Raw genomic sequence first — 72089 nt, forward strand, 5'->3', positions numbered from 1 at the left:
AGCTTACTGGTGTTTATCTTAGAATGATTGATATATGGAATATACTGACTTGGGGTACAAGGTAATACCATCAAAGAAGGGAGTGCCAACTGATGGTTACCAGATGTGGAAGCAATATGTAACATGGACTATAAGAAGAGAGATATTTTCTTTGTCTAGTAGTTCGGATAACAAGAGGCAAAGCACGCGCCTTTTGTTAGATGAACCCGGTACCGTATCTATTAAATATTTTGTATTAACTCCCCATATAATTGTTTAAGTATATTCTTGCATACTGAATTACTTGACACCAGAGAAACTCATCATAACAATTATTTTTATTTATTTTTTACAAAGGAATTATCTTTGTTAATGATATCATGAATACGAAAGGTGGAGTTATGTCACGTGCAGTTAACAAACATATGCTACACGATCAAAAGTATGTGAACACTTGCGCATCGAATATCTCATTCCAAAATCATTGGCATTAATATTGAGTTGGTCCCCCCTTCGCTGCTATAACAACCTCCACTCTTCTGGGAAGACTTTCCACTAGATGTTGGAACATTATTGCGGGGACTTGCTTCCATTCAGCCACAAGAGCATTAGTAAGGTTGGGCACACATGTTGGGCGATTAGGCCTGGCTTGTAGTCGGCGTTCCAATTCATCCCAAAGGTGTTCGATGGGGTTGAGATCAGGGCTCTGTGCAGGCCAGTCAAGGTCTTCCACACCAATCTCGACAAACCATTTCCGAATGAACTTCGCTTTGTGCACGGGGGCATTGTCATACTGAAACAGGCAAGGGCCTTCCCAAAACTGTTGCCACAAAGTTTGAAGTACAGAATTGTCTAGAATGTAATTGTATGCTGTAGCGTTAAAATGTCCCTTCACTGGAAGTAAGGGGCCTAGTACGAACCATGAAAAACAGCATCAGACCAGAATTCCTCCTCCACCAAACTTTACAGTTGGCACTATGCATTGGGGCAGGTAGCGTACTCCTGGTGAAGCGTGATTCATCACTCCAGAGAACGCATTTCCACTGCTCCAGAGTCCAATGGCAGCGAGCTTTACACCACTACAGCCGACGCTTGGCATTGCGCATGGTGATCTTAGGCTTTTGTGTAACTGATACGCAAAACATGTCCCCCCCCTGTTCCCAGTGAAAGTTGCGCCCCTGGCTATAACCATTATCTATGTATGAGGTCCTACAGTTAGACCACTTGTTACTTCCTGACTGAGTCACTGCTCAACTTGAGCAGAAATGTCATACATGACAAGCGAGGGAGGGGAGCTCTATGTTGAACCAACTCCATATTAATGCCCATGATTTTGGAATGAGATATTCGACGAGCAGGTGTCCACATAATTTTGGTCATGTAGTGTATGTTGGTATAGACCCCTTTCTGTGTTTACAAACACGAGGAAGATGCGCGCAAGTTGGTGACAGAACAAGGGGGAGATCTTATAGAACGCCAGCAAAAGAAAGCCTCTATTTACATATTGCTTATGAGTACATTTCACACTACTTTTGGATTATAGTTGGATTTTAAGGCTCGTGTGAATGTCCAGCTTAATATATTGTTTTGTCATCATTGCAAATCAACTGCATTATACTTAAAAAACACTTCAACTTCAACCAGTAAAATGGCTTTTTGGCTAGCTTTTGCTACAGCCGATATCAATGAGCGTTAGCCTTCTAGCTAACAACTGCTGCATCCAAAATAGTTATTTTACAAAGATCACAACCAAGAATTATCGTAGCAAATGTTCAAGCATGAATCAAAGCATCATTGTAAGCGTATGAGAACCCCAAACAGTAATTTTGTTTAGAAGTAATAAAAACATAAATCCACGTCGCGCACATCTGTGCGTGACGTCAGTGTGTTGTGTGCTGAAAAAGGGTATATTGTACTTCAAACTATGTGTAGGCAGTTTGCTTAGGATTCAAACCTTCTCAAACAGCCTAATTCATACTTTCCCCCCCTTTTTTGTTGAGATGTGTTTTGAGTACCTCCAATATAGTTCATTTGAGAATTTTCAGAGATTGGTGTCACATTGGCTTAGTTATGGTGATAGGGAGATTGGAATTTAACACTGAGCTTCATCCAATCCCTATAATAGACATGACTATCTTCTCATCTATAATGGTCACAGCACAGATCATGATACAGGATGTGAAAGACTTGATCACACGTACATTGTTTGAAGGAAATTGTGAATTGCAATGCATATGACAAAAAGTTATATTTAATAATGTGGTTTTAGTGCTACTGACTGAGTGTGAGTAATAGCCCTGACTAAAGTTAACGTGGCGGAATGGTACAGTGACAATCTTATGAGAATTTATACTAATTTCAAGAGATTTCACCTTTAGCTTCTGAAAACCTTTGAGTTTTGCAATGTGGAAATGTTAGATTAATTTGTATTTTAAGAATAATGACTAAAGGATTTCACCCCAAATACAGTATAAATGTGTGAACGGTGTTAAGAGTTATAATGTAGTGTCAACCCACTAACAGAGGGGGAGGAGTTAGAAACTGCTGAGAAAGCATTCCAGGGTGAAGGGGACTGAGAAGCTGTGAAAAGGTGGGCGGAGCAAAGTGCCTTTGTGTGTCAAGGGATATAAAAGCTGTATGTATGTTTTTTGGCGCCAGAGCTCTCCATGAATAAAAATACAGATCATTCTTGCTGGTTGTGGACCTTGAATCATTTATGATTAAAACCAGAGCCTTACAACCCCTAGTAATGATTCAAGCTTAGATTGAATTAGAGATAGAAATTCTCATGACAGGAAAACATAGTCAAAATAAATATTCTCAAAAACATTACATTTAATGCTTCCCACAAGGGAAGAGTTAAATCACCACACCATCAGTCAGAGACAAAATATGGAAAGTCCTGATAGCAAAAATAAAGAAATCACGTTATTTGTGAAATGGGTAGTGTGAGCAGATGGTAATATTTCCTTTATATGTCAATGCCATTAGTCTCTGAAGGATGGTGGTTATCTGACAAGAGAAAGAAAGATCCTGCTAAGCAAGTAAGTGATTGTCTTTTAGACAGTAAAAGTATCATATGCAATGCTAACATTCTAGTGATAATCAAATGTTTCTTATTCCCTCAGATCCTGTACAAAGAGGAGGGGATGCGGAGTGAAACATTACCGTGGCCTTTTCTTATTCATTGCATTTGGCTTGGAGGTAGGATACAAATATAGATGTATACAGAATAAAATATTGTATTTATTTATTATTTATTTATTCAGTTTTACACAAGAAAATACAAAACAATGTGAGGAGAGTTAAAAAGAGAAGTGAAAAGTACATGTGCAGGGGAGATAAAAAAAAACCTTGAGGTGCTAGTAAGGCACCTCCCCCTTTCAAATATTAATAGAACAAAATTAACAATAAAATGGCATCTTGATTTGTTCAAATCAACCCCTGTGACTAGACAAAGAAAGATCAGGGATTATATTTATTATACTCATATTCCTTGACTGTGTCCAACACCTCTTACTAACATTTCCCCCACTGCGATTTGAGTGATGGTAGTTGATGCCTCGTCATGGACTGCTGAGGTGCCCAGCTCAGTGTCCGGCCTGCAGGGCTCGTGCATCGTGATTCCCTGCTCATTCAACTACCCAGAACCAGAGGAGAAGCCCTCTGAATTCACTGGCATCTGGTTCAAAGACACCAATGATGTTATATACCACCCAGACAGTTCCAAAGTATTGAAAGACTACAAGGGTCGTACAGAGCTGGTGGGAGACCTCCGGCAGAAGAACTGCTCACTCAGAATCGACCTGCTCCATCGCAGTGACAAAGAACCCTTTTATTTAAGACCATGACAAGTATTCCTACATACGTGACACAGTCTCCATTGCAGTGAGCAGTAAGTTCCCTTGGGAAGAATTGACAAGGAGAATTTCAATTTATGTAATACAGTATCCCATTATTTACCCTAATGATAGCTATAGCTTCTTCTAGATTACAATTATAGTGCTGAAAGGACAGACCCAAGAACTAGTGGATGCACACCTCAAAAGAATTGCAATAACTGTTCTCTTCTCTTTGCTGATTTCAGGCTCTCCAGACCCCCCCTCTCTGTCAGTGAGGGACAGTGGCGGCTCCTGAAAAAATTCTCAGGGGGGGCAATTTTTCTGATGATTTAGGTGACCTACACACATTTTTTAAAAGATATGTCCAGCAACAACATGAAGACAGGGGCAGCATATAAGTCAATACCAGAAGCATTTATTGACTGATCTCAAAAGTGTTGGCTTACAAAATCAAAATAAGTTATCACAGTAAAAATAATCAAGGGTGTTCTTTCACATTCCTCAACACTGCATAAACAATATGCATTTCCATAAACAAATGAAATATCAGCTGAAAATACAGCATCTTGGTATTTGTTCAGATTGCAGGATCAACAAGAGCTTTTACCACATTTTTTGCCTCATGGTTGAATTGGAAATATGTGCACCTGAGCATAATTCACAACAAGCAAGCAGGAGCTTTTGATAGAGGCTACTGAAAACATTGATGCAAGTTATTGGTAATAAGACATTTTTATAGACTTCCATATTCTGCCCTCTTGTATAGATTTGTGAAAATGAACAGTGATAGACATTTTGCCTGAAAACAGAATTTGAAAGTAATTTCTAGAAAAGGTAAACACAGCTATCTGTATGGCTTTGTAAAAACGAACAACCATATTCTGGCCAATTGTATAGATTTGTAAATATGAACAACCATATTCTGGCCAATTGTATAGATTTGTAAAAATGAACATGAACAGATTATTTTTTTAAAAACTTTTTTTTAAATGAAAAATAACTATTTTAAACAACATCAACTGTGAACTGATTTGGGCGTGTGTGTGTTAAAGAGACAGACAGGGAGGGACAAAGAGAGAGAGAGGCTACATTACTTGTACTGAAACTGTTCTCTTCTCTGTTTCAATACAGCAAAGCGTTCAATGACTTTCTCATTGAAATCAGGCATGCTGAGGACTAGTTCCCTCTCCATGGAAAGCATGGCCAGTGCATTCAGACGTTCCTGGCCCATTGAATTTCGCAGGAATGTCTTAACTCGTGTCAAAGTTGAGAAACATCTCTCAGCTTCAGCTGTTGTCATGGGAGTAGTTATGAGGATGTTCAACAGAGTCACAGTCTCAGAGAACGTCTCCTGGAGGTTGTAGCTCATGAGAACCTGGTACAGTGCCAGTGCACCACAGCATCCCTTGAATTCAGGATTCTCATAGATCAGAGATAGTTCTGTCTTGAGCTTTGCCTTGCTCAGCATGGGGTATGCATTCACAGTGGCATTCAGAGCCTCATCAGGAAATGAATGGCAGTACCTTTCAAACATGTCTGCTTGCAGTAAGGTAGCACTCACAAGGTGGCCAGAGAAAGAGAACCTTTCTTTGGTGTGATCCAGGATGGTGTTGCAGACCTCTTCAGACAGCCTCTGCTTCTCCTCTTCTCTCAAAGCTGTTCTGGGTCTTTTGGCTCCTGTTGCTTCTTGCAGCTGCTGTTGAGAGGAGTCCCTGAAGGCAAACAGACCAATGTGTTTGTTGGCTTTGTACAGTACTGTTGTCTATGTGATGCACAGGTATATGCAATGTATCCATGTATAGTACAAATACTTCAGTTCCACTTAAAATGGGCAGGGATGCATAAAGTCTTTAGTGTTTAAGTTAGCCTTTGTGTCTCACATAGCCTGGATGTTCAGCACAGTATACAGTGGTGCTCATAAGCTTATGATCCCATGCTAAAGTTGACTAAAAAGAGGAATAAAAAAGAAAAGAAAATTGGTGTCCTTAAAGGTTGGATTTTCCAACTTTTTTAATTAAGTCATTAAGATCAATTTCCAAAAGATGATTTTTTTATTTTTTTATTCCTCTTTTTAGTCAACTTTAGAATGTGTTCATACACTTATGAGCACCACTGTACAGTACACATAGTATATAAAATAAGCTAGATTACACCACTGGCCATATATAATGAGAATAATGTAATTTCAAACACAAATGCAGTCTCCTTTCATGCATACATTTTCAAATAAAGCTCTGCTTTGAGAAAGATCGAATGATATTGTTTAATCTTACCTTATGGCCTGCACACTGCTTGTGAAGCTGTCGAGGGCACGTTTGATAAAGACAGCATCGATGTCCTTCTTCTGTAGCTTCTGGTACAGAATGTCGACGTGGGGCATGATTTTGTGAAAAAGCCGCAGGAAAAAAATAAAATCTTCATCATGTAGCATCCTCACGTAGCCAGATGCCTCTCTCACGGTGGGCTGGTCAAATGAACCCAATGAACCCGTCCGAATGGCTTCAAAACATTCTATGAGGTCGTCTCGATTCTCGTAGACAGTGTTCACGACTCTGCTTAGTAGAAACCTGTTGAATTATTAAATTTGGTCTGGGAGGTCCTAATTGTTTCGTTGCCAATTTATCTTGATTTGTTCGCCGACAAAAAGGAACTTCTTTCAAAGAGACAATCGAGTTGCACTGAAGGCTAGCCATTTTGACAGTAGTAGTGAATTGATTGATGAGGCTACCCGCTCTTTTCTTAGTTACGTTCATGGTTATGTTACGTATGACGAAAGCGCGTAAGTGCAAGCCCTCAGAAACCCATAGAGATTGTATTGAAAGCTCTGATATTTGAAAAAAATTGACTTTACATTAGAGGCTATGAGAGACTTCTGGGCGATTTTCAACCTGACTGAAATCGCCCCAAAACGGGCGGGGACATTTGAAGCACGACTTTAGCCTGATTGGACATTTAGTGGCAGATCAGACGTCTAGATTAGAACACTGATAACTACTGTTGCCGTGATATAATTGATTAGAAAAAAAACCCTTCCTTTTCCCATTTGGCAGTGCGTCGCCCATATCGCCCTAATGAACACACCGCCCCTGGTGAGGGAGGAGGTGAAGGTGGGGGAGGAGGTATCTGCTTCCTGCTCTGTGTCTCACTCCTGCCCATCTGATCCCCCTCTCCTCACCTGGAGCCACTCCGGAACACCCAGTGTCCAATCACAGCAGCTGACCAACGGCCAGTGGGAAGTGACATCATCCCTGACCTTTACCCCCAGCATCACTGATCACAACAAGTCTCTGGTCTGCACAGCAGCGTACATGGGAGGGAAGACAGTGAAAATGTCTAAAATACTCAATGTCAAATGTAAGTGGACCACACCTGTGTGTTAATAACACTGGAAGATTTACACTTTGATTTCTGTGAAAACAGAATGCTTCTGTGCATATGACAAAAGTGAAACAATAAATTAAATTGAACTAATTTGAAAAGGAATCATGAACTTTGTCCAGATCCTGGATTTGGCATACTTCACTTTTTAAATTGAAATATATTTAGCATGTGATTGATACACTGAATCTGTCCTAAGATCTGTATTACATAGTAATATCATTCTTACTAATGTTGATATTTATAGATGCCCCAGTGGATGTGAAGGTTGAGGGAGTGTCCAGTGTGAAGGAGGGAGACTCTGTAGAGCTGAGATGCTCCAGTGACAGTAACCCTGCTGCCCACAGCTACCGCTGGCACAACAGCAGAGGGCCTCTGCCCACCACGGGACCTACCATCACACTGGAGAATGTGACCAGACTCACTGAAGCCCTCTTCTGCACTGCCATCAACACAGAGGGACGAGGCCAATCCAGCCCACTGAAACTCAATGTAGAGTGTAAGTAGATGCCGATGTTCTGTCAATAAGGATCATGTCCTTTCTGTGTATATAATATGAAGACAATACTCTTGAGGATGTAGCACTACATGTTCAGTTGAAACCAAACTGTTTATCATTCTCATCCCAGACCCCCCTGAAATCAAAGTGGGCTCTGCATGCACATTAGACATCTCTATGGTAACCTGTCTGTGCATTGTGGATTCGGAGCCCCCCGGCACTGTGGAGTGGTCTCTTCCAGCAGGACCCCTGCCCAGTACCAGGGTGGAGAGGCATGGGTCAGTTACCATGGTGACCCTACAGAGGGCACTAGGCTTCTCAGAGACCGTCCACTGCAATGCCAGCAACACACAGGGCAATGCCACCTTGTCCTTCACTGTGTCCACAAATGGTAAGGGAAACAGTGGGGAAAAGTGTATCATAAGTGAAGTATTATATACTATATTTACATCATAAAGGATATTATGGGTTCATTAATAAATCATATTTATTTGTTTTTGGACAGATAAGATGTTGATGCTGTACGTTTCAATTGGTATTGCTGCATTAGTGGTGGTAGTAATACTAATTCCCATGTCAGCTTGCCTGTTGACCAAGAATGGGTAAGTTGCTCTTTTTGTTTTTGGAGGGAGTTACACGGATTTGTATTTGTTTTTAGCTGTTTTGTTCTGTTTTGATAACTTCGCATAATTTTTCTCAACTGTAGGAGTTGTCGTAGTGACCAGCCAGTAACCAGCAAGCAGGACGTGGATACAGCCAAGGGTACTTTTTTAGATCCCTCAACATCAATGTATATTTCTAGAGGCTGTTCTATCTGTGATCATAATGTATACATCCTGCTTGCTGAGTTGCTAAAGACCATTAGCCTACATTCACTCTTGTTGTGTCATATAAAGAGAATGCATCACATAGTGGCCCTAACTCTATCCACAGGAAAGAGCAGAAAGACTCCAGCAGTGAAATCCACACAAACTACTACACCAACGATCACCTATATGGCAACATGGAGGTATGTACTGTAGGCCTACTGCAGACATTTACAGTAGATATCTGAGAAGAACTTTGCTCTAAATACAAAGGATAAAAAAAACAATAGAGGTGTTGATGATGATGATGATGATGATGATGATGATGATGATACGATATCTCTGATCTGGTTTACTGTAGGCTGAAGAGGATGGCGACCCATACGAGTATGTTGGTGGAGACGATGCAGTCTATGCCAACTTGTGAACACAATAGGAAGCATGTGGGAGTCTGGCTCAGAGGCCATGGTACTCAGTCTGTCAAGGTTTCCAGTTTAACATTTTAACCCAATGTAGCAGAGCTGGCGACTGCTTATATTTGTTAGCTTTATGGTTCTTGTGGCTAAAGAATATGGTACATTCTTATTTGTGTTGTGGCTTTGTGTTATGGCTTTTACAGTACTTAAAAAAAAAAAGGGCTAATGCTTGGGTAATTCAGGCTCTTTGGTATCACATACACTTATGTCAGTCTCATTAAGACTGCAGAACTGTGTGCAAACTTCACCTTTAATTACAGAACACAACATAACACATTAACTGGCATGACAATCCGTCTCATTAGTCAAAATGCATTTTTATTGTACTTGACACATACCAAAAGCATAACATGCATTTAAATGCACTTAAATTACTACAGAAATGATACATTATCTCTCATGTAGTGACTCCATGTCTTTCATGTGTATAACAAAGAAACAAACAAACTTGATGAGAGCGTTGCAACCAACGTCCAATGGGCAGAAATGAATTGTTTTTGCATCCCTTTGATATGTAAAGTAGAAATTATGCACCAATATTGCATTTGAAAACCCTATTATATGAAATGAAGTGCCCTTTAATATAGACCACATGGAGAATTCAATAAATCAGATTTAAATATGAATAGAGACTTGGTAAAGTGCCATAATTCTGCATTTTGACATGTCCCTCCATGCACCCTCTGTGACTTCTAGAAAGATTTTAACCCACTAACCCCCAAAATACTCCAAGTTTTCACCATCATTGTAAAGCCCTAGTGATTTCGTTGCTTTGACAAAGTTATTTCAGAAGATTATTATTTATTTTATGTGAATAGTGATTCATTTGTCTGTCCCTCATTTTAAGGTCAACCCTGTTACGTGAACTGAACTCTCATTTTAATATGGTGAAACTATTCCTTTTTAAATTATAGTGTAAAAGCAGTTGAGCTGGTTTTACTCTTTTGGCCATTTTCTGGTGTTTTGTGGTGAAAAACTGAGCGGGTCTAGCATAACACGTCAACCCTGTTACCCATAGATAGACAGGCTAGAAATGTTTTAACAATTTAAAATTATGTGTGAATATTGCATTCAATTGCCCCTCCCTGTTGCACTCAACAAGCTTCCATTCTTCTTGTCACAAGGGGATTCATGGCTGATTTAACTAGTAATTACCAGTTGGAGGGCCGTTCAAGTGGATTTGTCCTAACCATCCACTGTAGAGCTGTACAATACCACTCAATTGAAGCACAAGACCTAAACCTACGCTTTGATATAGTGTGGAGCAATGTTCCCTCAATTTTTTTTAGGCACTGAGGAAATTTCAGGTCTACTGAGCGCATACTTGAACGTTGTGAAAATTCTGTGCAACTTCCAGTGCGCGTTTACTGTGAACACTGAGGCTGTACCAGTTTTAAGTTACAGTTTTAACAGTGGCCATGTAGGCTACTGTGGCTATTTGATCATAATGTAGGCCTACCAAAGTGGCTTACCATCAAAAACAGTGGAGAGAATGCATCTCATAACATTTTAACATGGAAATAGCTGTTCTATCATTCAGCCTACAGGAGCATCCAATGTGTGGTGTTCAATGTAGGCCTACATTCCATGATACTTTTGAAGAAAAGAAAACAAATGCACGGCTTGGCATTAACCTGTTTATCCACTTGTCCTTCAGACAAGGAGGTGACTAAAAATGTTGTTGTTGTTTGATGCAAGAAACCACTTTACAAAATAAAATGCGTTATTATTCCCATACCATTATTACAGAATTATGCTACCCTCTGCCTATTGGCTACTTAGCTTATTCAAGCCTGTCTCAAAATATGACACTGCACCTTTAAGACAATTAAAAAGCTCTTTACCTGACTCACTTTTCAAAGATGAATACGTTTTGTGCTCTTGTAGGAAGCAATCACTCCCCTATTTCTGACTACAAATGATCTATAACTGGGCTAATAACTCACTAACTTGCAAAGGATATGAACAAAATGTGCACACATGGCTACATGCAGCTCTCACTTTGATCTCAAAACAAGCTCATCTACACACGACCGCTAATGCTGTAAACACAGTCCAGTTCAAAGTAAATGGCACAGATCCATATATGGCAATGGTCTATTTGCACATAAGCCTACTGCAGCTCTGATTGTTTATGCCGCAACAGTTTGTGTAGAGTACGGTTTGTGCAGAGTATGGTAGAGTAGTGCATGTCAAGACAATAGAATCCTACTCCGATGTGTTCTGCCTACAACAAAATCTGTTTTATAGTTTGTTTTGTTTCGGTATGTTGCAATGAAAGTGGCTAATATTGCATTGATTCGATCACAATTGCCACAGTAAATGGCAACGTTGATAGTGTTAACAGGGAAAACTCTAGAACTGCGGTCACCAACCTTTTCTGAGTCAAGATCAATTTGAGTCAAAATGCAAGCCGAGATCTACCGCTCAGATTATTTTTTAACATGACTTAAAAAATGGAAGCCTATGCAACATTAACCAATTAAAAACAGTACTACAGCAATGAGGTTTGTGCAGTGAGCTCTAGGCCCGATATATTATCACTGCATATTGTCTTTGCTTGAATTGCCCTGCCAATGCATTGCTGTTCGGCCATTTCTTTATTTACTGGGCTGATGGTGACAGCATCTGATGGCCAGTCTCAGCAGAGGGAGAGAGCAGCAGACTGAGGTCCGCCACCGCTCTCCCTTTCCTCCGCTGACACTGACCATAAAGGGACACCGTCTTCCAGTTGATGGCGAAACTCGAATCGCATCGCATTATTTCTTGCCTCATGTACAAATTAATGTTGTTACTCCTATGAACAGAGAAAGTGAAATATTCCTCGATATTAAGAAAGTCCAAAGCCACTAATAATAACAACAACGCAAGCCTATAGATACACTTTCCTACTCATTCATTACTGCTGCAGTGCTTGTTGTAGTGCTGAGTGGAAATACCCTTACGAAAACAGATTGCAGTCAGAGCACAGTATAACTGCAGTTAGAGTGCAGTATAACTGCAGTATGCTGCAAATACTGTATCCAATATAACACAGTTTTTTTTGTGCAGTAATTTTGCAGTGTAACTGCAGTTAAAGTGCAGTATAACTGCAGTTCAACTGCAATACTCTGTAGTTATTCTGCAATTACTGCGTCCAAAATACCACAATTGACTTTTTTCTGCAGTTACAAAACTGCAATCTTTTTTTGTAAGGGTAGGAAGAACGTGCATTTTATGGCTTATAAAAGTGTTGAATACAAAGTGTTGACTGTGCTGAGTAAGAACTTAAACATGAACTCACTTATAAAATCAATCTCTTTGCTAGTCTCTCTAGTCATGGTTTTAAACGTTTTGAAATCTCACAGTATCTGTAGCTTTCTTATATGTCTGCTACTTTACTGCAGACACCGTTATCTGAGCCATCCGATTGGCCAGCGGTAGACCTATAGTGCACCTAATTTGCTCTCTGGGCCCACCAGGAAGGCAGAGTTTGTGCCTTCAGACACATGAAATGGTTCAAAATGGCAACAGTTCGCCTACCCGGTGTACAGGGCAGCTGATTCGGGTGCACCTACCACCAACAGTCCGAGACGAATAAAAAGAAGTAGGAACACAAGGCTTTATCATTGGGTTTTTTACAGAAATGTTTGGCGGTCAACTAGGAATGCCTTGGAGATCGACCAGCTCTAGAGAGTTCAGTGAAGTTCAATCTCATGCTTCTCTCTCTGTGGGCTGATATTTCTGTGCAGCAGTCCCGGGGGAGCTGAGCGGCAGGCTCGTGGCTACTCACGCGCAGCTTAGAGGGAACATTGGACAGAAATACTCAGTTTCATCAGCTGTCTGGGTGGCTGGTCTCAGACGATCCCACAGTTGAAGAAGCCGGATGTGGAGGTCCTGGGCTGGCTTGGTTACATGTGGTCTGCAATTGTGAGGCCGGTTGGACATACTGTCAAATTCTCTAAAACGACGTTGGAGGCAGCCTGTGGTAGAGAACTGAACATGAAATCATCTGGCAACAGCTCTGTGGACATTTCTGCAGTCAGCATGACAATTGCACGCTCCCCCAAAACTTGAGACATCTGTGGCATTGTGTTGTGTGACAAAATTGCACATTTCAGAGTGGCCTTTTATTGTCCCCAGTACAATGTACACCTGTGTAATGATCATGCTGTTTAATCAGCTTCTTGATATGCCACACCTGTCAGGTGGATGGATTATCTTGGCAAAGGAGAAATGCTCACTAACAAGGATGTAAACAAATTTGTGCACAACTTTTGAGAGAAATAAGCTTTTTGTGCATATGGAACATTTCTGGGATATTTTATTTCAGCTCATGAAACATGGGACCAACACTTTACATGTTGTGTTTATAGTTTTGTTCAGTACATATTATTATTATTTAATTTGTTTATTTATTCTGATTTATCAGGAGGTGCTGCAGCACCCATCAGCACCCCTAACTCCCGTGGCTATGTCTGTGATCATAACCTAGAACCCTTTCTGAGTTGCTAAAGACCATTAGCCTACATTCACTCTTGTTGTGTCATATGAAGAGAATGCATCACATAGTGGCCCTAACTCTATCCACAGGAAAGAGCAGAAAGACTCCAGCAGTGAAATCCACACAAACTACTACACCAACAATCACCTAGAGTGGGGAAAAAAGTATTTAGTCAGCCACCAATTGTGCAAGTTCTCCCACTTAAAAAGATGAGAGAGGCCTGTAATTTTCATCATAGGTACACGTCAACTATGACAGACAAAATGAGAAAAAAAAATCCAGAAAATCACATTGTAGGATTTTTAATGAATTTATTGGCATATGATGGTGGAAAATAAGTATTTGGTCAATAACAAAAGTTTCTCAATACTTTGTTATATACCCTTTGTTGGCAATGACACAGGTCAAACGTTTTCTGTAAGTCTTCACAAGGTTTTCACACACTGTTGCTGGTATTTTGGCCCATTCCTCCATGCAGATCTCCTCTAGAGCAGTGATGTTTTGGGGCTGTCGCTGGGCAACACAGACTTTCAACTCCCTCCAAAGATTTTCTATGGGGTTGAGATCTGGAGACTGGCTAGGCCACTCCAGGACCTTGAAATGCTTCTTACGAAGCCACTCCTTCGTTGCCCGGGCGGTGTGTTTGGGATCATTGTCATGCTGAAAGACCCAGCCACGTTTCATCTTCAATGCCCTTGCTGATGGAAGGAGGTTTTCACTCAAAATCTCACGATACATGGCCCCATTCATTCTTTCCTTTACACGGATCAGTCGTCCTGGTCCCTTTGCAGAAAAACAGCCCCAAAGCATGATGTTTCCACCCCCATGCTTCACAGTAGGTATGGTGTTCTTTGGATGCAACTCAGCATTCTTTGTCCTCCAAACACGACGAGTTGAGTTTTTACCAAAAAGTTATATTTTGGTTTCATCTGACCATATGACATTCTCCCAATCCTCTTCTGGATCATCCAAATGCACTTCAGACGGGCCTGGACATGTACTGGCTTAAGCAGGGGGACACGTCTCGCACTGCAGGATTTGAGTCCCTGGCGGCGTAGTGTGTTACTGATGGTTGGCTTTGTTACTTTGGTCCCAGCTCTCTGCAGGTCATTCACTAGGTCCCCCCGTGTGGTTCTGGGATTTTTGCTCACCGTTCTTGTGATCATTTTGACCCCACGGGGTGAGATCTTGCGTGGAGCCCCAGATCGAGGGAGATTATCAGTGGTCTTGTATGTCTTCCATTTCCTAATAATTGCTCCCACAGTTGATTTCTTCAAACCAAGCTGCTTACCTATTGCAGATTCAGTCTTCCCAGCCTGGTGCAGGTCTACAATTTTGTTTTTGGTGTCCTTTGACAGCTCTTTGGTCTTGGCCATTGTGAAGTTTGGAGTGTGACTGTTTGAGGTTGTGGACAGGTGTATTTTATACTGATAACAAGTTCAAACAGGTGCCATTAATACAGGTAACGAGTGGAGGACAGAGGAGCCTCTGAAAGAAGAAGTTACAGGTCTGTGAGAGCCAGAAATCTTGCTTGTTTGTAGGTGACCAAATTCTTATTTTCCACCATAATTTGCAAATAAATTCATAAAAAATCCTACAATGGGATTTTCTGGATTTTTTTTCCTCAATTTGTCTGTCATAGTTGACGTGTACCTATGATGAAAATTACAGGCCTCTCTCATCTTTTTAAGTGGGGGAACTTGCACAATTGGTGGCTGACTAAATACTTTTTTTCCCCACTGTATATGGCAACATGGAGGTATGTACTGTAGGCCTACTGCAGACATTTACAGTAGATATCTGAGAAGAACTTTGCTCTAAATAGAAAGGATTTAAAAAACAATAGAGGTGTTGTTGATGATGATGATGATACGATATCTCTGATCTGGTTTCCTGTAGGCTGAAGAGGATGGCGACCCATACCAGTGTGATGGTGGAGACGATGCAGTCTATGCTAACGTGTGAACACAACAAGAAGAATGTGGAAGTCAACTGGCTCAGTGGGCATGGTCCTCAGTCTTTTAAAGGTTCCAGTAAAATATTAACATTTTAACCCAATGTAGCAGAACAGGTGACTGCTTATATCTGTTAGCTTTATGGTTCTTGTGGCTAATGAATATGGTACATTCTTATTTGGGCTGTGGCTTTGTGTAATGGCTTTTACAAGGCTTTTGTTTAATATCTATGGCTTGGGTAATTCAGCAATGTTTTTACTAAACGTTAAATATGCACAATAAAATATCCAGTATTTAACAATAGCTTGTTTCACACTTCCCCAGCTGTCTGTTGCAATTGTGTCTTGAGGGTAATCTGAGGATCTGAATACGAGTGTGGGACTTTCAGTGTTTCTCCACTTGGGGTTGCTCTTTCATTTATTGAGATTTTCAATGTCTGTTTATTTCCACAGGGTTTGAGCTATTTCACAATACTGCTTTTGTCAATATACTGTAGCTTTAGGTTTATTGACCCACTCTATAAGAACATACCAGTAACAGGAATACAAATCAAAATACAGACAATGATTAATTTGTATTAGGTTTTGATTATAGCTCTGTATACATTATCGAATCTGAATTTTTTAAAAATAGTTTGTTTCACAAAACGTTTATTTTGAGCAAATATTTCATATGTTTTGAAAGGTATAGAATGTATAAATTGATTTAGTGTAATGAATTGTGGGCATGGTGTGATCTCCTACCTACGTCATTGAAAGGGTGAGAAACATAACGATCCTATTAAATTATTCTAATAATTCATATTTTAATTAAATTCTAGTATTCTAATTCCTAATTATATGGTGAGAAAGGCCTCCCCATACTCATTCGTGGCAGTGCAGGATATAGTGTCCTTATCCTCAAACTCCCCCTCCACTAAAACTGTCAATCAAATCAAATCAAATGTTATGTTATTGGTCACATATAGCTTGGATCCCCGTATTATCGGCATATTCAACAGCGTTTAAAAATACATTACCTTCAACAGTATTATCTTGTGATCAAGCCATCAATGTTATGTGATTATTGGTGTCGTAAAATTTTTTGACATTTCAGTGGAAATACTACTACTATCAGCTTTTTGATAAGCGGTTTAGCAAAAAAATACGTCCCGTATTATCGGCATACGGCCCCCAGTTATTGGCCACCTTACTATTCTGTTCAATTACAAGATATATCCGTTTAATTTTGTTCAAAAAAGAGACACCAACCTCGTATCCAAAGTCTTTACTAGATAGTTGACTAGCCTTCCGGTAAAAAAGACTTGCCTGTCAACTTTTCATTGTGTAGCCCGGTGCGCCCTCCTGTGGAGGTTTCTTCACCAACATATTCAGTGTTGTAACCAAATAATGTCTCATCATTTGTTTTACAGATTCATCTTATGTTTTGAGAAAGTAGATAACAGTTGAATTCTAAAATATGAGTATTAATAATTTACGTCACATAAAACTTTAATTTCAGTTATGTGCATTGACATAAACAATGAAAACACTGTTGGAGTTTGAGTTGCAGAGATGCACATGGAAAGTTAAGGAAGAAATACACAAGAGTGGTTCAATAAATATATATATATTTTATTTTAGACATTTATTTTTTTGTACAAATAAATAATTTAATATGAACACAAACAAAACAAACAATTAAATCTCGACCTCCATCCCTATATTGTCACAAAAATCACAATAATAATCCAGCTCCACCGCTACCACTTGATCCCACTGCACACACCTAAAGTGGAACCAGTGCTGACAGAAGTCACAGCACAACCCAACATGGCATCTCTGAGATCCCCAGAGATTGGAAAGCTGCCGCGGTCATCCCCCTCTTCAAAGGGGGTGACACTCTAGATCCAAACTGTTACAAACCTATATCCATCCTGCCCTGCCTTTCGAAAGTTTTTGAAAGCCAAGTTAACAAACAGATCACCCACCATTTCGAATCCCACCGTACCTTCTCCGCTATGCAATCCGGTTTCCGAGCTGGTCATGGGTGCACCTCAGCCACGCTCAAGGTCCTAAACGATATTATAACCGCGATCGATAATAGACAGTACTGTGCAGCCGTCTTCATCGACCTGGCCAAGGCTTTCGACTCTGTCAACCACCGCATTCTTATTGGCAGACTAAATAGCCTTGGTTTCTCAAATGACTGCCTCACCTGGTTCACCAACTACTTCTCAGATAGAGTTCAATGTGTCAAATCGGAGGGCCTGTTGTCTGGACCTATGGCAGTCTCTATGGGGGTGCCACAGGGTTCAATTCTTGGGCCGACTCTTTTCTCCGTGTATATCAATGATGTCGCTCTTGCTGCTGGTGACTCTCAGATCCACCTCTACGCAGACGACACCATTTTGTATACATCTGGCCCTTCATTGGACACTGTGTTAACAAACCTCCAAACGAGCTTCAATGCCATACAACACTCCTTCAGTAGCCTCCAACTGCTCTTAAACACTAGTAAAACTAAATGCATGCTCTTCAATCGAACGCTGCTGGCACCCGCCCACCCGACTAGAATCACTACTCTCGACGGGTCTGACCTAGAGTATGTGGACAACTACAAATACCTAGGTGTCTGGTTAGACTGTAAACTCTCCTTCCAGACTCACATTAAGAATCTCCAATCCAAAGTTAAATTCACTCATGCTGCCAAACATGCCCTCGTAAAACTGACTATCCTACCGATCCTTGACTTCGGCGATGTCATTTACAAAATAGCCTCCAACACTCTACTCAGCAAATTGGATGTAGTCTATCACAGTGCCATCCGTTTTTTCACCAAAGCCCCATATACTACCCACCACTGTGACCTGTACGCGCTTGTTGGCTGGTCCTCACTACATATTCATCGCCAAACCCACTTGCTCCAGGCCATCTATAAATCACTGCTAGGCAAATCCCCGCCTTATCTTAGCTCATTGGTCACCATAGCAACACCCACCCGTAGTCTGCACTCCAGCAGGTATATCTCACTGGTCATCCCTAAAGCCAACACCTCCTTTGGCCGCCATTCCTTCCAGTTCTCTGCTGCCAATGACTGGAACGAATTGCAAAAATCTCTGAAGCTGGAGACTGTTATCTCCCTCACTAACTTTAAGCATCAGTTGTCAGAGCACCTTACCGATCACTGCACCTGTACACAGCCCATCTGAAATTAGCCTACCCAACTACCTCATCCCCATATTGTTATTTATTTTGCTCATTTGCAACCCAGTATCTCTATTTGCACATCATCTCTTGCACATCTATCATTCCAGTGTTAATACTAATTGTAATTATTTTGCACTATAGCCTATTTATTGCCTTACCTCCATAACTTGCTACATTTGCACACACTGTATATAGATTTTCTGTTGTATTTTTGACTTTATGTTTTGTTTTATCCCATATGTAACTCTGTGTTGTTGTTTTTATCGCACTGCTTTGCTTTATCTTGGCCAGGTCACAGTTGTAAATGAGAACTTGTTCTCAACTGGCTTACCTGGTTAAATAAAGGTTAAATAAAAAAATGGCGGATCCTGTGCCCTCTGTGTTCTGAGGGCTGCCCGACGCTCTTTCTTCTCTGCCTCTGCCTCTGCCCTCTCCTTCTCACCCCTCTCCTGCCACTAGCGCGTGTATTCCTCCCCGGTGAGGCATGTTTCGACCACAGGGAGTCTTCTGTATCCGTCCAGCCGATACTTCAGGACAGTAAGGATGTGCCCCAGGTCCTTCGCTATCAGTCCACCCTCTATTAGGGGGTGCTCTTCTAGAGCTAGGCCTGGGACAGGAGCAGGGACTGGGACTGGAGATGGGGCTGAGGGTCCTCCTGTGGTCGCTGGGGAGGAGGCGCTGATGGATGGCAGAGTGCTGCTGGTTCCAGGAGAGGCAGTGGTGGGACTCGGTAGGGACCGAGACAACATTAAACGGGTCCCTTCAATGGCTGAAGGGTCAAAAAGGGAAGAGGCCACACTTCTTAAACCCTTCCACCACATAGCGCATGTCCTTGCATCGCTGGTACGGGTAGCGGAATACTCTGGCAAATTCAGATTTGTTTACCATGTAGGAGTGGTTAAAATGGCTAAGGTCTCCAGCTACCTTGGAGAACACAGCCTTTAAAGGGCCAAAGTATGCCACGTCCAGCGGCTGCAGGACATGGGTGCAGTGTGGTGGAAGACAAAGAAGTATAACCCCTTCCATTAGTGCCGCCGCGAGCACCTCCAGGTCCATGTGGCTCGTGCCCATCGAAGAGGAGAAGGAGAGGGCGCTCCTTCACTGCATGCTTAATGAAGTGCAGAAACCACTTCCTGAACAGGTCCCCGTCAATGTAGCCAAGGCTTGGGGGGGGGGCCTCCCAGTGTGTAGTGGCCACCGGGGAAACACTTGGGGTAGATGATAAATGGGGAGGGGGGGAGGGGGGTGCAGGCCAGCACTGTGATGTGCTCCTTGGTCCCAGGAGCCTGCTGGTACACGTGTTTTGCGCCCCGGGGAGCCAGCACTTTGTGCCTGCTCTGGTCGCTACGAAACCCAGACTCATCGCAGTTATAGATTTGTCTGGGTTTCTCCCTCAACCCACTCTCCTCCAAGTGCTTCTCATAAGAAGTGAAGAAGGTGTCCATCGTCGGACGTGTGGCACACTTAGCACTCCCCCTGTCCAGGGTATCCGGCCTCCTCATGCTCAGGTTCTTGTGCCTCCTCCTGAACATTTCCCACCACCTCTTCCCCAGTGGTGGGATTGTTTCACCTCGGTGCCTAAACCTACAATAGAATAGAATATATAATTGTCCATCCAGGATGAAAATGTTTGTTTTGGCATCACCATACACATCCACATTTACATCACACACATTGAGAACAGTCAGTCCACCAATCTACATACATAAATACATAGAACAACAAATACCTGCGTATTTTGTTGGCGTATTTCATCAGCCTCTGTCTGGTGAAGGGGAACCCATGGCTGGCGCAGTAGATAAAGTACTGCATCAGAGAATTTTCATCCTCTGGTGCAAGCAATGTGGGTGGTCCACTGCGACAACCATGGGTCACCCGGCCGCTCAGCCTGTCCGCCAGGGTCTGCCGAGGTACACCATGCACCTTGAAAGATAAGAAAAGAAAACTGTTACTAGCAGATAAAATTCACATACACATGGTAATCTCCTAAAAACAAAAGATGCCTAACCTTGGCAGCCTGGCGGATAGCCATCCCTGCCCCGCAGTCCTCCATGGCATGGAACATGTCCACCTCACTCCACTGCTTCCTCTTGACTTTCTCCATGCTGTGGTGTTAATACATGTAGCCAAATAACTTGGCATACTATACACATTTTAGAAAGATAACTAAATCTGAATATGTATAAACATTTACATTTCAGAGCTAAGGCATTGAAAGGTAATGAACGTTTTCACAATAACTGAAAGTGTACCCACGTTTTTTGTTTGATGTTATCTGTAATGAAAATTAGTGTCCCAATTAGTTTAATATTGATGCATACATTGTACAATTTGACTAAAAACTGCCTCTATGTAGCTGTTGTAAGATTAAACATAACCAACAGTGATAGTTGTCAAAAAGTTAATGGTTCAAAATACATTTGTGCAGATTGTGCAAAATGCCTCCGTCAGAGGACTCCAATTTTGATACGATAAAGCTTGACAACATTCCGCTGTTTTCGTGATATGTATTATCTAACGCTTACAATTTATTTCCTTTTTGCTGTCTTAGCAGTTCTATCAACATTTAGCAACTAAGCTAGTAACATTAGACAATCCGTTAGCTATATTTCAGAGGTAAAAAGTTGGATATTAAATTATGTGTGGTCTGTCGCGCAGTCGAATTTTACAATATGCAGCGTGTTACACAAAATGTGTACATATATAACTTTTTTGAAAACGCTCAAAACCTAATTTAACTTACACAAATTGCACTGAAAATCGGTGGTCAGCTAGCTAGAGGGGTGTCGTTATTTTCCAGTCCATTTAAATGTTGAGCTCGAGGTGATTTAGTCCTCCAACCGCTAGAGAGTGTCCGAAGTTAGGGGGTGTCCGATGTTGGGGGAAAATTAGCTACGTGTTCAGCAGATGTTTTTGCGGTTGTAGAGAAATGCTTGTGCTTCTAGCTCCGACAGTGCTGTAATATCTAACAATTAATATCTAACAATTTCACAACATATACCCAATACACACAAATCTTAGTAAGGAATGAATTAAGAATATATACACTCAGCAAAAAAAGAAACGTCCCTTTTTCAGGACCCTGTCTTTCAAAGATAATTCGTAAAAATCCAAATAACTTCACAGATCTTCATTGTAAAGGGTTTAAACACTGTTTCCCATGCTTGTTCAATGAACCATAAACAATTAATGAACATGCACCTGTGGAACGGTCGTTAAGACACTAACAGCTTACAGACGGTAGGCAATTAAGGTCACAGGTATGAAAACTTAGGACACTAAAGAGGCCTTTCTACTGACTCTGAAAAACACCAAAAAGAAAGTGGCTAGTGTTCCATTCCCTAAAGTGGCCAGTGATTTCTAGTCTATGTCTATAGGCTGCAGCCTCTAATGTGCTAGTGATGGCTGTTTAACAGTCTGATGGCCTTGAGATAGAAGCTGTTTTTCAGTCTCTCGGTCCCAGCTTTGATGCACCTGTACTGACCTCGCCTTCTGGATGATAGCGGGGTGAACAGGCAGTGGCTCGGGTGGTTGATGTCCTTAAATATATTTTTGTCCTTCCTGTGACATCGGGTGCTGTAGGTGTCCTGGAGGGCGGGTAGTTTGCCCCCAGTAATGCATTGTGCAGACCGCACAACCCTCTGGAGAGCCTTGCGGTTGCTGGCGGTGCAGTTGCCATAGCAGGTGGTGATACAGCCCGACAGGATGCTCTCAATTGTGCATCTGTAAAAGTTTTTAGGGTTTTAGGTGCCAAGACACATTTCTTTAGCCTCCTGAGGTTGAAGAGGCTCTGTTGCACCTTCTTTACCACACTGTCTGTGTGAGTGGTCCATTTCAGTTTGTCAGTGATGTGTACGCCAAGGAACTTCAAGCTTTCCACCTTCTCCACTGCGGTCCCGTCGATGTGGATAGGGGGGTGCACCCTCTGCTGTTTCCTGAAGTCCACAATCATCTCCTTTGTTTTGTTGACATTGAGGTTGAACCCACTGTGAAAATGTTGACTATAGTTATAGATGCACTTGTCCAACTGATCTCTGCAGGGGGGTGGGCATCCACAGCACACTGACAAGTCAAATGTGTGGTTTCATTGGTTCAGCCCAAGTAATCCGCAAACACTTCTGGAGGGTCTGTTGGGAGAATATGAAACCATTAGTTTACAGCCACACCGAATACTTTTAACAGACCACTTACAGAAGTGCAATGAGCTACAATAACCCTGGAAATGCCCTAATGACTGTGATCTTCAGGAAATACACCTGTTAACTTGTCATGACAACCAAAACTAGTGAGAAACATTAATGTTTCAAGTGTATCCCTTACTAGAAAGTGACTCTTAATTGACTGTACCTGGCTAAAGGAGAAGCTGGGTAATAGAAGTTGTAAAGGCTTGGTCCTTATAATCTACCGTGTTGTCCATTCTCTGGAGCGCCCATGTCCGTCTGTGTTGATGGCAGTGCAATAGAGGGCTTCAGTTAGTCTGGTCAAAATCTATTGGTCACGTACACAGTTTAGCCCAGCCAGTAACCAGTATGCAGGACATGGATGCATCCAAGGTATTTTTCTACAGGCTGTTCTATCTGTGATCATGGAAGTTGTTTAGGGGTGGGAGTGATTTTTTTTTTTCTCAACAGCTATTTTGGTCCGCTCATACAGGAGTAATAAAGGCCCAGTGGAATACTTTTGTGACAATTAAAAAATATGTATATTATTATTATTTAATTGTTTTATTTATTCTGATTTAATAGGAAGGTGCTGCAGCACCCATCAGCACCCCTACCTCCTGTGGCTATGTCTGTGATCATAACCTAGAACCCTTGCTGAGTTGCTAAAGACCATTAGCCTACATTCACTCTTGTTGTGTCATATAAAGAGAATGCATCACATAGTGGCCCTAACTCTATCCACAGGAAAGAGCAGAAAGACACCAGCAATGAAATCCACACAAACTACTTCACCAACAATCACCTATATGGCAACATGGAGGTATGTACTGTAGGCCTACTGCAGACATTTACAGTAGATATCTGAGATCTGAGAAGAACTTTGCTCTAAATACAAAGGAAATCAAAAACAATAGAGGTGGTGTTGTTGTTGACAATATCTCTTATCTGGTTTCCTGTAGACACATGTGGGAGTCAGCTGGCTCAATGGCCATTGTACTCAGTCTGTCAAAGGTTCCAGTACAATATTACAATGTTACCTAATGTAGGTGTAGGGGACTGCTTATATTTGTTAGCTTTATGTAGCTCTATGGTTCTAAAGGCTAAAGAAAATGGTACATTCTTATTTGGGTTCTGCCTGTGGTGTTATGGCTTTTATGAAGCGTTTGTTTTTATCTATAGCTTGGTTGATTTCAGAATAAACCTGGTATGAATGGTTATACAGTTATAACAGTTGAGAAGTGTATATACAGTATATTATTGTTTTTGTGTTGCCCCTTTCAACTGTAATCCACTCATGTGTAACTGACACTCAGGTCAGCACAGTGCTTCTGTGGTCCCCTTGAATGTACAGACAGATACAGTATAGTGTCATTTGTCAAAACAGGCCATATTGAGATATACTGTATGTACTTGAGATGTAGAATTATAAACTACAGTAACTTGAAAATCTGCTACAGATCAGATTAAATATGAACATGTGTAAATGTTCAACAACAACAGATTTTTATTTTTAACTGTTTAATTGCATTTTAATATAGTCTGTAATGTTTGTTCCTGAATCTCCCAATCTACTACTGAGTTATTTTTCATCCTTATTTTCTACCACAGTTTATGTTCTTACTGGGACACTCTGCTCCACATTGATCTGCTGTGTGGGGAAAAACAAACATCTATTATCATAAATCAACTTCATAAATCAACTTCAAGTACTCAAAGAATGTAAAGGTCAAGCAGAAGTAATTATTTGTCACCAATGAGCTGCTGTCTCCACTTGTCTACCTCTTCTTAGGGGTCGTCACTAGTTAACACAGCCACGAAGTCATAAACCCCTCCTATTTCTACAATTGCTCTTCTTCAGATTTTAAACCTAACCCTAACCATAACCTTGTGCCTAACCCTAACCTTAAATTAAGACCAAAAAGTAAATTATTCATTTTTATACATTTTGTACAATGTAGACAATTTTTACTTTTTGGCTGTGTTATCTAGTGAAAACTCTTCAGGTTGTGGTGGCCTCTGTATATCGACAAGTCTCCTCCTGTTGGTTTGTAGAAGGTATTACATCATATATTTATGTGACATAGGAATGATGAGGAAGAGTAGAGGGCTGAAAGATGAACAAACACAATGCACAATGTCAGGTGTAGAAATCATCCAGCCATTATTTAGAAATTATGTTGAATATAATAATAAACTACATTAATCAATCTGACTCCAATAATATGTGAATAAATGCAACAGGCCCTGTGCGTCTCTGGAGGAATTAACCAATTTCAAACAGACACTCACCCTCAACCTGAATGAACATTTCTTTGCACCTTGCTAGTAAAAACAAAAGACAGGAACAACACACCCAGATTCTAATCTAATCAACTCAATTGAAATGATAGGAGCGCACCCATGTGTCACTCCTATTTGAACTATCCACCATCCGACAAACAAAATAACAGTTTCCCTTGAACAATACATCCATAGCACTTAAAGTACAATAAAACATGCTCTTTATGAACTCTTGAAACAATCTAAACATGACAATTCAATTCTAACAGTAACATTCATTTAGTCAATTTCACGTTTTCATCTGTCTTCACACCTCCAACAGTGTCCGTGCTACCAGGACTTCTGTGGGAACCTCTTTTCTTTGAGATTGCCACAGATAAGGTTTGTTTGACCCCTGTGATAGCCCACAAATGGTCAGCCATCCAAACAATGTCTTAAATTGTGATTGAGTCATCACGCTTGGCCTCATGCCAGCCAGTTGCATATCACCTTCTCTCCTTTTTCCACTACATTTTTCCAATATTTCCAATATAATGTTTTAATTTTAAATACCTGTACTTTTTACCCCTTTATCTCCCCAAATATCGTGATAACCAATTGGTAGTTACAGTCTTGTACGGACTCGGGAGAGGCGAAGGTCGAGAGCTATGGGTCCTCCGAAACACGACCCCGCCAAACCGCACTGCTTCTTTACACACTGCTCGCTTAACCCGGAAGCCAGCCGCACCAATGTGTTGGAGGAAACACTGTACAGCTGGCGAAAGAAGTCAGTGTGCATGCACCCGGCCGCCACAAGGAGGCACTAGAGCGCGGTGGGACAAGGACATCTCAGCCGGCCAAACCCTCCCCTAACCCGGACAACGCTGGGCCAATTGTGCGCCGCCGCATGGGTCTCCAGGTCGCTGCAGGCGGATCGAACCCGGATCTGTAGTGACGCCTCTAGCACTGCGATGCAGTGCCTTAGACCGCTACGCCACTCGGGAGGCCCTTTTCCCCATTCTTTTGTACCACTGATCTTCAATTGACTGAGAGCCAAATGCATTCATCAGCAATGATGACGTGAAGTTGTATTGTTTCAACTAATCAGAAATCCTCTGATTGATACATTAATCTTGTCTAAATGGATTTGAGTGAAACCTTTTTGTTTAATGGTGTCTAGGCCCTTTCACACCTCTCTAAGGCCTATGGGACCTCTGCCATAAACAGAGTAAGTCACCCACTTCTCCATCAGTTGCTGACTGCAGAGGCAAAACCGCAGAGGCAAGACACTTCCAAACTCATCTCTGGTAAGAAATAACATTGCTGCAGTTTTTATGGCTCTATTATGTTTTCATGACTTCTTACTCTCAACACATTTGTAGAATTGTAGGCAGGCAGCATCTGTAAGTGGGTTACACAACTAGCACCACCACAGTCATTTAGGTGGTTTATACCAGTATGTGTCCTTTTTCCTCATGACTGATTACAGTGTATTTAACTTCCATATCTCATATGCACTGTGATCCACAGACTACCCCTCTACCTGTCTACAGTCATCTCCTCCTGTCCCAGAGGGTCCAGCGGCCACATGTCCCACTCTCTTGGGAAGCTGTCCCAGGGCCGCCGCAAGGAGGACAAGGCCAAGCTGGAGGAATTCCTGGCTAAACAGGAAGAGGATCTGTGGGCGGTCCCCAAGTACGGCTGTGCCGGGAACAAGCTGGAGCATCTCTCTAGGAGCAGCTGCATCCGTTACGTCCACCTGCCCATTTCATGCCCTCAGACCAGCAGATTCTGTTTTAACAGGGGAGAGATGTGTAACCCAGCCTTTGTAGATGACCAGAACTCCTGAGTCACCCAGGAAAGAACCATTGACTTCTGTTTTCCATGGACAGCTATACACTAATTTGAAAACTGGAAGAATACCTCTGACGCTTAGAATATTGGGAAGAACTTGTCCGAAATGAACTAAACCTGTAGTCTCATTTCTGAGCCTGTTGGGACATTGAAACTCGGGACAGCAATGTCTTTAGGTCAGGACTTACTGTACACTTGTTTTTACTCTATTTAAATATGTTAATTTTGCAGTATTAAATGTACATGTTTTTTTTCTCCACTTCGTTTGTTTGAGTTGGAATTTCTTTGCACATGGAAGTCAGGATTTCCTCTTGACCATATGACTACAGTACCCAGAATATGAATATATCAGATATGTTACATAGACAGACCATGAGAGGGAGCAAGGGGTGATGTGAAAATAGTAGATTTACACAAGGCCTTTGGTCTGATTCTCTACTGTTCTCTCCATAGAGTGTACTCACTCACTCCTCAAGAATACATAGAATAATGAAGACACATCCTGTGTAGGCTACTACATGCAACGCATAGCCACTGAAAGATGAAAATAGGACACCCATAGGGGTTTTGATAGTGATAGCATTGAAGGGTCAGGCTACACTCAGGAATACCAAAAAGTGTTACAGCATTTGTGTTTAGCACATTCTTTACTTGTAATCTGTTAATTACTCACTGTTACATTCAACACTTTATCATCTTAATGGTAATGTTTAGTTGATGCATTCAGGTGCTATAACCACTATCTACTGTATGTATGAGGTCCTACAGTTAGACCACTTCCTGATTGAGTCACTGCTCAACTTGATCTGAAAAGCCCTACATGACAAGCGAGGGAGGGGCGCTCTATGTTGAACCAGCACTTTCTCACCATACACATATTTACTCGAAGACCAGACATTGTTATAAGGTAAAGACCATTTTAATAATCGTGTTAGTGTAGGATATATACTGTATGCAGCATTTTTGCTTGGAACTGTTACTGTATTTAGAATTGGGCATGACTACTGATCTATATCAATATTAAGGGATAGATTAGTGAAATATGTCTACCTAGTCACAGCCATAGAGATCCTATTAAATTACTAGAGGGGCTATGTCATAAACCCTCAAAGTTCCAGAATGTATGAAAATGCCAGCCATTGTGGTCAGGGAGAAATCCAACCCAGTCTATTTGGAATGAATGGCAGTAGAGGCATAGGTGATGCATTTCCTGCTTTTACTTATGCAGAAAAATAAAAGTAAGGCATGTGATGTATCAGAAACTGTGTAACAGAATTATTGTTAACCTTCAATATTGCCATATAATTCGAAATACTGTATATACAGGTTTTATACACATTTTCAGTATAAATAGCCTCTTAAATATGTAAACAGAGGTATGTAAGTCCTATCATCAACTGATTTCAGCCAGTGTATGGCTGTGGATTGACTGCATTGTTTGAATGGAATGTTGGCATATTGGCAGTAAATTTAAAATAATGTTGGAATCATTCCACTTAAACTGGCTGGCTAGCTAGCTTATAAACATACTGTGCAGATATTCTTGAAGTTGATTGTTTTACACAGTATCTTATCATAGCACACTGGCTGACCATTGTTGACCACACTGGCTGACCATTGTTGACCAACTCCCTCAACAAAATGGCTGACCTTTTATAAGACCTTTCATGTCCATTCTAGTATTATCTTCCCAATTCTATGGTCACAGCACAGATCATGATACAGACTGTGAAACACTTGATAACAAGTACATTGTTTGAAAGAAATTGTGAATTACAATGCATATGATAAACAGTTTGATTTAATTATGTGGGTTTTAGTGGTACTAACTGAGTGTGAGTAATAGCCCTGACTAAAGTGAACATGGGGGAATGGTACAGGTTACAATTGTATAAGATTTAATACTAATTTCAAGAGATTTTACCCATAGCTTCTGAAAACCTTTGAGTTTGGCAATGTGGAAAGCAAAGTCAAAATAAATATTGTAAAGGACATTACACTTTAAGAGGTTCAATCAAATAAAGGTTTATTGGACACGTACACAGTTTAGCAGATGTTATAGCGGGTGCTGCGAAATTGTTAGGTAACAAGCTCCAAACAAAATGTCAAACAAGTACAAAAAAATAAATATTAATAATAAATAAATCAAGAAATGTCCGAACGAATCAAATTAACAACCCAAATAGCACTGTAACAGTAATCCAAAAGCAATCTATATAAACTGAGTGAACAAAACATTAGGAACAACTTCCTAATATTGCGTTGCACCCCTTTTTGCCTTCAGAACAGCCTCAATTCGTTGGGGCATGGACTCTACAAGCTGTCGAAAACGTTCCACAGGGATGCTGGCCCATGTTGACCCCAAAGCTTTCCACAATTGGGTAAAGTTGGCTGGATGTCCTTTGGGTGGTGGACCATTTTTGATACACAAGGGAAACTGTTGAGCGTGAAAAACCCAGCAGCGTTGCAGTTGTTGTCACACTCAAAACCGGTGCGCCTGGCACCTACTACCATACCCTGTTCAAAGGCACTTAAATCTTTGTCTTTCCCATTGAACCTCTGAATGGCACACACACACAATCCATGTCTCAATTGTCTCAAGGCTTAAAAATCATTCTATAACCTGTCTCCTCCCCTTCATCTACACTGATTAAAGTGGATTTAACAAGTGACATTAGTAAGGGATCATAGCTTTCACCTGGATTCACCTGGTCAGTCTATGTCATCATGAAAAGAGCAGGTGTTCCTAATCTTTTGTACACTGTTTTGTACCCATATATATTAAAGTGAGCTATGTCAAGAATCCGGAATAAAAGTAAATATGCTGTGTGTATAAACAGCGTCATCAAGGCAAAGGGTGGCTACTTTGAAGAATCTTAAATTTGATTTGTTTAACACTTCTTTGGTTACTACATGATTCCATATGTGTTATTTCATAGTGTCTTCACTATCATTCTACAATGTAGAAAATAGTAAAAAATTAAGAAAAACCCTGGAATGATTAGGTTTGTCCAAACATTTGACTTGTACTGTATATAAAATATAAATGTTTCAAATGAAATATCCTTGGGATGTTCTCCAAACACTCTCTAAACTGTTGTGCACAACATATGTAACAACCACCATAGAACATTCCCCAAAAGTTCTCATTAGGTTTCCAGGTAATGTAATAACACAATGTGCCAGCAATGTTTTTCCAGCAAACCAAAATTGGTTCTGTGAAAGTTCCCAGGACATTCGTTAGTTGGCAGCAAATGTTCTCATAGCACAAAAACTGTCTAGTCGTGCTGATGATATAAAGGTTACCAGAATGTTTAATTAGGTTGTGGGAACAGTCGGATGGGAATATTGTAGTGACATGACAAGAGATAGGTTCCCAAAACACTTAAACTGTCCAGTTGTGCTGACATTCAGATAAAAATTGTATTGGGGTGCACAAAACACTCCTTTGATGTTGCAAGAATGAGTTGCCTTTCTGAGTTCTTTAAAGGTTCCCAGAACATTTAATTCAGTTATGGGAGTTGTCTGGGATGTTGCAAGAATATTCTTGTGATATTCGCGAAAGCTTGCGCATAACATTCCCACCGAGTTGCACAATGTTCCACAATTTCCAAATAAGTCTGTTTTTATGACGTTCATAGCATATTTGTTTTAGGTTTAAGCTAATATTTTGTAGATGGTCATGCAATATACTTTTTAACTTGTCTTGGAGGTCCTCAGAACATTTAAAGAACATTTAGAAAATGTTCTATTTAAGTTATACATAATATTACCAAACCATTCTCAGCATGCTAATTTAATGGCAATTCACATTTGAGGACTGTATTGAAGTTTTAATTTAATTCATAGGACATTTGAACAGCATTTAATCATACAATCACAACCACATTTTATACACTTTATACACAATCTGCACATTATTTCATTCATAGGACATTTGAAAAGTGCAGGGGCCTATTGGCCATTAGGCAATTCTGGCAAATGCCAGATGGGCTGGACAATTTTTTTGTTGGGTGGGCTGGTCGAAATTGACACACACAAAAACATATTTTTTATATAAAAATAAAACAATGGAAAAAGGTGACATGGCTGGCAGTCCATGGGCCTGTTAAAACAGATATTTTGTTTTAGCTTTTTGTACAATTTCTCTGTTATACTATCTATAATGAGCTTTTGGCTGGTCAGTGGGCATGGCTGGCTCCCATACCAAGATGGGCTGAGCTGAGGTCATTTAAACTCACATTCAAATTCAAACATGGCATCAGGAAAGAAAGCTGCTCCGACTCTGTCCACTTAGATCACAGCCAAGATCATGGATGGAAAAAAATGGAAAGGGTGCCTAGAAACGTGGAAAGAGCACATTCTACATTGTCACGTCACTCAAAACGTCCTATTTTTTGGCTGGCTAAAACAATGATTTGAATCAAACAGTAAAGTGCACTATCATCATGATGCCTGTAATGAAAGTGTCTGCCCTGCCCTGCTGTGCCTGTGCCCTCGCTGGGGCCTGCTGCTGTGATGAGTGAGCCACTCTCCTCTCCTCTCCCCCAATGTGTTCGAGAGAAAAATGCCTTCTGATCATTTGCGTTCTGATCATTTAACATTTCAAAATGCAATTTGGGACAAACACAGCTTTGGAAGCTTCATCCCCTTGTTCTTGTCGAAGTGAGGAGGGTCTCAGCTTTCTGTAGCTATCATTTTTATTTCTCAACTTTCAGTATTCAGCTCAATAGCAACTATTTTACTAAAAATATAATTTATATGGCTTTGAGATACTGAGCGGCTCGCGTGCTAAATGCGCACCGGCTGTTGCAAGGACATAGGTAGTAGCCCACAACTGCAAAGTTTTTTAGGACATTACATTTACTGTTGGATGAATACATGGCTAGCAGTGGATATTATATTTAGAGTTAATTATCTAGTAAATGTGTTTTGAGTTTCCACTTCCTCAGGTGTTGAACCCCAAATGAATTAGCCTATGAAATTAGTTAATGTTCATAAAGATGTATGTAATTAATGTCTATTGAAAACATTTTTTGATCTGGAGTCTTATTTTGACAGTAAAACATAGCAACCAGAGTAGACCCCAGGTGATAAACCGAAGATTATCGACACAGACATTGCCTTCCTTTTACCAAAGCATTTTGCTTATGTCAGTAATTTTTGGTGACATTGCTACACAACGTTCCTGTAGATTGTTCTAAAACCATTATTTGGTCAACATTAATAGCCTATGCATTATGTTGATTCCTGCTGTGAAAGTATCTGCCTGTCCATATTTCGCTGTCTGCTCCTTTGTGAGCAAGCCGCTCTCCCTCCCCCCACTGTGCGCACCGAGGAGGGAGAGATGCATTCTGAGAAGCACAATCAGATTACTTTGCTCAAAATGCAATTGTGGGAAAAATACAGTTTTCAAAGCAACTACTATTGTTCTAGTTACAGAGAGGAGAGTCACAGCTTTCTGTGAGTATGTCATTTATTTCCCACCTCTTAATATTGAGTTCATGGCACCACTTTACAACAGGAGTAGGCTGTAGTATGGTTTTGTATGTGCTTGCGGAGCGGGGCAGAGCATGCCATTTGCAGTGAATAGGCTTACATCAAGTAGTTTAGGCCTAGCGCTGGCAAGTTTTTGAAGAACATTATTAGCCTACATTTACTGCCTACATGTCTATTAAGCAACAATATCATATTTAGAGTCGTCAATCTAGTTGTGTTTTGAGTTCCCACTTCCTCATGTGGTGAATAATATAGCCTATAGGCCAATATGCACAAAGATGTCGGCAAATTCTCTGAAGAGCCTAAAATAAATCTGATCATTCTGGATCCTATTTAGACAGCTTGCACATCAAAATATCAATCATGCATTCCCTGGATATGTTGGATGAAATAGTTTGCTTTTTGAATCATAAGCTACCACCTCAGGCATCTTACTTGGTACCGGAAAACATTTGTCATTTTTTTTTTTTATCGCAGAATAGCTAAATGTATCACGATATCACGTTTTGTCCATATCACTCAGCACTTTCCAAAAATATAATTTATAGTAATTTATCTCTTAAAAATGTGTCAATTTATCCCGATATGGATTTTTGTCCATATTGTCCAGCTTTAAACTATAGTCTAATTGTCAACCCAAAGTTGATCACAATGTGTCTTTTGATTGTCTACACCAGTCTAAAAATGTGGGCACAATCAGAATGTGGACAAGATCAGGACAAAGGATGCAAGTTAGAACCAGGTGTAAATGGGGTTTATGAGTGCTGATCTAGAATCACTTTGCTTTTCAGATCATATACAATTTGACAGGGGGGACCATATCAAGCGTCTAAAATTAGGAATGATATTGGGTGCGTTTTTTCTTTAAAACGTTTCAAGTACATAGCATATGAGAATGGGAACATTTTAATAACTCAGAAATTGTGTTCTGTGTCCTGATTGACCATATTAGATTGAAAATCCCCATGCACTACCACAGCTATCCACTGGTGGCGCAGAGGATTAATGATTTTGCTGCAGAGTTGAAGATTGCAGGTTCAATCACACATTCTTTAACCATGTTTGTTTGTTTTAAACTGTGAAAAGGAGGCTCAGATATAATCTAATAAGTGAGGGGAAGGTTTTATTTCGTCCGTTTTTATAAATCCAGTCAGAAATGCAGAATTGAGAATAACTGTAAAAAATAAAACATTGTGTAAAAATTGACTGTTCAACTTTTAAAAAACACACCTGATATAATTCCTAATTTTAGACGCTTGATATGGTCCCCCCGTCATATTGTTCATGATCTGAAAAGCAAAAGTGGTCCTAGATCAGCACTCATAGTCTTGGATACTTTGTAAATATGGGGCCAGAAGTTCACAGTATATAAAGAGGACGGGTGAAGTGATGTTGAATAACCCAGTTACCAGTATTTCCCTGTTAGTTATGTCTAAGAAGGCTAAAAAGGAAGCATGGAATTCCTGATTGACCGTACTGCCATGGCTATATACTGAACAAATAAAATATATTAGAGTGTCCTTGTTGGTTCAGAGGATAAAATACATGAATCATGAAGTTGGTACACTGATATATACATCCTAAATACAGGTACCATTTTATTTAGTTTTATCTCTGCAGGTTTGTAATCTGATTTATTATAGCCTGGTGGAGATAGATGCAACCACTCTAAGGCAGGACACATCCAGGTTGAGACTTGCTACCAACAGGAACATGGAGCACTCTGTCTCAGTAAGACTTATTATTGTTTCCTTTACATTGCATAATACCATTTCAAGAGTGTAGTGTCTAAACAGTTTATGACTTTGCTGACGTTTGCAAATGGTGTGTTAGAGGAAGTTGACTCAGCTTGCGGAAGCATCTGGAAAGCATTATAGGGGCCCCCTAAAACAGAGGAAGTCTGTTATGTGAAGGCCTGGGATTGGTTTATGGGAGAACCACCCATATCATGTTACATATTATAAATACCATGGTTGGAACAAAGGACGGAGAGGAACAACATATTAGAGATTGGGTCAGTTGTTCTCCAGATGTCTGCAGGAGTCTGTAAATTGACGCTGAAATCTTTGATGTAATAAACTATTATAATCAAGGACAGTGTCAGCGGATTTCTTGTCATCACAGCATAATTAGCATCGTTATCTCGACACTACAAGAGCTAATACTCTACTCATATAAGGAGTGTAGAGGCTCTAGGCACCATACACCTGTCTACTCCTGGAGTAACTCCCTGTCAGAATAAAGTGTGATTAGAGGGTTAGGCAGAAGGCCCTGGGCCAGTGGGAGGTCAAGGATGAGGACTCTCCCTCTTTCAAGGACATGCTACCTCTATTTGTCTCTCTCCAGATGCTACAAAGACAGCATATTCCAAGGACCTCCAGTGCCTTTCACCAAATACCTGCAATCTCTCACGAGCACAGAGAAGTAAGCTCCACTCATAATAGTATACTTGATGCACTGTGTAAACCTCCTTCGCTATGGCAGTCTGCCTTTGTGATGATGACATAACATATTATCCAGGGCCATTGGTTGGATTTACTGTACTCACTCCAAAACTCATTTACATTTACGTCATTTAGCAGACGCTCTTATCCAGAACGACTTACAAATTGGTGCATTCACCTTATAGCCAGTGGGATAACCACTTTACAATATGTTTTTTTTTCTTTCATTCTTTGGGGTGGGGTAAGGGGGGGGTAGAAGGATTACTTTATCCTATCCCAGGTATTCCTTAAAGAGGTGGGGTTTCAAGTGTCTCTGGAAGGTGGTGAGTGACTCCGCTGTCCTGGCGTCGTGAGGGAGCTTGTTCCACCATTGGGGTGCCAGAGCAGCGAACAGTTTTGACTGGGCTGAGTGGGAACTGTGCTTCCGCAGAGGTAGGGGGGCCAGCAGGCCAGAGGTGGATGAACGCAATGCCCTCGTTTGGGTGTAGGGACTGAAGGTACTCATGCTCTCTCCTCCCTGAAAATGTCTCCCAGACTTTAAGAAAAATGTACAGTGGGGAAAAAAAGTATTTAGTCAGCCACCAATTGTGCAAGTTCTCCCACTTAAAAAGATGAGAGAGGCCTGTAATTTTCATCATAGGTACACGTCAACTATGACAGACAAATTGAGACATTTTTTTCCAGAAAAGCACATTGTAGGATTTTTTATGAATTTATTTGCAAATTATGGTGGAAAATAAGTATTTGGTCACCTACAAACAAGCAAGATTTCTGGCTCTCACAGACCTGTAACTTCTTCTTTAAGAGGCTCCTCTGTCCTCCACTCGTTACCTGTATTAATGGCACCTGTTTGAACTTGTTATCAGTATAAAAGACACCTGTCCACAACCTCAAACAGTCACACTCCAAACTCCACTATGGCCAAGACCAAAGAGCTGTCAAAGGACACCAGAAACAAAATTGTAGACCTGCACCAGGCTGGGAAGACTGAATCTGCAATAGGTAAGCAGCTTGGTTTGAAGAAATCAACTGTGGGAGCAATTATTAGGAAATGGAAGACATACAAGATCACTGATAATCTCCCTCGATCTGGGGCTCCACGCAAGATCTCACCCCGTGGGGTGAAAATGATCACAAGAACGGTGAGCAAAAATCCCAGAACCACACGGGGGGGACCTAGTGAATGACCTGCAGAGAGCTGGGACCAAAGTAACAAAGCCTACCATCAGTAACACACTACGCCGCCAGGGACTCAAATCCTGCAGTGCCAGACGTGTCCCCCTGCTTAAGCCAGTACATGTCCAGGCCCGTCTGAAGTGTGCTAGAGTGCATTTGGATGATCCAGAAGAGGATTGGGATAATGTCATATGGTCAGATGAAACCAAAATAGAACTTTTTGGTAAAAACTCAACATGTCGTGTTTGGAGGACAAAGAATGCTGAGTTGCATCCAAAGAACACCATACCTACTGTGAAGCATGGGGGTGGAAACATCATGCTTTGGGGCTGTTTTTCTGCAAAGGGACCAGGACGACTGATCCTTGTAAAGGAAAGAATGAATGGGGCCATGTATCGTGAGATTTTGAGTGAAAACCTCCTTCCATCAGCAAGGGCATTGAATATGAAACGTGGCTGGGTCTTTCAGCATGACAATGATCTCAAACACAACGCCCGGGCAACAAAGGAGTGGCTTCGTAAGAAGCATTTCAATGTCCTGGAGTGGCCTAGCCAGTCTCCAGATCTCAACCCCATAGAAAATCTTTGGAGGGAGTTGAAAGTCCGTGTTCCCCAGCGACAGCCCCAAAACATCACTGCTCTAGAGGAGATCTTCATGGAGGAATGGGCCAAAATACCAGCAACAGTGTGTGAAAACCTTGTGAAGACTTACAGAAAACGTTTGACCTGTGTCATTGCCAACAAAGGGTATATAACAAAGTATTGAGAAACTTTTGTTATTGACCAAATTCTTATTTTCCACCATAATTTGCAAATAAATTCATTAAAAATCCTACAATGTGATTTTCTGGATTTCTTTCCCTCATTTTGTCTGTCGTAGTTGACGTGTACCTATGATGAAAATTACAGGCCTCTGTCATCTTTTCAAGTGGGAGAACTTGCACAATTGGTGGCTGACTAAATACTTGTTTTCCCCACTGTACATGTGTCCACCCCCCTATCCCCAGGTGAGTCTACTGGGCTATGAAACTCTAGCGCAGCGCATCAACAAACCTGCCACCCTGTTGTCAGCTTCCCGCAGACCATTCACTGAGGAAGGATGGTGTTATCAAGGCTTTCAAAGGCCACATTTTGGGGGTGACCAAATGCAGAAAAGTTTTGTTTAAAGAACTAATTTTAATTTTAATTTTAATAAAACAATAACTTTTTCATAGCATGTTTGTCACATTGGTCTTCACGTTTACTAACTTCTGTGGTAACTTAAACATCAAGACAAATACACTTAGAGCTTATGATTCAACAGGTCTAAAATACAACAAATGCAAGTCTCATGTCCAGTGTGAAAACATTTTTATCCATGTACAGTACAAGTCAAAAGTTTGGACACACCTACTCATTCAAGGGTTTTTATTTATTTAGACTATTTTCTACATTGTAGAATAATAGTGAAGACATCAAAACTATGAAATAACACCTATGGAATCATTTGGTAAGCAAAAAAGTGTTAAACAAATCAAAATATATTTTGTATTTGAGATTCTTCAAATAGCCACCTTTTGCCTTGATGAAAGCTCTGCACACTCTTGGGATTCTCTCAACCAGCTTCACTTGGAATGCTTTTCCCAACAGTCTTGAAGGAGTTCCCACATATGCTGAGCACTTGTTGGCTGCTTTTCCTTCACTCTGCGGTCCGACTCATCCCAAACCATCTCAACTGGGTGGAGGTCGGGTGATTGTGGAGGCCAGGTCATCTGATGCAGCACTCCATCACGCTCCTTCTTGGTAAAATAGCCCTTACACAGCCTGGAGGTGTGTTGGGACATTGTTCTGTTGAAAAACAAATGAGAGTCCCACTAAGCCCAAACCAGATGGGATGGCGTATCGCTGCAGAATGCTGTGGTAGCCATGCTGGTTAAGTGTGCCTTGAATTCTAAATAAATCACAGACAGTGTCACCAGCAAAGCACCCCCACACCATAACACCTCCTCCTCCATGCTTTACGGTGGGAACTACACATGCAGAGATGATCCGTTCACCCGCACCGCGTCTCACAAAGACACGGCGGTTGGAACCAAAAATCTCCAATTTGGACTCCAGACCAAAGGACAAATTTCCACCGGTCTAATGTCCATTGCTCGTGTTTCTTGGCCCAAGCAGATCTCTTCTTCTTATTGATGACCTTTAGTAGTGGTTTCTTTGCAGCAATTCGACCATGAAGGCCTGATTCACACAATCCCTTCTGAACAGCTGATGTTGAGATGTGTCTGTGACTTGAACCCTGTGAAGCATTTAGTTGGGCTGCAATTTCTGAGGCTGGTAACTCTAATGACTTATTCTCTGCAGCAGAGGTAACTCTGGGTCTTCCTTTCCTGTGGCGGTCCTCATGAGAGCCAGTTTCATCATAGCGCTTCATGGTTTTTGTGACTGCACTTGAAGAAACTTTCAAAGTTATACGTTTTACACTTTTTTGGTTACTACATGATTCCATGTGTGTTATTTCATAGTTTTGATGTCTTCACTATTATTCCACAATGTAAAAAATAGTAAGAAAAATAAATAATAACCCTTGAATGAGTAGGTGTGTCCAAACCTTTGACTGGTAGTGTATATTAGACACATCACACGTGTGTCAACCAAAATATATATATCCAATACAAGAATAAGAATGGGACAAGTAGACAAATTGTATATAAGTCAGTGCTTGTGTTTGTATTAGATTGTATGAATTTGAGAGGTTACATACAATACATTGGCAGAATGGCTTTACTCGTTACTGTTATTCATTATTCACTGTGTTTTTATTCCTCATGTCACTTTCTATTATTATTCATTTTTGTACCTTTATCTTTAACTCTGCATTGTTGGAAAATGACCCGTAAGCATTTCACTGTTAGTCTACACCTGTAGTTTATGAAGCACGTGGCAAATAAAATGTCATTCAATTTGATTTGAGAGAGAGAGGGACTGTTGCTGTACTCCCAGGTAAGGCCCTTGCTTTCGATACCACTATAGGCCCCAGTATTCAGTCAGGCAGCTTGAAGAGGATGTGCGTTACCATCCAGGCCCATGTCACAGCATGCAGTGGCATGATAGTGAGATGACCATAAATGCATTATGTGCTTTTCATCACCAAAGCAATGTTAGCATGAACAATTGAACCCTTTTGTTAGTGTGATTGATATATGAAAATTAACATAGAATATTCAGTTCATAAGCATTAACTGTAATACCCCCAGGGTCCTGTGGTGAAACGACTGCTGTGCAAGGTATTGGGCAACAACTTTCTTCCCGGGCCCATATTCACAAAGAGTCTTCAGATTAGGAACAGTGATCTAGGACCAGCTCCCCCTTGTCAATTTAAACATATTCATTGTGGTCTAAAAGGCAAAACTGATCCTAAATCAGTACTACTCTGAGATGTTTCATGAAAACGGGCCCATCACCTGAAATGCAACACCAAAAACATTAATAAGAATTAGCTTAGTCAGTCAGTAACTTAACTAACTAATGAAACACTCATGTAAATGTACACAAGCCTATTCAGCCAAATTGCAGTGCCTTCTGAAAGTATTCACACCCCTTGACTTTTTCCACATTGTGTTGTGTTACAGCCTGAATTTAAAATTGATTAAAGTAAGATTTTTTTTGTCACTGGCCAATACAAAATAATGTAATAGTGGAATTATGTTTTTCAAAATGTTTACAAATTAACAAAAAATTAAAAGCTTAAATGTCTTGAGTCAATAAGTATACTGAACACAACATAACAATTTCAAAGATTTAGCTGAGTTACAGTACATATAAGGAATGCAGTCAATTGAAATAAATAAATTAGGTTCTAATCTATGGATGTTACATGACTGGGCCAGGGCTCAGCCATGAGTAGGCCTGGGAGGGCATAGGCTCACCCACATGGGAACCAGGCCCAGCCAATGGGGAGCCAGGCCCAGCCAATGAGTATGAGATTTTCCCCACAAAATAGTTTTATTACAGACAGAAATACTCCTCAGCACCCCTCCCCCCCTCTCCCCTCAGACGATCCCGCAGGTATAGAAGCCGTATGTGAAGGTCCTGGGCTGGCGTGGTTACATGTGATCTGTGGTTGTGAGACCGGTTGGACGTACGTACTGTCAAATGTTCTAAAATGACGTTGGATGTGGCTTATGGTAGAGAAATGAACATCGAATTCTCTGGCAACAGCTCTGGTGGACATTCCTTCAGTCATCATGACAATTGCACGCTGCCCCAAAATATCTGTGACATCTATGGCAAGCCTAAATAAGTTCAGGAGTAAAACATTGCTTAAGTCACATAATACGTTGAATGGACTCACTCTGTGTGCAATAATAGTGTTTAACATGATTTTGAATTTACCTCTGTACCCCACACATACAATTATCTGTAAGGTCCCTCCGTCAAGCAGTGAATTTCAAACAGATTCAACCACAAAGACCAGGGAGGTTTTCCAATGCCTCGCAAAGAAGGGCACCTATTGGTAGATGGGTAAAAAACAAACAGACATTGAATATCCCTTTGAGCATAATAATAGTAAGCCATTTAGCAGACACTTTTATCCAAAGCGACTTACAGTCATGTGTGCATACATTTTTACGTATGGGTGGTCCCGGGGATCGAAGCCACTATCCTGGCGTTACAAGCGCCATGCTCTACCAATTGAGCTACAGAGGACCATGGTGACGTTATTAACTACACTTGGATGGTATATCAATACACCCAGTCACTACAAAGATAAAGGTGTCCTTCCTAACTCAGTTGCTGGAGAGGAAGGAAACCGCTCAGGGATTTCAATATGAGTCCAATGGTGACTTTAAAAGAGTTACAGTGTTTAATGGCTGTGTTAGGAGAAAACTGAGGATGGATCAACAACATTGTAGCTACTCCACAACACTAACCATTTTGACAGAGTGAAAAGAAGGAAGCCTGTACATAATAAAAATATTCCTAAACATGCATCCTGTTTGAAACAAGGCACTAAAGTAATACTGAAAAAATGTGGCAAAGCAATTAACTTTTGTCCTGAATACAAAGGCTTTTTTGCACCCTAAAATAAACATTGTAGAATCACTCGCACAAGTGGACAGTTTTCTGTGTTTTGGGATCATATATTTTTTGATGTCCCCACTATGTTCTTACCAGACTGTTCCCACAACCTAATGAAACATTCTAGGAACCTTTAAAGAACAGATTAAATATGTTCTAGGAACGTTCTTGCAACATCAGGCGAATGTTTTATACAAACATTCAAAAATCAACAGCACGACTTTTTGTGTTGTGAGAATATTTGGGAACTTTCACAGAACAAGTTTTGAAATGCTGGGCCGTATATACATATAAAGTGGGTAAAACAGTATGTTAACATTATTAATGTGACCAGTGTTCAATGACTCTATGTACATAGGGCAGCAGTACTGGGTGATAGCTGGCTAATGACAGTGTCTAAGGTTCAGGGCAGGGTACTGAGCGGAGGCCGGTTAACCATCAAGGGAATTGTTAACTCACCTACCATCAGTCAGAGACAAAATATGGGAAGTCGTGATGGCAAAAATAAAGAAATCATTTTAGATGTCTCTGAAGGAGACCTTAGTCTCTGAAGGAGGGTGGTTATCTGACATGAACGAGCAAGAATTATCAAACTACGCAAGTAAGTGATTTGGAGTTTAGATATTAAAAGTATCATATGCAATGCTAACTTTCTAGTGATAATAAAATGTTCCTTATTCCTTCAGGTCCAGCACTGAGGGGAGAGGATGGGGAGTGAGAAATTACCACACCGTTTTCTTATTCATTGCATTTGGCTTGGAGGTAGGCTACAAATATAGATTCTGTATACAGTAAAAAATATTGTAGTCAAATGCAGTGGCAGTCTGTGCCGTTTATGAACATGGCCTTATTTATATTACAGCATATTGGATGACTGTCATTCACATTCCATTCACCCAGCTCAATGTAACATCGATTGGTTTAGGCTACTACATGATGCTCAAGTTTTCCCTGTACCCATCATGAGGTTCATACAACCTAGCCTAGGAATTCATGTTTACAACGTAGGTGCACAGGTTGAGAGAATTTTGAGTAATCAAGGTGACAGACAGTGACACAGTCAATACCGCTTTGCACACTCTTGCCTGCATTTAGCTGATCTAGAGTATAATCATTAGTCCAACAGTTGCAAATGAGAGTTTCTATTGGACCAATTCAGGTATGTTTATCCCTGTTTCGTTCCGTTTGCGTCCATTTAAGAAACGTTTTTCAACAGAATCGCCACAATGAATCACACGCAAACACAGTTAACTTTCATACCAGCCATATACAAACAGTTCATTGTATATACAATTCCTTCTCTATCTACACGCTCTCCTCCTTTCACCTTTTCCCTTTGTTTGTGGACTTCAGTGCACAACACATCAGCTGTCTGTGACCAGGCGAAAAAAACTTTCCAAGCCTAACCTTCATATCATGACTACTAACCTCACACAGCCTACATCGTTGTCACGTCATAGCCAACATAGCTGCTAGAACCAACGCGTTAGTAAACCCGCTACAATCATGGACTACAGTGTACAGTCAGCAGCAAGCAGTTAGCATTTACACCGGCGGGCCCTGGTGGCTTTAAATTAATAAAACCAAAAGCTTACCTTGACTTGGAAGAGTTCCAGCCTTGGATAGCCAGCTAGCTAACATAGCATCCCTTTCTGTTTGAGCCGGGTGTTTGAGTAGGCTGAACTAACTAGCTGCATTCCATTCATATACTCATATTCCTTGACTGTGTCCAACACCTCTGACTAACATTTCCTCCACTGCTATTTGAGTGATGGGAGTTGATGCCTCGTCATGGACTGCTGAGGTGCCCAGCTCAGTGTCCGGCCTGCAGGGCTCGTGCATCGTGATTCCCTGCTCATTCAACTACCCAGAACCAGATGAGAAGCCCTCTGAATTCACTGGCATCTGGTTCAAAGACACCAATGATGTGATATACCACCCAGACAGTTCCAAAGTATTCAAAGACTACAAGGGTCGTACAAAGCTGGTGGGAGACCTCCGGCAGAAGAACTGCTCACTCAGAATCGACCCGCTCCATCGCAGTGACAAAGGACCCTTTTATTTCAGGATTGAAATCGAAGACCATGACAAGTATTCCTACAAACGTAACACAGTCTCCATTGCAGTGAGCAGTAAGTTCCCTTGGGAAGAATTGACAAGGAGAATTTCAATTTATGTAATACAGTATCCCATTATTTACCCTAATGATAGCTATAGCTTCTTCTAGATTACAATTATAGTGCTGAAAGGACAGACCCAAGAACTAGTGGATGCACACCTCAAAAGAACTGCAATAACTGTTCTCTTCTCTTTGCTGATTTCAGGCTCTCCAGACCCCCCCTCTCTGTCAGTGAGGGAGGAGGTGAAGGTGGGGGAGGAGGTATCTGCCTCCTACTCTGTGTCTCACTCCTGCCCATCTGATCCCCCTCTCCTCACCTGGAGCCACTCCGGAACACCCAGTGTCCAATCACAGCAGCTGACCAACGGCCAGTGGGAAGTGACATCATCCCTGACCTTTACCCCCAGCATCACTGATCACAACAAGTCTCTGGTCTGCACAGCAGCGTACATGGGAGGGAACACAGTGAAAATGTCTAAAATACTCAATGTCAAATGTAAGTGGACCACACCTGTGTGTTAATAACACTGGAAGATTTACACTTTGATTTCTGTGAAAACAGAATGCTTCTGTGCATATGACAAAAGTGAAACAATAAATTAAATTGAACTAATTTGAAAAGGAATCATGAACTTTGTCCAGATCCTGGATTTGGCATACTTCACTTTTTAAATTGAAATAGATTTAGCATGTGATTGATCCACTGAATCTGTCCTAAGATCTGTATTACATAGTAATATCATTCTTACTAATGTTGATATTTATAGATGCCCCAGTGGATGTGAAGGTTGAGGGAGTGTCCAGTGTGAAGGAGGGAGACTCTGTAGAGCTGAGATGCTCCAGTGACAGTAACCCTGCTGCCCACAGCTACCGCTGGCACAACAGCAGAGGGCCTCTGCCCACCACGGGACCTACCATCACACTGGAGAATGTGACCAGACTCACTGAAGCCCTCTTCTGCACTGCCATCAACACAGTGGGACGAGGTCAATCCAGCCCACTGAAACTCAATGTAGAGTGTAAGTAGATGCCGATGTTCTGTCAATAAGGATCATGTCCTTTCTGTGTATATAATATGAAGACAATACTCTTCAGGATGTAGCACTACATGTTCAGTTGAAACCAAAATGTTTATCATTCTCATCCCAGACCCCCCTGAGATCAAAGTGGGCTCTGCATGCACATTAGACATCTCCATGGTAACCTGTCTGTGCATTGTGGATTCGGAGCCCCCCGGCACTGTGGAGTGGTCTCTTCCAGCAGGACCCCTGCCCAGTACCAGGGTGGAGAGGCATGGGTCAGTTACCATGGTGACCCTACAGAGGGCACTAGGCTTCTCAGAGACCGTCCACTGCAATGCCAGCAACACACAGGGCAATGCCACCTTGTCCTTCACTGTGCCCACAAATGGTAAGGGAAACAGTGGAGGGAAGTGTATCAAGAATTAATTATTATTATGCTATATTTATATCATAAGGAATAGTATGGGTACATTGAATAAATCATATTTATCTGTTTTTGGACAGATAAGATGTTCATGCTGTACGTTTCAATTGGTATTGCTGCATTAGTGGTGGTAGTAATACTAATTATCATGTCAGCTTGCCTGTCGACAAAGAAGGGGTAAGTTACACTTTTATTTCTTTTTGGAGGGAGTTATGTAGATTTTTGTTTCTTGATAGCTGTTTTGTTCTGTTTTGATATCTTGGCATTTTTCTCATCAGTGGGAGGAGTCATAGTAACCAGCCAATAACCAGTATGCAGGACATGGATGCAGCAAAGGGTGCTTCCTCAGATCCCTCACCATCAAGGTATTTTTCTACAGGCTGTTCTATCTGTGATCATAATGTATACATCCTGCTGAGTTGCTAAAGACCATTAGCCTACATTCACTCTTGTTGTGTCATATAAAGAGAATGCATCACATAGTGGCCCTAACTCTATCTACAGGAAAGAGCAGAAAGACTCCAGCAGTGAAATCCACACAAACTACTACACCAACGATCAGCTATACGGCAACATGGAGGTACTGTATGTACTGTAGACAGAGTGTGAATTACACCATGACATTCAGGGGGGCCTCTATTGAGTGCATTCGCTTGCCCGTGCAGAGTTTTTTTCAATAAATAATAAAGACGTAAATTAAACAGTCAAAATGTATTACCTTTCAATGTGGCATGAACACAACCAGTCATGATATTTTAATCTGATTGTCAAACAAATCACTTCAAAAAGTAAGCTACCTGTGCATGTTGGTCCACTCAAACATAATTACAGCATCCAAACTGTATGTAGTCTATAATTGCCCCAATTGATGAATGGAAATATACATCTCTTACAAAACACCAAAAAGTTTGCCAATGACATTCAGCGATTGCCAATGATTAGGACTACATTATTAGAAAAAACGGGATGGTCACCCTAACATCAGTTGCGGTCAGTGCCGTTTAAGATGAGGGAGGACGATTGTTAAATTTTTGTACGAGCATGGTCTTATTTCTATTACAGCATATTGGATGACTGTCATTCATAGTCCATTTTAGGCTACTACATGATACTAAAATGTCCCTATACCCATCATGAGGTTGCTACAACCTAGCCTATGAATGAAAGTTTACAACCTAGCTGCACAGGTCGAGAGAATAATGTCAGTAATCAAGGTGACAGACATTGACACAGTCAACACCGCCTTGCACACTTGCCTGCATCTAGCTGATCTAAGGTATAATCATTAGTCCAGCAGTTGCAAACAAGAGTTTCTATTGGACAAATTCAGGTATGTTTATCCCTGTTTCGTTCCGTTTGCTTCCATTTAAGAAATGTTTTTCAATATTATGGGCTGAATGAATACACCCCTGATCACCGCAAACACAGTTCACTTTCATAGCAGCCACATACAAACAGCTTGATAATTTGCTCATTATATATTTCCTTCTCGCATCTACGCGCTCTCCTCCTCTGACCTTTTCCCTTCGCTTGTGAACTTCAGTACACAATACAACAGCTTCATACCATAACCGCTACACACAGCCTACATCGTTGTCACCATATTAGTTAACATCATAGTTAACATAGCTAACATTAGCTACTAGAACTAATGTGTTAATAAACCCGCTACAATCATGCAGTACAATGTAAATCAAGCAGTTTAGCAGTTACACCGGCGGGCCACGGTGGCAATAAATTAATAAAACCAAAAGCTTACCTTGACTTGGAAGAGTTCCAGTGTTGGATAGCCATAGCCAGCTGGCTAACATAGCACCCCTCTCTGTTTGAGCCAGGTGTTTGAGTAGGCTAAACTAGCTAGCTGCATTCACTGGCTAGGTAAGTGAAAGTGAAACAAAAAATACAATGAAATATAGCTATCTCTCTCTTCTCCTTCATTTTTGAAGAAATGTATTTGTTCAAAACTGTTCAACTATTGTCTTTCTATCTCTTTGAGTCAACTACTCACAACATTTTATGCGCTGCAGTGCTAGCTAGCTGAAGCTTATGCTTTCAGTACTAGATTCATTCTCTGATCCTTTGATTGTGTGGACAACATGTCAGTTTACACTGCAAGAGTTCTGATAGATTGGAGGACGTCCTCCAGAAGTTGTCATGATTACTGTGTAAGTCTATGGAAGGGGGTGAGAACCATGAGCCTCTTAGGTTTTGTTTTAGAAGTCAATGTACCCAGGGGAGGACGGAAACTAGCTGTCCTCCGGCTACACCATGGTACTACCCTGGAGAGTGCTGTTGAGGCGACTGTAGACCTTCACAGTAAAACAGTGTGTTTTAATCAATTATTTGGTGACGTGGATATATTTAGAATAGTTTTATCTAAAAAGGACACATTTTTTATTGTTTCACTATTTTTATTTTTATGAAATTCACTGAGGAGGATGGTCCTTCCCTTCCCCCTCTGAGGTGCCTCCACTGCCTAACATACAAAGTCAACTTACTAGACTAGGTTACAATGTGTATTACCATAAACTTGAAATAGGCCTACCAGTAGCCAGTTATGTAGTGATAAAAAAATAGGTGGGTAAACTCTGATTGCCGGTAAGGGGTAAAGAAATTGGTAACGCTCCCTATATTTTCAATGAATTGTTCGGAAAAAGGTGGGTAAACGGCGTTTACTTGCGTTTACCCTCCACTAGGCCTACACCACTGCCGGTAGCCTACCCTCTCAGTCGAGGCAATTTTACACACATGTTCGAACACACGCAGAACAGGTAGCCTACATTCAATATAATTGAATCAAAACATGTTTTACACCCTAGTTCATGAGTTGTCCATAATTCATTAGTTAATTCTTGGATTCTTCATAGATCATGTGACATATAACACTACCTTTCTTTTCCTTACATTAATGACATTTATGACAATGTTATGTCATTATTAAGCATTTAACATTTGAATTAGAACATTGAACTTAAACCCTGTATGAATCATGAATCTTGGAGGTCTCGGAAAATGCACTGTAAGTGTAACTATGCCTACGTAACATTTCATTATGTTTCGCCATGAAAACAGTTCTCATGGACACACAAATCCAAAATAATGTTTGTCCTATGGCATTGCAAAATCGAATGCTTCTAACCGAACGTTAAACTCTTCTAACCGAAAGAGTCACCTTATTTAATGCGCATTTGTGTCTAGCTGTAGGCCAGTTGTCTAGTGATATTGTCGACAATCATCAGCTGATCCAGGAAAGAAAACAATATGAATAGAAAATGATAAAGCTAAATAAATGTTCTACTACTTCTGGCCACAGATGGCACAGAGAACACCAGTACCCATGCGCACCTGAAAAACAAAGCAATGAGTGCTCTAATCAACTGACAAAAGCAAACAATGATAAATCAACGGATAGATCTAATGCATTGGAATAAAAGCTATTTTTATCAAGGACGCATGGCAAAGAAATTGTGAAAATCAGGAAATACAAAGGAAAATCTATGCGCAAGGAGCTCAGCCGAGGCCAAAATTCAACACTACTGGGTGGACAGCACTGCCACATAGTAATAAATAGTTTAGACCATGACAGCCATGGGTGTTCATTTCATTTGGAAGCTTTTATTTTCATATTTACCACTGTAAAACACATTTACCACTACAGTTTAAACAAATAGGAGAATGGTTAAATTAGCATTTATTAGAGACCCCCTCAAAGTTGGACTTTTGTTGCATTTAGGGGAGCTAATATCTCATTCAGGGGAGCTGAGCCCCCCCCTGGCTCCCCTTTAATTCACACATTGACTGTAGGCCTACTGCATATGTTTACAGCTACTATAGAGATGTGAGAAGAACTTTGCTCTAAATACAAAGGATTAAAATAACAATAGAGGTGTTGTTGTTGTTGTTGATGATATCTCTGATCTGGTTTCCTGTAGGCTGAAGAGGATGGTGACCCATTCGAGTGTGATGGTGGAGATGATGGAGTCTATGCTAACGTGTGAACACAACAGGAAGCATGTGGGAGTCTGGCTCAGAGGCCATGGTAGTCAGTCTGTCAAAGGTTCCAGTAAAATATTAACATTTTAACCTAATGTAGCTGAGCTGGCGACTGCTTATATTTGTTAGCTATATGGTTCTCATGGCTAAAGAATATGGTACATTCTTATTTGGGTTGCGGCTTTGTGTTATGGATGTTACAATGCTTTTGTTTTTATCTATGGCTTGGGTGATTCAGAATGAACCTGATATGGATGGCTATACAGTTATAATATTCGAGAAGTAAATATATATGATTATCTTTGAAAAAACAGTCACCAGTAATCCACTTATGTGTAACTGACACTCAGGTCATCACAGTGCTTCTGTGGTCCCCTTGAATGTACAGGCAGATACAGTATAGTGTCATTTCTCAAAACAGGCCAGATTGAGATATACTGTATGTACTTGAGATGTAGAATTATAAACTACAGTATCTTGAAAATCTGCTTCAGATGAAATATGAACATGTGTAATTTTTCAACAACAGCATAGATCAAATTAAAAAACAATGTGTTTCATTGCATTTTAATATAGTCTGTAATGTTTGTTCCTGAATCTCCCAATCTACTACTGAGTTATTTTTCATCCTTTTTTTCTACCACAGTTTATGTTCTTACTGGGACACTCTGCTCCACATTGATCTGCTGTGTGGGGAAAAACAAACATCTATTATCATAAATCAACTTCATAAATCAACTTCAAGTACTCAAAGAATGTAAAGGTCAAGCAGAAGTAATTATTTGTCACCAATGAGCTGCTGTCTCCACTTGTCTACCTCTTCTTAGGGGTCGTCACTAGTTAACACAGCCACGAAGTCATAAACCCCTCCTATTTCTACAATTGCTCTTCTTCAGATTTTAAACCTAACCCTAACCATAACCTTGTGTCTAACCCTAACCTTAAATCAAGACCAAAAAGTAAATTATTCATTTTTATATATTTTGTACAATGTAGACTATTTTTACTTTTTGGCTGTGTTATCTAGTGAAAACTCTTCTCAGGTCATGGTTGCCTCTGTATATCGACAAGTCTCCTCCTGTTGGTTTGTAGAAGGTATTACATCATATATTTATGTGACATAGGAATGATGAGGAAGAGTAGAGGGCTGAAAGATGAACAAACACAATGCACAATGTCAGGTGTAGAAATCATCCAGCCATTATTTAGAAATTATGTTGAATATAATAATAAACTACATTAAATCAATCTGACTCCAATAATATGTGAATAAATGCAACAGGCCCTGTGCGTCTCTGGAGGAATTTAACCAATTTCAAACAGACACTCACCCTCAACCTGAATGAATATTTCTTTGCACCTTGCTAGTAAAAACAAAAGACAGGAACAACACACCCAGATTCTAATCTAATCAACTCAATTGAAATGATAGGAGCGCACCCATGTGTCACTCCTATTTGAACTATCCACCATCCGACAAACAAAATAACAGTTTCCCTGGAACAATACATCCATAGCACTTAAAGTACAATAAAACATGCTCTTTATGAACCGCACTGCTTCTTTACACACTGCTCGCTTAACCCGGAAGCCAGCCGCACCAATGTGTTGGAGGAAACACTGTACAGCTGGCGAAAGAAGTCAGTGTGCATGCACCTGGCCGCCACAATGAGGCACTAGAGCGCGGTGGGACAAGGACATCCCAGCCGGCCAAACCCTCCCCTAACCCGGACAACGCTGGGCCAATTGTGCGCCGCCGCATGGGTCTCCAGGTCGCTGCAGGCGGATCGAACCCGGATCTGTAGTGACGCCTCTAGCACTGCGATGCAGTGCCTTAGACCGCTACGCCACTCGGGAGGCCCTTTTCCCCATTCTTTTGTACCACTGATCTTCAATTGACTGAGAGCCAAATGCATTAATCAGCAATGATGACGTGAAGTTGTTTTGTTTCAACTAATCAGAAATCCTCTGATTGATACATTAATCTTGTCTAAATGGATTTGAATGAAACCTTTTTGTTTAATGGTGTCTAGGCCCTTTCACACCTCTCTAAGGCCTATGGGACCTCTGCCATAAACAGAGTAAGTCACCCACTTCTCCATCAGTTGCTGACTGCAGAGGCAAAACCGCAGAGGCAAGACACTTCCAAACTCATCTCTGGTAAGAAATAACATTGCTGCAGTTTTTATGGCTCTATTATGTTTTCATGACTTCTTACTCTCAACACATTTCTACAATTGTAGGCAGGCAGCATTTGTAAGTGGGTTACACAACTAGCACCACCACAGTCATTTAGGTGGTTTATACCAGTATGTGTCCTTTTTCCTCATGACTGATTACAGTGTATTTAACTTCCATATCTCATATGCACTGTGATCCACAGACTACCCCTCTACCTGTCTACAGTCATCTCCTCCTGTCCCAGAGGGTCCAGCGGCCACATGTCCCACTCTCTTGGGAAGCTGTCCCAGGGCCGCCGCAAGGAGGACAAGGCCAAGCTGGAGGAATTCCTGGCTAAACAGGAAGAGGATCTGTGGGCGGTCCCCAAGTACGGCTGTGCCGGGAACAAGCTGGAGCATCTCACTAGGAGCAGCTGCATCCGTTACGTCCACCTGCCCATTCCATGCCCTCAGACCAGCAGATTCTGTTTTAACAGGGGAGAGATGTGTAACCCAGCCTTTGTAGATGACCAGAACTCCTGAGTCACCCAGGAAAGAACCATTGACTTCTGTTTTCCATGGGCAGCTATACACTAATTTGAAAACTGGAAGAATACCTCTGACGCTTAGAATATTGGGAAGAACTTGTCCGAAATGAACTAAACCTGTAGTCTCATTTCTGAGCCTGTTGGGACATTGAAACTCGGGACAGCAATGTCTTTAGGTCAGGACTTACTGTACACTTGTTTTTACTCTATTTAAATATGTTCATTTTGCAGTATTAAAATTACATGTTTTTTTTCTCCACTTCATTTGTTTGAGTTGGAATTTCTTTGCACATGGAAGTCAGGATTTCCTCTTGACTATATGACTACAGTACCCAGAATATGAATATATCAAATATGTTACATAGACAGACCATGAGAGGGAGCAAGGGGTGGTGTGAAAATAGTAGATTTACACAAGGCCTTTGGTCTGATTATCTACTGTTCTCTCCATAGAGTGTACTCACTCACTCCTCAAGAATACATAGAATAATGAAGACACATCCTGTGTAGGCTACTACATGCAACGCATAGCCACTGAAAGATGAAAATAGGACACCCATAGGGGTTTTGATAGTGATAGCATTGAAGGGTCAGGCTACACTCAGGAATACCAAAAAGTGTTACAGCATTTGTGTTTAGCACATTCTTTACTTGTAATCTGTTAATTACTCACTGTTACATTCAACACTTTATCATCTTAATGGTAATGTTTAGTTGATGCATTCAGGTGCTATAACCACTATCTACTGTATGTATGAGGTCCTACAGTTAGACCACTTCCTGATTGAGTCACTGCTCAACTTGATCAGAAAAGCCCTACATGACAAGCGAGGGAGGGGCGCTCTATGTTGAACCAGCACTTTCTCACCATACACATATTTACTCGAAGACTAGACATTGTTATAAGGTAAAGACCATTTTAATAATCGTGTTAGTGTAGGATATATACTGTATGCAGCATTTTTGCTTGGAACTGTTACTGTATTTAGAATTGGGCATGACTACTGATCTTTATCAATATTAAGGGATAGATTAGTGAAATATGTCTACCTAGTCACAGCCATAGAGATCCTATTAAATTACTATAGGGGCTATGTCATAAACCCTCAAAGTTCCAGAATGTATGAAAATGCCAGCCATTGTGGTCAGGGAGAAATCCAACCCAGTCTATTTGGAATGAATGGCAGTAGAGGCATAGGTGATGCATTTCCTGCTTTTACTTATGCAGGAAAATAAATGTAAGGCATGTGATGTATCAGAAATTGTGTAACATAATTATTGTTAACCTTCAATATTGCCATATAATTCGAAATACTGTATATACAGGTTTTATACACATTTTCAGTATAAATAGCCTCTTAAATATGTAAACAGAGGTATGTAAGTCCTATCATCAACTGATTTCAGCCAGTGTATGGCTGTGGATTGACTGCATTGTTTGAATGGAATGTTGGCATATTGGCAGTAAATTTAAAATAATGTTGGAATCATTCCACTTAAACTGGCTGGCTAGCTAGCTTATAAACATACTGTGCAGATATTCTTGAAGTTGATTGTTTTACACAATATCTTATCATAGCACACTGGCTGACCATTGTTGACCACACTGGCTGACCATTGTTGACCAACTCCCTCAACAAAATGGCTGACCTTTTATAAGACCTTTCATGTCCATTCTAGTATTATCTTCCCAATTCTATGGTCACAGCACAGATCATGATACAGACTGTGAAACACTTGATAACAAGTACATTGTTTGAAAGAAATTGTGAATTACAATGCATATGATAAACAGTTTGATTTAATTATGTGGGTTTTAGTGGTACTAACTGAGTGTGAGTAATAGCCCTGACTAAAGTGAACATGGGGGAATGGTACAGGATACAATTGTATAAGATTTAATACTAATTTCAAGAGATTTTACCCATAGCTTCTGAAAACCTTTGAGTTTGGCAATGTGGAAAGCAAAGTCAAAATAAATATTGTAAAGGACATTACACTTTAAGAGGTTCAATCAAATAAAGGTTTATTGGACACGTACACAGTTTAGCAGATGTTATAGCGGGTGCTGCGAAATTGTTAGGTAACAAGCTCCAAACAAAATGTCAAACAAGTACAAAAAATAAATATTAATAATAAATAAATAAAGAAATGTCAGAACGAATCAAATTAACAACCCAAATAGCACTGTAACAGTAATCCAAAAGCAATCTATATAAACTGAGTGAACAAAACATTAGGAAAAACTTCCTAATATTGCGTTGCACCCCTTTTTGCCTTCAGAACAGCCTCAATTCGTTGGGGCATGGACCCTACAAGCTGTCGAAAACGTTCCACAGGGATGCTGGCCCATGTTAAATAAATAATAAATGTTGACCCCAAAGCTTCCCACAATTGGGTAAAGTTGGCTGGATGTCCTTTGGGTGGTGGACAATTTTTGATACACAAGGGAAACTGTTGAGCGTGAAAAACCCAGCAGCGTTGCAGTTGTTGTCACACTCAAACCGGTGCGCCTGGCACCTACTACCATACCCTGTTCAAAGGCACTTAAATCTTTGTCTTTCCCATTGAACCTCTGAATGGCACACACACACAATCCATGTCTCAATTGTCTCAAGGCTTAAAAATCATTCTATAACCTGTCTCCTCCCCTTCATCTACACTGATTAAAGTGGATTTAACAAGTGACATTAGTAAGGGATCATAGCTTTCACCTGGATTCACCTGGTCAGTCTATGTCATCATGAAAAGAGCAGGTGTTCCTAATCTTTTGTACACTGTTTTGTACCCATATATATTAAAGTGAGCTATGTCAAGAATCTGGAATAAAAGTAAATATGCTGTGTGTATAAACAGCGTCATCAAGGCAAAGGGTGGCTACTTTGAAGAATCTTAAATTTGATTTGTTTAACACTTCTTTGGTTACTACATGATTCCATATGTGTTATTTCATAGTGTCTTCACTATCATTCTACAATGTAGAAAATAGTAAAAAATAAAGAAAAACCCTGGAATGAGTAGATTTGTCCAAACATTTGACTTGTACTGTATATAAAATATAAATGTTTCAAATGAACTCTCTAAACAGTTGTGCACAACATATGTAACAACCACTAAAGAACATTCCCCAAAAGTTCTCATTAGGTTTCCAGGTAATGTAATAACACAATCTGCCAGCAATGTTTTTCCAGCAAACCAAAATTGGTTCTGTGAAAGTTCCCAGGACATTCGTTAGTTGGCAGCAAATGTTCTCATAGCACAAAAACTGTCTAGTCGTGCTGATGATATAAAGGTTACCAGAATGTTTAATTAGGTTGTGGGAACAGTCGGATGGGAATATTGTAGTGACATGACAAGAGATAGGTTCCCAAAACACTTAAACTGTCCAGTTGTGCTGACATTCAGATAAAAATTGTATTGGGGTGCACAAAACACTCCTTTGATGTTGCAAGAATGAGTTGCCTTTCTGAGTTCTTTAAAGGTTCCCAGAACATTTAATTCAGTTATGGGAGTTGTCTGGGATGTTGCAAGAATATTCTTGTGATATTCGCGAAAGCTTGCGCATAACATTCCCACCAAGTTGCACAATGTTCCACAATTTCCAAATAAGTCCGTTTTTATGACGTGCATAGCATATTTGTTTTAGGTTTAAGCTAATATTCTGTAGATGGTCATGCAATATACATTTTACCTTGTCTTGGAGGTCCTCAGAACATTTAAAGAACATTTAGAAAATGTTCTATTTAAGTTATACATAATATTACCAAACCATTCTCAGCATGCTAATTTAATGGCAGTTCACATTTGAGGACTGTATTTAAGTTTTAATTTAATTCATAGGACATTTGAACAGCATTTAATCATACAATCACAACCACATTTTATACACTTTATACACAATCTGCACATTATTTCATTCATAGGACATTTGAAAAGTGCAGGGGCCTATTGGCCATTAGGCAATTCTGGCAAATGCCAGATGGGCTGGACAATTTTTTTGTTGGGTGGGCTGGTCGAAATTGACACACACAAAAACATATTTTTTATATAAAAATAAAACAATGGAAAAATGTGACATGGCTGGCAGTCCATGGGCCTGTTAAAACAGATATTTTGTTTTAGCTTTTTGCACAATTTCTCTGTTATACTATCTATAATGAGCTTTTGGCTGGTCAGTGGGCATGGCTGGCTCCCATACCAAGATGGGCTGAGCTGAGGTCATTTAAACTCACATTCAAATTCAAACATGGCATCAGGAAAGAAAGCTGCTCCGACTCTGTCCACTTAGATCACAGCCAAGATCATGGATGGAAAAAAATGGAAAGGGTGCCTAGAAACGTGGAAAGAGCACATTCTACATTGTCACGTCACTCAAAACGTCCTATTTTTTGGCTGGCTAAAACAATGATTTGAATCAAACAGTAAAGTGCACTATCATCATGATGCCTGTAATGAAAGTGTCTGCCCTGCCTTGCTGTGCCTGTGCCCTCGCTGGGGCCTGCTGCTGTGATGAGTGAGCCACTCTCCTCTCCTCTCCCCCAATGTGTTCGAGAGAAAAATGCCTTCTGATCATTTGCGTTCTGATCATTTAACATTTCAAAATGCAATTTGGGACAAACACAGCTTTGGAAGCTTCATCCCCTTGTTCTTGTCGAAGTGAGGAGGGTCTCAGCTTTCTGTAGCTATCATTTTTATTTCTCAACTTTCAGTATTCAGCTCAATAGCAACTATTTTACTAAAAATATAATTTATATGGCTTTGAGATACTGAGCGGCTCGCGTGCTAAATGCGCACCGGCTGTTGCAAGGACATAGGTAGTAGCCCACAACTGCAAAGTTTTTTAGGACATTACATTTACTGTTGGATGAATACATGGCTAGCAGTGGATATTATATTTAGAGTTAATTATCTAGTAAATGTGTTTTGAGTTTCCACTTCCTCAGGTGTTGAACCCCAAATGAATTAGCCTATGAAATTAGTTAATGTTTATAAAGATGTATGTAATTAATGTCTATTGAAAACATTTTTTGATCTGGAGTCTTATTTTGACAGTAAAACATAGCAACCAGAGTAGACCCCAGGTGATAAACCGAAGATTATCGACACAGACATTGCCTTCCTTTTACCAAAGCATTTTGCTTATGTCAGTAATTTTTGGTGACATTGCTACACAACGTTCCTGTAGATTGTTCTAAAACCATTATTTGGTCAACATTAATAGCCTATGCATTATGTTGATTCCTGCTGTGAAAGTATCTGCCTGTCCATATTTCGCTGTCTGCTCCTTTGTGAGCAAGCCGCTCTCCCTCCCCCCACTGTGCGCACCGAGGAGGGAGAGATGCATTCTGAGAAGCACAATCAGATTACTTTGCTCAAAATGCAATTGTGGGAAAAATACAGTTTTCAAAGCAACTACTATTGTTCTAGTTACAGAGAGGAGAGTCACAGCTTTCTGTGAGTATGTCATTTATTTCCCACCTCTTAATATTGAGTTCATGGCACCACTTTACAACAGGAGTAGGCTGTAGTATGGTTTTGTATGTGCTTGCGGAGCGGGGCAGAGCATGCCATTTGCAGTGAATAGGCTTACATCAAGTAGTTTAGGCCTAGCGCTGGCATGTTTTTGAAGAACATTATTAGCCTACATTTACTGCCTACATGTCTATTAAGCAACAATATCATATTTAGAGTCGTCAATCTAGTTAAGTGTTTTGAGTTCCCACTTCCTCATGTGGTGAATAATATAGCCTATAGGCCAATATGCACAAAGATGTCGGCAAATTCTCTGAAGAGCCTAAAATAAATCTGATCATTCTGGATCCTATTTAGACAGCTTGCACATCAAAATATCAATCATGCATTCCCTGGATATGTTGGATGAAATAGTTTGCTTTTTGAATCATAAGCTACCATCTCAGGCATCTTACTTGGTACTGGAAAACATTTGTCTTTTTTTTTTTATCGCAGAATAGCTAAATGTATCACGATATCACGTTTTGTCCATATCACTCAGCACTTTCCAAAAATATAATTTATAGTAATTTATCTCTTAAAAATGTGTCAATTTATCCCGATATGGATTTTTGTCCATATTGTCCAGCTTTAAACTATAGTCTAATTGTCAACCCAAAGTTGATCACAATGTGTCTTTTGATTGTCTACACCAGTCTAAAAATGTGGGCACAATCAGAATGTGGACAAGATCAGGACAAAGGATGCAAATTAGAACCAGGTATAAATGGGGTTTATGAGTGCTGATCTAGAATCACTTTGCTTTTCAGATCATATACAATTTGACAGGGGGGACCATATCAAGCGTCTAAAATTAGGAATGATATTGGGTGCGTTTTTTCTTTAAAACGTTTCAAGTACATAGCATATGAGAATGGGAACATTTTAATAACTCAGAAATTGTGTTCTGTGTCCTGATTGACCATATTAGATTGAAAATCCCCATGCACTACCACAGCTATCCACTGGTGGCGCAGAGGATTAATGATTTTGCTGCAGAGTTGAAGATTGCAGGTTCAATCACACATTCTTTAATCATGTTTGTTTGTTTTAAACTGTGAAAAGGAGGCTCAGATATAATCTAATAAGTGAGGGGAAGGTTATATTTCGTCCGGTTTTATAAATCCAGTCAGAAATGCAGAATTGAGAATAACTGTAAAAAATAAAACATTGTGTAAAAATTGACTGTTCAACTTTTTAAAAACACACCTGATATAATTCCTAATTTTAGACGCTTGATATGGTCCCCCCGTCATATTGTTCATGATCTGGAAAGCAAAAGTGGTCCTAGATCAGCACTCATAGTCTTGGATACTTTGTAAATATGGGGCCAGAAGTTCACAGTATATAAAGAGGATGGGTGAAGTGATGTTGAATAACCCAGTTACCAGTATTTCCCTGTTAGTTATGTCTAAGAAGGCTAAAAAGGAAGCATGGAATTCCTGATTGACCGTACTGCCATGGCTATATACTGAAAAAATAAAATGTAATAGAGTGTCCTTGTTGGTTCAGAGGATAAAAGACATGAATCATGAAGTTGGTACACTGATATATACATCCTAAATACAGGTACCATTTTATTTAGTTTTATCTCTGCAGGTTTGTAATCTGATTTATTATAGCCTGGTGGAGATAGATGCAACCACTCTAAGGCAGGACACATCCAGGTTGAGACTTGCTACCAACAGGAACATGGAGCACTCTGTCTCAGTAAGACTTATTATTATTTCCTTTACATTGCATAATACCATTTCAAGAGTGTAGTGTCTAAACAGTTTATGACTTTGCTGACATTTGCAAATGGTGTGTTAGAGGAAGTTGACTCAGCTTGCGGAAGCATCTGGAAAGCATTATAGGGGCCCCCTAAAACAGAGGAAGTCTGTTATGTGAAGGCCTGGGATTGGTTTATGGGAGAACCACCCATATCATGTTACATATTATAAATACCATGGTTGGAACAAAGGACGGAGAGGAACAACATATTAGAGATTGGGTCAGTTGTTCTCCAGATGTCTGCAGGAGTCTGTAAATTGACGCTGAAATCTTTGATATAATAAACTATTATAATCAAGGACAGTGTCAGCAGATTTCTTGTCATCACAGCATAATTAGCATCGTTATCTCGACACTACAAGAGCTAATACTCCACTCATATAAGGAGTGGAGAGGCTCTAGGCACCATACACCTGTCTACTCCTGGAGTAACTCCCTGTCAGAATAAAGTGTGATTAGAGGGTTAGGCAGAAGGACCTGGGCCAGTGGGAGGTCAAGGATGAGGACTTTCTCTCTTTCAAGGACATGCTACCTCTATTTGTCTCTCTCCAGATGCTACAAAGACAGCATATTCCAAGGACCTCCAGTGCCTTTCACCAAATACCTGCAATCTCTCACGAGCACAGAGAAGTAAGCTCCACTCATAATAGTATACTTGATGCACTGTGTAAACCTCCTTCGCTATGGCAGTCTGCCTTTGTGATGATGACATAACATATTATCCAGGGCCATTGTTTGGATTTACTGTACTCACTCCAAAACTCATTTACATTTACGTCATTTAGCAGACGTTCTTACAAACTTACAAATTGGTGCATTCACCTTATAGCCAGTGGGATAACCACTTTACAATATGTTTTTTTTTCTTTCATTCTTTGGGGTGGGGTAAGGGGGGTAAAATGATTACTTTATCCTATCCCAGGTATTCCTTAAAGAGGTGGGGTTTCAAGTGTCTCTGGAAGGGGGTGAGTGACTCCGCTGTCCTGGCGTCGTGAGGGAGCTTGTTCCACCATTGGGGTGCCAGAGCAGCGAACAGTTTTGACTGGGCTGAGTGGGAACTGTGCTTCCGCAGAGGTAGGGGGGCCAGCAGGCCAGAGGTGGATGAACGCAATGCCCTCGTTTGGGTGTAGGGACTGATCAGAGCCTGAAGGTACTCATGCTCTCTCCTCCCTAAAAATGTCTCCCAGACTTTAAGAAAAAAGTACAGTGGGGAAAAGAAGTATTTAGTCAGCCACCAATTGTGCAAGTTCTCCCACTTAAAAAGATGAGAGAGGCCTGTAATTTTCATCATAGGTACACGTCAACTATGACAGACAAATTGAGACATTTTTTTTCCAGAAAATCACATTGTAGGATTTTTAATGAATTTATTTGCAAATTATGGTGGAAAATAAGTATTTGGTCACCTACAAACAAGCAAGATTTCTGGCTCTCACAGACCTGTAACTTCTTCTTTAAGAGGCTCCTCTGTCCTCCACTCGTTACCTGTATTAATGGCACCTGTTTGAACTTGTTATCAGTATAAAAGACACCTGTCCACAACCTCAAACAGTCACACTCCAAACTCCACTATGGCCAAGACCAAAGAGCTGTCAAAGGACACCAGAAACAAAATTGTAGACCTGCACCAGGCTGGGAAGACTGAATCTGCAATAGGTAAGCAGCTTGGTTTGAAGAAATCAACTGTGGGAGCAATTATTAGGAAATGGAAGACATACAAGATCACTGATAATCTCCCTCGATCTGGGGCTCCACGCAAGATCTCACCCCGTGGGGTGAAAATGATCACAAGAACGGTGAGCAAAAATCCCAGAACCACACGGGGGGGGGACCTAGTGAATGACCTGCAGAGAGCTGGGACCAAAGTAACAAAGCCTACCATCAGTAACACACTACGCCGCCAGGGACTCAAATCCTGCAGTGCCAGACGTGTCCCCCTGCTTAAGCCAGTACATGTCCAGGCCCGTCTGAAGTTTGCTAGAGTGCATTTGGATGATCCAGAAGAGGATTGGGAGAATGTCATATGGTCAGATGAAACCAAAATAGAACTTTTTGGTAAAAACTCAACTTGTCGTGTTTGGAGGACAAAGAATGCTGAGTTGCATCCAAAGAACACCATACCTACTGTGAAGCATGGGGGTGGAAACATCATGCTTTGGGGCTGTTTTTCTGCAAAGGGACCAGGACGACTGATCCGTGTAAAGGAAAGAATGAATGGGGCCATGTATCGTTAGATTTTGAGTGAAAATCTCCTTCCATCAGCAAGGGCATTGAAGATGAAACGTGGCTGGGTCTTTCAGCATGACAATGATCTCAAACACAACGCCCGGGCAACAAAGGAGTGGCTTCGTAAGAAGCATTTCAAGGTCCTGGAGTGGCCTAGCCAGTCTCCAGATCTCAACCCCATAGAAAATCTTTGGAGGGAGTTGAAAGTCCGTGTTGCCCAGCGACAGCCCCAAAACATCACTGCTCTAGTGCTTTAGAGGAGATCTGCATGGAGGAATGGGCCAAAATACCAGCAACAGTGTGTGAAAACCTTGTGAAGACTTACAGAAAACGTTTGACCTGTGTCATTGCCAACAAAGGGTATATAACAAAGTATTGAGAAACTTTTGTTATTGACCAAATTCTTATTTTCCACCATAATTTGCAAATAAATTCATTAAAAATCCTACAATGTGATTTTCTGGATTTTTTTCCCTCATTTTGTCGGTCGTAGTTGACGTGTACCTATGATGAAAATTACAGGCCTCTGTCATCTTTTCAAGTGGGAGAACTTGCACAATTGGTGGCTGACTAAATACTTGTTTTCCCCACTGTACATGTGTCCACCCCCCTATCCCCAGGTGAGTCTACTGGGCTATGAAACTCTAGCGCAGCGCATCAACAAACCTGCCACCCTGTTGTCAGCTTCCCGCAGACCATTCACTGAGGAAGGATGGTGTTATCAAGGCTTTCAAAGGCCACATTTTGGGGATGACCAAATGCAGTAAAGTTTTGTTTAAAGAACTAATTTTAATTTTAATTTTAATAAAACAATAACTTTTTCATAGCATGTTTGTCACATTGGTCTTCACGTTTACTAACTTCTGTGGTAACTTAAACATCAAGACAAATACACTTAGAGCTTATGATTCAACAGGTCTAAAATACAACAAATGCAAGTCTCATGTCCAGTGTGAAAACATTTTTATCCATGTACAGTACAAGTCAAAAGTTTGGACACACCTACTCATTCAAGGGTTTTTATTTATTTAGACTATTTTCTACATTGTAGAATAATAGTGAAGACATCAAACTATGAAATAACACCTATGGAATCATCTGGTAAGCAAAAAAGTGTTAAACAAATCAAAATATATTTTGTATTTGAGATTCTTCAAATAGCCACCTTTTGCCTTGATGAAAGCTCTGCACACTCTTGGAATTCTCTCAACCAGCTTCACTTGGAATGCTTTTCCCAACAGTCTTGAAGGAGTTCCCACATATGCTGAGCACTTGTTGGCTGCTTGTCCTTCACTCTGCGGTCCGACTCATCCCAATCCATCTCAACTGGGTGGAGGTCGGGTGATTGTGGAGGCCAGGTCATCTGATGCAGCACTCCATCACGCTCCTTCTTGGTAAAATAGCCCTTACACAGCCTGGAGGTGTGTTGGGACATTGTTCTGTTGAAAAACAAATGAGAGTCCCACTAAGCCCAAACCAGATGGGATGGCGTATCGCTGCAGAATGCTGTGGTAGCCATGCTGGTTAAGTGTGCCTTAAATTCTAAATAAATCACAGACAGTGTCACCAGCAAAGCACCCCCACACGGTGGCAACTACACATGCAGAGATGATCCGTTCACCTGCACCGCGTCTCACAAAGACACGGCGGTTGGAACCAAAAAATCTCCAATTTGGACTCCAGACCAAAGGACAAATTTCCACCGGTCTAATGTCCATTGCTCGTGTTTCTTGGCCCAAGCAGATCTCTTCTTCTTATTGATGACCTTTAGTAGTGGTTTCTTTGCAGCAATTCGACCATGAAGGCCTGATTCACACAATCCCTTCTGAACAGCTGATGTTGAGATGTGTCTGTGACTTGAACCCTGTGAAGCATTTATTTGGGCTGCAATTTCTGAGGCTGGTAACTCTAATGACTTATTCTCTGCAGCAGTGGTAACTCTGGGTCTTCCTTTCCTGTGGCGGTCCTCATGAGAGCCAGTTTCATCATAGCGCTTCATGGTTTTTGTGACTGCACTTGAAGAAACTTTCAAAGTTATACGTTTTACACTTTTTTGGTTACTACATGATTCCATGTGTGTTATTTCATAGTTTTGATGTCTTCACTATTATTCCACAATGTAAAAAATAGTAAGAAAAATAAATAATAACCCTTGAATGAGTAGGTGTGTCCAAACCTTTGACTGGTAGTGTATATTAGACACATCACACGTGTGTCAACCAAAATATATATATCCAATACAAGAATAAAGAATGGGACAAGTAGACAAATTGTATATAAGTCAGTGCTTGTGTTTGTATTAGATTGTATGAATTTGAGAGGTTACATACAATACATTGGCAGAATGGCTTTACTCGTTACTGTTATTCATTATTCACTGTGTTTTTATTCCTCATGTCACTTTCTTTTTTCAATTTAAAGTTTTATTAAGTTTTCAATCAACCAACCAAACACATTCCACATTCACAGATGTGAATTAAAAAAAAAAAAAAAAAAAAAATTTAAAATAATAATTATAAAAAATTGTTTTATATATGTATATATATATATACATACATATATATATACATACATACATACATACATACATACACACACAAATAATAATTATAACAAAATTTAAATTATAGAACTTGCAGCAGCACTATCAAGGTTCTTATTAGCTATTTCCAGCCTTAGCTGAGATGACGAGCCAATAATTAGTTTTTGGGTTTTACAGCACCTTACACAACACGCATCTGCCCATCTCCCTGATTCCCCCATTCACTCTGTCCAATTTGAAATATAGTTGAGTAGTGGAGACCAGAGTCTATCAAACTTGGGCTGTCTCTTGTGGAGGTCATAAGTGAGCTTTTCAAGAGGGAGAAAGTCAACAATCTGGTCAATCCACATTTTAAATGTAGGAGAAGTATTAGAGGCCCACAATAGAAGAATACATTTCTTAGCAAAGTATGTAATGGTCATGAGCAAATTTTCTCTGTCAGGATCAAGAACAAAGTCCTGCTGGGCATTAAGAAGATAGAGACACGGGGTCATATCAAACTGTACATCTAGTATTTTCTGTGCAGCAGTATGTATAGATTGCCAAAGTCTGGCAATCTCTCTGCAGCTCCAAAATACATGCATATAGGTTCCACTTTCAGAGGTACATCTATTACAATTAGGAGAAATGTCTGTTTTCATTTTATGGAGTCTCAGGGGAGTGTAATAAAATTTGTACAGAAATTTGTAATTAGATTCTTTCATTTTTACATTAGTAGAGGAGCAGTATACCCTGTCGCAAACCTCCGCCCATTACTCATCACTGATAGTCAGACCAAGGTCCTTTTCCCATATTATTTTCAAAGGAGTAAAGGAGGATCCTCCTTTCTCAGAAAGGAGTCTATAGATATAGGATATTTTGCCTTTAATGGATTGTGCTGTGACAAGAAGGGTTTCAACTTCATTCAACTGAGTTCTAAACCTCCTCTTGGAAGTAAATGAGGAGATGACATGTCTAATTTGTAGATATTTAAAAAAAATGGGATCTTGGCACATTGAATTCATTGCAGAGCTCTTGAAAGGATTTCAGTGTAGTGGTCTTCTGATGAAATAGGTCTGAAAAGGTCCTGATTCCTAGAGTATGCCAAAGATTAAAGTTGGCATCTCTCAGGGCTTTTGGCAAGTCTGGGTTGCCTACTATAGGCAAGTGAGAACATATTTGGGAGGAGATGCCCAAGTATTTCTTACAGTCCCTCCACGCTCGTAGGGTACTGTAAATCACAAATGTTTTGGCTATGTTGCCCACTTCACTAAAGTTATCAATGAATATAGTTGAGCTTAGTGGCAATGAACCACAAGATTGGGCTTCTATCTGGCTCCACGTTGACTCTTGTCTGTTTGTGATCCATGTTAGCATGTTGCGGATTTGGGCAGACCAGTAGTACAATTGAAGGGAGGGAAGGGCAAGACCACCCTTAGATTCAGGTTTCGATAGAGTGGAAAGCTTGATCCTAGGTTTTTTATTGCCCCATATAAATTTGGTGATGCTTTGGTTAATTGTTTTGAAAAAGGAAGCTGGGAGATAGCATGGGAGCATCTGAAATAAATAGTTCAGTCTAGGGAGGATGTTCATACGGATTACATTAATTCTTCCTACTAAGCTAATTGGGAGGGAGATCCAGGTTTGGAGGTTGTTCTTGATTTGATCCAGGAGTGGAAGATAATTCTCTTTGAAAAGCCTATTCAGATCTGGTGTTATGAATATCCCAAGGTATTGAAACCCCTGTGTCTTCCATTGGAATGGGCATAGTGTCTTCATAGAACTGGTGAGTATAATATTGAGAGGGCAGACAGTGGATTTGTTAAAATTAATCTTATAACCTGAAAACGTGCCATACTGAGCAATTGTATCTAAGATGGGAGGAAGGGATTTCTCAGGGTTGGATATGTAGAGCAAGACATCATCCGCGTAAAGCGAAATCTTGTGCTGCAGGCCGCCTGCAGGAACACCCATAATACTTGGATTGCTCCTTATCAACTCTGCCAGAGGCTCCGCCCCCAACAAGTAGAGCAGGGGGGACAGCGAGCACCCTTGTCTTGTGCCCCGTCCCAAAGGGAATCTGTCAGAGTTCAGTCCGTTAGTAGTCACCATGGCATTTGGATGAGAGTATAGTGATTTGATCCATTTAATAAAGTTTGGGCCCATGTTGAACTTCTCTAAGACTGAGAACAGAAAGCTCCACTCCATCCTGTCGAACGCCTTCTCAGCATCCAGTGAAGCCAGCAGGACAGGGGTCTTCTGTGCGTTTACTTGATCAATAATATCAAAAAGACGGCGAATGTTATCAGAAGAGTATCTGTCTCTAATAAATCCCGTCTGGTCCGCTTTTATTATTTTGGGAAGAAGAGTGTTTAGTCTTTTGGCGAGCAATTTGGTGATTATTTTGTAGTCGAAATCCAACAAGCTTATGGGCCGGAAGGAGGAGCAGGATAGGGGATCCTTGTCTTTTTTGAGCAACACTGTAATGCGAGCTGTGTGCATTGAGTCTGGGAGAACTCCGTTTTTGCAAAAATCCTCCAGCATTGGCATGAAAATAGGGCTAAGCTGGGGCCAAAAAGCTTTGTAGAACTCTCTGGGGAATCCATCTGGGCCTGGGGACTTGTTAGGTGGCATGGAGGTAATTGCCTCCAGGATCTCCTCAGGAGTGAAGGGGGAGTTGAGATCTTCTTGGTCGGTCTCTGATAGTTTAGGTAGCGAGATTCCCTCTAGGAAGGAGTGGAGTTCTGCCTCCGTGTGTTTTCTCTCAGAGGTATATAGTTTGCAGTAAAAATCATGAAAAGTTAAATTGATCTTTTTTGGATCATATGTGACCTCATCCTCTGCTGTTCGGATAGCCATAATTGTACGCTCTGACTGCTCTTTTTTTAATTGATAAGCAAGCAATCTACTAGGCCTATTGCTATACTCATGGTATTTCTGTTTAGTAAAGAAAACTTTTTTTTTAATCTCCCGAGTATAGTCCAAATTCAGTTTGGCTTTGGCTGCTTTAAGTTGACTCCAGGAGGTGCTGTCTGGGGATTGTTTATGTACTTTTTCACAGCGTTCCAGCTCCCTCTCCAGATCTAGCCTGTGTGCTTCCATTGCTTTTTTCTTAGAGGAAGCATATGCAATTAGATGACCTCTTAGTGTGGCTTTAGCAGCGTCCCACATTGTGGCCGGAGAAACAGGAGAATCTTTGTTGTCTTGTGTGTAGTTGTCTATCCATGTAGTTACCAATGTATGGAATGCTTCGTTTGATAGCATGGAGGTGTTGAATTTCCAGCTCTTTGATCTCGGGATGTTTTTGCAGAGGTCAAAGCGGAGGTGGACAAAGGCGTGATCCGAAAGCGCTATGGGTCCGATTGTACACGTGGCTGAATTTATGAAACTCTTTGGGATAAAAATGTAATCTATACGGGAGTAGGTGTTATGGACATTAGAGTAGTATGTATAGTCCATAGCTGAGCTATTAGTCTCTCTCCAGATATCTATCAGTCCCATCTCTTTAGTAAGAGAGTTCAACATCTTTGCAGATCTAGGATTTGTGGTGGTGATTTGAGATGATTTGTCTAGGGTTGGGTTCAGGGTACAATTAAAATCTCCGGCCAACACTCCAAAGGAAACACAATGCTCATTGAACAGAGTTATCATTTTCGACATAAAAGCAGGAGTATCTGTGTTAGGGGCGTATATGTTTAAGATAGTAATTGGTTGCCCATACAGTGACCCAGTTATCAAGATAAATCTCCCCTCCGGATCAGATATGTTTTTGTCAATTATGAATGGAACATTCTTATGGATAAGTATTGCTGTACCTCTACTGTTGGATTTGAAAGATGAGAAATACACCTGTCCCACCCAAGCTCTGCGGAGTTTGGCATGTTCAGCATCACAGAGGTGTGTCTCTTGCAATAGCGCGATGTCTGCTTTTTCCTTTTTTAGAGCACATAGTATCTTTTTCCGTTTTATTGCATGGCCTAGACCGTGGCAGTTCCATGTCAATAGATTTAAGGTACTAGTCATCGTCATCGAACAGTAATCGAACTTTAGTGCAAGTCATCTCTGGGTAAAGGTGGATCGTAGTTACAGCTGCGTTCACATAAAAGGAAAATAAATGGTTTACATAAAATAACAATCTCTGAACACCCCAGCCGAGTTCCCAAACAACTCGACATATCCCGTTGGATCTATTACCTCCCCGCTCAGTCACAATTCTGTGTTCCAACAAAAAAAAAAGACCGGGAACAGTTAGCAACGCACAACGTCTCCCCCTCCCCACCAAAGAAATGCCTCATCCTCTCCGCCCGCATTGAGTAACTGACAACGTAGCCCTCGTCCAGACCACATTAAGAAAGGGAGAAAATAAAATCAATAGCCCAGCCTACATACAGTAGGCCTAAGTTATAATATGGGGCCTATCCCTCTCAGCTAAAGGAACATAAATATAGATTGGACAGCTATAATGAAATTTAGCAGGGCGGTGGGTCTTTGGATATCGGCTATATGTTGTCTTACCTCCTTTAGTAATAACAGTAATCGCATTAATCGCATTTAGTCAATGGTCCATTTCTCATTGACCGGGGTTGTCTTTCAAAAAACGTTTTGCCTCTTCGGGAGTTTTGAAGTGTCGCAGGGCTCCTTGGTGAAGAATCCTGAGCTCGTTTGGGTATTTGAATCCCCTAAAGATGCCTCGGTCAATGGAGCATTTCTTCACCTCGTCAAACTCTCGGCGCTTTCGGCGTATTCCAGCTGACAGGTCCTGGAGTAAGGTGAGTTTGGCGTTTCCCACTGTAATGGTGTTGGATTTCGCCGCCTGTAGGACTCGTTCCTTGTCGGTGAATCTCAGGAAACGTATGGTGATTGGGCGCGGTGGTTGTCTGGCTGCTGGTGGGGGCCTCAGTGCTCGGTGAGCTCTCTCGAGTTCTATGGGCCTGTCGGTGGACAGGTGGAGCCACTCGGGAAGTTTGTCTTGCAGGTAGCGGATCAGTGGCATGTTTCCCTCTTCTTTTTCGCCCAGATTTAATAGAACACAATTATTCCTTCGCCCCCTGTTTTCCAGGTCCTCTGTTTTCTCTTCCAGCTGCTCTATTTTTTTTTTAGCATATGCTATTGTTTCCATGGCGTCTGTCAATAAGTTTTCCGTGGATAGGATTCGCCCCTCTGCCTCGTCCAGGCGCCCCGCGTTTATGGTTATCTTGTTGTTTATGTCAGGCAAGGCATTTTCCAGGATTGTCACCTTGCCCCCTATCGCACTGAGCTGAGCGTTAATGGCATCTAGTTTAGTGTTGAGTTCTGTACGTTGGGATCTCAGCTCAGAAAAGATGTCTTCGACAGAGTGCGAGGTTGGCATTCGTTGGGCCTCGGGGGGGGACGGGTCCTCTTTCTCCTGGCTAATGGCGCTAGCTTTTTCTGAAGCTAGCTGCTTCTTGGAGGCTTTTTCCGTCGCTAGTACTCGAGTCCGGGTAAAAATGTCACCTGTAGTGTTGCCTTTTGAAGCCGCCATGACTTTTTGACTAAAGCTAAATGAGTTTAAACTTGAAGTGGAGGTAAGATTAGGAATTGGAAACTACTTGTGCGGAGCTCCTAGTTCATGCGGCCATCTCGTTCAAGGGTCACGTGATCCCTCCTCATGTCACTTTCTATTATTATTCATTTTTGTACCTTTATCTTTAACTCTGCATTGTTGGAAAATGACCCGTAAGCATTTCACTGTTAGTCTACACCTGTAGTTTATGAAGCACGTGGCAAATAAAATGTCATTCAATTTGTTTTGAGAGAGAGAGGGACTGTTGCTGTACTCCCAGGTAAGGCCCTTGCTTTCGATACCACTATAGGCCCCAGTATTCAGTCAGGCAGCTTGAAGAGGATGTGCGTTACCATCCAGGCCCATGTCACAGCATGCAGTGGCATGATAGTGAGATGACCATAAATGCATTATGTGCTTTTCATCACCAAAGCAATGTTAGCATGAACAATTGAACCCTTTTGTTAGTGTGATTGATATATGAAAATTAACATAGAATATTCCGTTCATAAGCATTAACTGTAATACCCCCAGGGTCCTGTGGTGAAACGACTGCTGTGCAAGGTATTGGGCAACAACTTTCTTCCCGGGCCCATATTCACAAAGAGTCTTCAGATTAGGAACAGTGATCTAGGACCAGCTCCCCCTTGTCAATTTAATCATATTCATTGTGGTCTAAAAGGCAAAACTGATCCTAAATCAGTACTACTCTGAGATGCTTCATGAAAACGGGCCCATCACCTGAAATGCAACACCAAAAACATTAATAAGAATTAGCTTAGTCAGTCAGTAACTTAACTAATTAATGAAACACTCATGTAAATGTGCACAAGCCTATTCAGCCAAATTGCAGTGCCTTCTGAAAGTATTCACACCCCTTGACTTTTTCCACATTGTGTTGTGTTACAGCCTGAATTTAAAATTGATTAAAGTAAGATTTTTTTTGTCACTGGCCAATACAAAATAATGTAATAGTGGAATTATGTTTTTCAAAATGTTTACAAATTAACAAAAAATTAAAAGCTTAAATGTATTCAGTCAATAAGTATACTGAACACAACATAACAATTTCAAAGATTTAGCTGAGTTACAGTACATATAAGGAATTCAGTCAATTGAGATAAATAAATTAGGTTCTAATCTATGGATGTTACATGACTGGGCCAGGGCTCAGCCATGAGTAGGCCTGGGAGGGCATAGGCTCACCCACATGGGAACCAGACCCAGCCAATGGGGAGCCAGGCCCAGCCAATGAGTATGAGTTTTTCCCCACAAAATAGTTTTATTACAGACAGAAATACTCCTCATCACCCCTCCCCCCTCTCCCCTCAGACGATCCCGCAGGTATAGAAGCCGGATGTGAAGGTCCTGGGCTGGCGTGGTTACATGTGATCTGTAGTTGTGAGACCGGTTGGACGTACGTACTGTCAAATGTTCTAAAATGACGTTGGATGTGGCTTATGGTAGAGAAATGAACATTGAATTCTCTGGCAACAGCTCTGGTGGACATTCCTTCAGTCATCATGTGACATCTATGGCAAGCCTAAATAAGTTCAGGGGAAAAACATTGCTTAAGTCACATAATACGTTGAATGGACTCACTCTGTGTGCAATAATAGTGTTTAACATGATTTTGAATTTACCTCTGTACCCCACACATACAATTATCTGTAAGGTCCCTCCGTCAAGCAGTGAATTTCAAACAGATTCAACCACAAAGACCAGGGAGGTTTTCCAATGCCTCTCAAAGAAGGGCACCTATTGGTAGATGGGTAAAAAACAAACAGACATTGAATATCCCCTTGAGCATAATAATAGTAAGCCATTTAAAAAGACACTTTTATCCAAAGCGACTTACAGTCATGTGTGCATACATTTTTACGTATGGGTGGTCCCGGGGATCGAAGCCACTATCCTGGCGTTACAAGCACCATGCTCTACCAATTGAGCTACAGAGGACCATGGTGACGTTATTAACTACACTTGGATGGTATATCAATACACCCAGTCACTACAAAGATAAAGGTGTCCTTCCTAACTCAGTTGCTGGAGAGGAAGGAAACCGCTCAGGGATTTCAATATGAGTCCAATGGTGACTTTAAAAGAGTTACAGAGTTTAATGGCTGTGTTAGGAGAAAACTGAGGATGGATCAACAACATTGTAGCTACTCCACAACACTAACCATTTTGACAGAGTGAAAAGAAGGAAGCCTGTACATAATAAAAATATTCCTAAACATGCATCCTGTTTGAAACAAGGCACTAAAGTAATACTGAAAAAATGTGGCAAAGCAATTAACTTTTGTCCTGAATACAAAGGCTTTTTTGCACCCTAAAAGAAACATTATAGAATCACCCGCACAAGTGGACAGTTTTCTGTGTTTTGGGATCATATATTTTTTGATGTCCCCACTATGTTCTCACCAGACTGTTCCCACAACCTAATGAAACATTCTAGGAACCTTTAAAGAACAGATTAAATATGTTCTAGGAACGTTCTTGCAACATCAGGCGAATGTTTTATACAAACATTCAAAAATCATCAGCACGACTGGACAGTTTTTGTGTTGTGAGAATATTTGGGAACTTTCACAGAACAAGTTTTGAAATGCTGGGCCGTATATACATATAAAGTGGGTAAAACAGTATGTTAACATTATTAATGTGACCAGTGTTCAATGACTCTATGTACATAGGGCAGCAGTACTGGGTGATAGCTGGCTAGTGACGGTGTCTAAGGTTCAGGGCAGGGTACTGAGCAGAGGCCGGTTAACCATCAAGGGAATTGTTAACTCACCTACCATCAGTCAGAGACAAAATATGGGAAGTCGTGATGGCAAAAATAAAGAAATCATTTTAGATGTCTCTGAAGGAGACCTTAGTCTCTGAAGGAGGGTGGTTATCTGACATGAACGAGCAAGAATTGTCAAACTACGCAAGTAAGTGATTTGGAGTTTAGATATTAAAAGTATCATATGCAATGCTAACTTTCTAGTGATAATAAAATGTTCCTTATTCCTTCAGGTCCAGCACTGAGGGGAGGAGATGGGGAGTGAGAAATTACCACACCGTTTTCTTATTCATTGCATTTGGCTTGGAGGTAGGCTACAAATATAGATTCTGTATACAGTAAAAAATATTGTAGTCAAATGCAGTGGCAGTCTGTGCCGTTTATGAACATGGCCTTATTTCTATTACAGCATATTGG

The 72089-nt window shown here is 40.8% G+C and overlaps 3 protein-coding genes and 2 long non-coding RNA genes across 5 annotated transcripts in view; all 5 read left to right on the forward strand.

The window, feature by feature from the left end:
- Nucleotides 1-3527: 3527 nt before the first annotated feature.
- On the forward strand, nt 3528-7706 carry LOC311139238 (myelin-associated glycoprotein-like; the record flags this gene model as incomplete). Its single annotated transcript, XM_084174136.1, has 4 exons — nt 3528-3798; nt 4067-4092; nt 6923-7175; nt 7447-7706. The coding sequence occupies 4 exons, from the start codon at nt 3528-3530 to the stop codon at nt 7704-7706; spliced, it is 810 nt and encodes a 269-aa protein (XP_084030262.1).
- Nucleotides 7707-7900: 194 nt separating this feature from the next.
- Nucleotides 7901-8459, forward strand: LOC311140686. The gene is made up of 3 exons (XR_014614175.1): nt 7901-8089; nt 8204-8300; nt 8405-8459. It is a non-coding gene; the product is annotated as an uncharacterized lncRNA (long non-coding RNA).
- A 34373-nt stretch (nt 8460-42832) lies between these two features.
- Nucleotides 42833-44807, forward strand: LOC311139239 (B-cell receptor CD22-like; the record flags this gene model as incomplete). Its single annotated transcript, XM_084174137.1, has 5 exons — nt 42833-43193; nt 43386-43676; nt 43948-44199; nt 44330-44590; nt 44707-44807. The coding sequence occupies 5 exons, from the start codon at nt 42833-42835 to the stop codon at nt 44805-44807; spliced, it is 1266 nt and encodes a 421-aa protein (XP_084030263.1).
- A 100-nt stretch (nt 44808-44907) lies between these two features.
- Nucleotides 44908-49803, forward strand: LOC311140684. Its single transcript, XR_014614174.1, has 3 exons — nt 44908-44991; nt 45131-45206; nt 48559-49803. It is a non-coding gene; the product is annotated as an uncharacterized lncRNA (long non-coding RNA).
- Nucleotides 49804-59169: 9366 nt separating this feature from the next.
- The window catches only part of LOC311140683 (cell adhesion molecule 4-like), a 15413-nt gene continuing 2493 nt past the window's right edge, over nt 59170-72089 (forward strand). The window contains exons 1-2 of the mRNA XM_084175862.1: nt 59170-59240; nt 71906-71981. Coding sequence (XP_084031988.1) covers nt 71927-71981 — 55 coding nt within the window. The 5' untranslated portion in view covers nt 59170-59240; nt 71906-71926. The remainder of the gene's footprint in view (nt 59241-71905; nt 71982-72089) is intronic.

This window comes from Coregonus lavaretus, assembly GCF_964263955.1.
Source record: "Coregonus lavaretus genome assembly, chromosome: 13".
Lineage (NCBI taxonomy): Eukaryota > Metazoa > Chordata > Actinopteri > Salmoniformes > Salmonidae > Coregonus > Coregonus lavaretus.